The 72,089-nt window shown below is 41.9% G+C and overlaps 1 protein-coding gene and 1 pseudogene across 1 annotated transcript; both read right to left on the bottom strand.

Annotated features, from left to right (window-relative positions):
* Positions 1–2,606: 2,606 nt before the first annotated feature.
* LOC147437885 (uncharacterized) lies at positions 2,607–3,593 on the bottom strand. Its single transcript, XM_086486633.1, has one exon. It carries the CDS (start codon positions 3,591–3,593, stop codon positions 2,607–2,609), a length of 987 nt encoding a protein of 328 aa, XP_086342759.1.
* A 41,173-nt stretch (positions 3,594–44,766) lies between these two features.
* On the bottom strand, positions 44,767–45,510 carry LOC147437884 (ATP-dependent Clp protease proteolytic subunit 5, chloroplastic pseudogene; annotated as a pseudogene).
* Between the last annotated feature and the right edge of the window lie 26,579 nt (positions 45,511–72,089).

The raw sequence follows: 72,089 nt of genomic DNA, 5'->3' as shown, positions 1-72,089 counted from the left end.
TGTGGGCTCGATCAAAATGTACTCCCAAGACCCCACATGCACAGAATGGAGCATCTCCTCCAGAGACCGTGCATACATGCACTACAAAAGCATGATAGTGTCCTACTTCTTAGAGCTCTCCCATTTGTCAGCGAATAACCAGATACGCAATGAATGCTCCACGCATTAGGGACAACCTTACAATCCCATGCTTGGCTTCGATCGACCTCATCTAACTTGATCTCCCAAAACACCCATGATACTAGCCTGGTCTTTGATGGATAAGAAGCCTCTTTACCTGTAGACATGGTATCCCTCAAGAATGCTACAACTTCATGTGCACACTGGAGGTTTACTCCATTTGGCTTCAACTGCTCATGAGTGAGATGACGTTTGATGACAGCCCTTGCTCCATCATGCTCACCTGTTCCATGACCTGATCCTAAAAAATTCCATGCCATAAGAGCCCCTGTTAGAGTGCCATACCTAGCAACAAAGTAAAAAGGCCTCCTGGATTTGAATTGAGAGGCCGCGCCATCCGACCACACCCAATGTTCTTGGATTGCTATGCCAAGTTGTTGCAACCTTTGGTGATGTAGCATGAAACAATGCTGAACAAAAAGAGTATCATGAGTCTTGTCATCTGATATGTAGAAGAGATAATATTTTTGGACCACTCTTGCAACGCGGATTTAGGTGATGTGGACAAATATTGTGACCTGATCAGAGTACCAGTGCATTGTTTGAATCTCGTTCTGCTCTTTGAACGTGTAGTTCTCTACGAAGTCCACTACAAACAATACCACCGTTTCTGGAAAAAGTAGAAGACACTCTTTGAATTGCTCAGCCTGCCATCTATACACAGAGTTATGTTGGATATACTTCTTCAAGTGATCCCTAAACAAAACTAGAAGCTCTTTGCTATTCATCTTCTTGAATGAAAGGACTTTCCTCTTCTTCTTTTTCCCGGCATCTGTTTGTCCAACTTCGACATCCTCGAATAGCTTGACTGTCACGATGCATCCTGTCTGTGATTCTTCCCTTGGGCATGCAGGCATTTTTTCTGGTCCACAAATAGAGAATTCTCCCATTAAACATTTTTAATTGTGATGGATGGCACTTTCAGACGTCGGACACACAACAGATTCCCATAGTACTGCCATACTGCTGTAGGTTTGAGCACATACATTGCACTTGTCAGTGGCCCTAGAAATTTTACATTGGCAAGTACAGCTGACAGAATGCAAGCCAAGAGAACCTTGCCTTATCTGGTTTAAGGAATCTCTCAAAAAAGACATTTGGACATGTGTTATACAACAACACGTGTATCTATCCTTAAGTTTGCGGACAAAGTATGGCTTCAGTTTCTCGAAAGTTCGTTGCCCAATCTTCACATCTGGATGGGCTCTTTGAAATTGAAGGAAGAATTCTACTCGTAAACATGCAAACCTTTGGACTTCACATCCATATGAGCACGGTTTAAGCAGCAAGTAAAAAAAATTGTTGACCTATTTCTATTATGCACTTGATTGTACCTACTTATGGCCTAGTCAGCTTAAGTATATTCGATGGAAACCATGCACTTCAAAATACCTTCCCTAATACAGGAAGCTAGCAGGTGTCATGCAATCTATAGCCACCCGTCACAAGACTAGCCTCCTTGATGAGCTCTTTTTCAGGTTGCTAGCACCTAGGGGGTAGCTACGTGTATGATGAGCTATTTTTCAGGTTGCCACCACCTATGGGGGTAGCTACCTGTATGATCTGTTAGTGTACCACTTTCATGCACCTACCACCACATAGCACCCAACCAAAAATGAAGGTAGAGTGGTAGCTACCTGACTATATCTTCAACCAATAGCAAGTTGAACCCTAGGGGATAGCTACCATGTATGGAAGGTAGCGAGGGATTGGTCACCCCCTACCTTGGGAGGCTGCAAACCAAATGGGTAGCTACCTAGACCATAATTGGGGTGCTCTCAAGAAAGACTAAAATCCATGTCATTGTAGCCAGCTCATGAGCACACCCCACCACAAATAATGGGATAGCTACCAAGCAAGGTACTTACAAAAGGTAGCTACCAAGACATACTAGTCATGTGAAAAGGGAAAATAGCTACCTCTTGAACTGAATTGCTACATTGTGCTCAAACACCACCAGATGGGAAAACCTAGCTACCGGACCAACAAATTTCTTCTACAAGCAACACTATAACTACCATCCTGGATGCCTACTAGTAAGTAGATACACTCAATATGTCTTATAGATTGGGTAGCCACCAAGACAATGACTTCTGAAGATACTATTGTATATAGTAGGTGGACATCGCAGGTTATAAGCTGCATGCTGATTGACATGGCATCATATCAATGACTTCTTCCTTAAAATTGATAGCTACCACCCTTACCTCACACAATCTGGTGACTATGAAAACCATTCTTGTAGATATGCAACAAGAACTAAGCTTGTATTAGCACTGACGGCCTACCGCATATCACTCCAATGGTAGGACTCATGAAAACCAGAGGGTGGCTGCCACCATAGGGCTGATTACCGTATTTATCCTACCTAATCTTACAGCTACAAAAAAACTTACAACACGCCAACAAGAAAGATAGGAATGAAGCTAATGTAATCTCAGGGCGCTTTTCAAAGTGCAGAAAAACATAAGAATATAGAAAACATTCATCTGGGGTTGCTCTAGAAGATGTAGAGGATGCTTTTGCCACAATTTTCTCTTGATTCGTCTTCGGCACACATCCTTCTTGTTCGGTGAGACACGTGTATTCTCTGTCCAGAAGGAGAGCACCAATTCCTTGACCTCAGCAGAGATTGCATCCTTTGTGCGTGCCTGTCGCTTGCATAAATGCAATGGCAAGGATTCATTTTTTAATTTCTCTCTTGCTGCGTAGAAGTTTCTACGGTGTGTCCCTAGAAGTTTTGAAGCTGCATAAATGTTTGGGGCCGGTGCTCTCATGGCCATCATGATAGTTGCCCTCTTAAGAAACAATTCTTTCTTGCTCATGGGTTTCTTGATGGTGGAAAGAGTGTCGCTGAAACCCACCAGCACTGGATTCGCTCTCATCTCAATTTGGATCCCACGCATGCAACCATCATTCAACACATCCTTCATGATGGATTCCTTTGTCTCGTTGTCAAGGCCTCTTGTGTGCTGTTTGAAACATGTGACAATACGCTTTGCGATAGCTTGGCGTTTCGCAATAATCGGACGAGATAGATATTGGTTCTGACTTTCCTTGAGCTTGCGACAATACTCTCTATTTCTGCGAGCTTCATAACTTCTGGCAGCAAGCCTTCTACATTTTGTGCACTCACAAATGCTGGCATGGTTTTCACATGCTCCAAAACCTAAGGAAGCTTCAACACATGCTGTTCCATCTATTATCCCTGCTCCAAAACTTGCCGATGCTCCAATCAATGCCGTTTCCATAGATGCATTCCTATTTCTTTCTCCAATAAACCCATTACCCAAGGGTGCTGGAACCAATGCTGATCCAATGCATGAGGCTGCTCCGCTCGATGCGGGTGCCATGTAGACCAAAGTTAAAGTCCTACCGCTTGCAAGGTCGAGATGTGGCTTTCTTCCCACCATGGCCTTCTTGATATGTGGCGAAGAGTGCATGCTGACCACTCTTCCTGCAATGTATAAGTTGTAGTTGTAGTTGTTGCTTGAAACCTCCTGCTTCACTACCAACACCCTCTGTGCTTAGCTCAAAAAGCTGCTCTAGCTGCTTGCTGATTGGAAAACAAAAGCAAAAAGTCTTCTCTGCAAAACCTCCTACAAAACTCCCCTTCTGTGTTTGTCTTTGCCTGGAAAAGAAGCTTATGTGCAAATGCTCCTGCAAGACTACCAACTTTGTAAGAAACTCCCCTTCTGTGTTTGGTTCATAGAGACGCTTCTGTGCAAATGTTTTTGCAAGACTATCAATGCTCACTCTCCTATGCTTGGTTTCTGTGCATGTATAGAGAGAGAGAGAAGGAGAGAGCAAGATGTCTGTGCATGTAGAGAGAGAGATAAGGGGAGAGAGAGAGAGAGAGAGAGAGAGAGAGAGAGAGAGAGAGAGAGAGAGAGAGAGAGAGAGAGAGAGAGAGAGAGAGAGAGAGAGAGAGAGAGAGAGAGACATCCGACTAATTTTGTTTGAAAGTTCTCCAGGGGAGTGGAGGGAACTATCGAACTACGAAACTGCCAAAGGTCGTGGGAATATTTTAATCATAAATGTCCACGCTCTGAAACTTTAAAGTTTTATTTAGAACTCTTCTCTTGGTTCCTGCTTTGATATGCAAGAAGCTACCTCTCCACCACCAATGTCCGGGACATAGGTATTTAGTCCACCTAACCATGCACACACCCTGCATTGTTCACTTCTTAGCATCGCACTTGTGTGACCTTGTTATGTGTGAAAGATGTCAAGTGAAATCCTCGTATAGATAGTGGAAAGTCCTCACTATGTGGCCCCAGAAGTGGTCCTTAAGTGTTATGATAAAGGGCAGTAGAGCAGATAGGCTGCTTGCACATGGCTTGCCCTCAACATGCATTTCAACTCTACTGTCATATGTTTTTTTGGGAAGCTTCCACGCATTCAAAGCTCCTAGCTTTGGAGTCTTGCTGTAAGGTGCAGTGGAAGTGAATGTTGAACTTTGCTCGAGATGAGTGCTCGAACTGTGCTCAAGGTTCCTTTTACTTACGGAAGGGAGAGCCTTCCCCTGCCATTAATGAGAGAGTGCAAGTGATCACAAACAAAGTGGATAAACATTGTGTGTGAAGGTCCTGAGACTGAGAGATAGAGAGAGAAGAGAATACGACACCAGAGATGTTGTCAAACCCTCCTCCAAGGGCCCCTCTCTTGGCGAGAGAGGTCTATGCTATTGATTGCACAAATCTGGTACAAGATGCTGATGCAAGGTATGTTTAGGATGGAATTGACGACGACGATGAGAACGGTGAGGATGATGACTCTGCTAAAAAATGCTGGTCTTGCTGCTATTTTACTGCTGATGAAAACACTGATTTGCTGTTGTTTTACTACTGAAGAAAACACTGATTTGCTGCTTTGTAAAAGCTGACTTGCTGGTCTTCTTAGGCTAAAAACACTGATGTCTGCAGGTGCTAATGTGAGGACTGTTGGCGAAGGGAGTGGATGCTGAAAACACCGGGCTGAAGGGAATGAAAACGCTGGCATTTCTTGCTGAAAAACAACAGGCTGAAGGGGGTGGTTCTTGTTTGAGATGGGAAGAGAGATGCCTGTTGCAATTGCATTGCCTCGTGCACTTCTTCCTTCTCTACCAGATTGTGCTAGCGCTAGGTTGCTTATATATTTCATTAGCAAAATTACCCTACCTAGTTCCCAACAAAAGTCACTTAAAATTAATAAGTGAAAAATGACAAAAATAGGGAAAATAGGCTTTACGCACCAGAAAATGCTCCTGATAGATTTTGATTGTAATGTTGATGATCATGCTGTGTGCAACCGGAGGATATGCATCTCCTCTAAGCGTCTAAACATGCACGGTCTGCAAAGAGACTCACAAAAGTGCCAAATCACTTCCTATTCTAGACTGACTTGACTGAACTGAACCCTGGTCATGCTGTAGCTTGTCCACGGACACATAGGGTTGGATGTGTCACGCGACACTTGCTTGGCGGTCCTTTCGTCAATATGTATGACACATTTACGTAATGATGAGCTTCCTAAACTGAATATTTCAAACCGATTGAATGATATGCTCAACATGGACATAGGCAATCTAAGCTTTGGCTTACTTTTAGCGATTAGGAAGCAAAGGTCTTTTTAGGAAGAAGCAGTATTAGATACATAGGTCAAGCATGGACAAGAAAAGCACGATAAAGGTAACAAGTTTTTCTTTAGTGAAGAAGCATGAAGCTGTGCCATTTATACTTAGTCACATCATCAACAAGATTAATCAACGAGCTGGTGTCTTGTGGTAGTGATTGTCAAGTTTCTCTACCATGTTGTTCTAATTGAGTCATCTGGTGTTGTTTTAGTTTTTTGTGGCGGCGGCCATGAACCATTGGCTAGTGTATATACATGCACAGTGTTTTAAGACAAGGACACTTGTCACATATTAGAGACATGTCATATCTGGTCAAGAAGTTCCCTTTTTTGTGTGTATGTTGTCTTGTTGGGAAAAGACAATGACAATACACTTCTTTAGACTTAAGAGTCCAACTTTCTCTAGGTTTTTCTATTTGTGTGAGTGAGAGAGTGTAGCACAAGTAGAGAGAGAGAGGTGTCTCATGTGTGTACGAGGGAGTGTCATCCCTTGCTCTTGCAAGTGCTTTTGTGTGAGGCAGTGTGGATCTATGAGTGCTAAGTTAGTTCCAAAAGAGCGTGTTTGTTGACAAATAGTGCCATTGACCGGATATTTTTTTTGTCCCTGGTTATTTTCAGGCTTGAGGAGTTATACGAGATATGTGTTATGTACGTGGTACATCATGGCTAGAAAAATACATTTTTCCTAAGCGCGAAATTCTGCCAATTTTGTAGGTCAAAGTTTGAAGCTTTTCCCAGTAATTACACTAGAAATTGTGAAAAATTCCCGGTTTTCTTCAAGGCAAGCTCAAAATCTAACCGGGATTTCAAGATTTCAACCCGTTAAAAGACACTGGACCCGGTTTTTTCCTAACACTTGCTGTGTGTACCTTGCTCTTGCAAGTGCTTTTGTGTGAGGCAGTGTGGATCTATGAGTGCTAAGTTAGTTCGAAAAGAGCGTGTTTGTTGACAAATAGTGCCATTGAGTTGTATGTTGATTGTCTTTCTTTCCATCATCTCTCGATGATCCTGTTGGGAAACGGTTTTAGAAGGTAGCATGCAGGTGAGTTATAGTCACACACACACACACACACAAAAAAGACAGTTGGTACATGAACTGATGACGTGGTAGCAGTACGGACGCTTCGTAAATTGCAATGACATGCTTACGTGGCAGCCTGTATGAATTTTCACGATTTGCGTTGTTGACGTGGCAGTTGTACGAATTTTCATAAATCACGCTTGCAGATTTTGGGCATCTGCTTTTGGACTAGATTCTTTTGAGTTTAAAGGCTTTTCATGTAAATTGCTTTTCATAGGCCAAGGGCCTTTAAATAAGTGCAGAGGGCTCAGTCTCTGGCACGCTTCAAGGAGAAGGTGCAGAGCACGAGTAGAGACATTGTACTGAGGTCAAGTAATATAAAGAAATACCAAAAGGGGTGCCAAGGTTTGGGGCCAATACTCTCTTGGGTGGAATTCTACCACTCCGTGCCACTTGTGCTCTCTCTCTCTCTCTCTTTCTCTCTCTCATAGCGCAGTTGGTATTGAAGTGCTAAAAGTATGTTCAGTCTGTTCTTTTCTATTGGCATGTGGTGCCCGTCTTGTGACAGTGGTATTAGAGCATTACGCGTGTGCTATTCTGAAAGCATACCGGTCCTAGAAAAGAGCAGACATAGCAAACTAGAGATTTGAAGTATCTTCAGGCCCCGACCCCAGACTTATTAGCCACTCCCACCCTTAGTTCATCGCGCATGGGACGCGCTCCCGTCTTCATCGTCTGTCTTACATGACATAAGCCATAAAGAACCAAAGACATGGCGTTCATGGATTTAACAGAGTATTTGCAATTTCTGCTCCAGGAGGTACCACCTGGGGCATCAGAGGGAGTAACATGTAGTTCAAAAATTGTTGAAAACTTTACAACCTCGGAAGATTTTGTTGAGGATGCCGCAAAAGAATGTCGTGAAGCTCGTCGAGCAAAAATTGCAAATACTCTGCTGAATCCATGAACGCCATGTCTTCGGTTCTTTATGGCTTATGCTCTGTAAGACAGAGCGATGAAGACGGGAGCACGCCCGATGCGCGATGAATTAAGGGTGGGAGTGACTAATAAGTCAGGGGTCGGGCCCCGAAGATACTTCAAAAAAAATTCTAGTAGCCTCTAGTTTGCTCTGTCTGTTCTTTTGTAGGATCGGTATGCTTTTAGAAAAGCACACGCCTTAGGCTCTTATACAATTGTCAAAAGATGGGCACCACGTGCCAATAGAAAAGAACATACTGAACATACGTTTAGCACTTCAATAACAACTAAACTGAAAGAGAGAGAGAGAGAGAGCGCATACGACACCGAGTGGCATAATTTCACCCCAGAGAGCATTGGCCCCAAACCATGGCGTCCCTTTTGGTATTTCTTTATATTACTTAAACTCAATACAATGCCTGTATTCGCGCTCTGCACCTTCTCCCTGAAGCGTGCCAGAGACTGAGCCCTCTGCACTTATTTAAAGGCCCTTGGCCGATGAAAAGAAGTTTACATGAAAAGCCTTCAAAAACAAAAGCATCTAGTCCAAAAGTAGATGCCCAAAAGTTGTAAGCGTGATTTATGAAAATCCGTACAACTACCATGTCAGCAGCGCAAATCGTGAAAATCCGTAAAGACTGCCACATCAACATGTCAATGCAATTTACGGAGCGTCCGTACTGTTGCCACGTCATCAGTTCCTGCACAAGTGTCTTTTTTTTGTGTGTGTGGGTCCTGCTTTATTTTAATTCCTTTGTCACTTCATAGGATGGGATCCCATAAGTTGGTAGGACTTCTTCTTTTGTTGTTGCTTGTTCTTCTTAGGGTTTAGGCCCCTCGATCGTGATCAGAAGGTTGGCTTTGTTCTTCTTTGACTTGACACGTCAACAGTTTGTGACATTTTTTTTCTGTGTGTGTGTGTGTGTGTGTATCTTTGCCTCAGCCTACAAGAATGTAGATAAGTCCATTTATCTCTACAACGACGCACTCCACTAAACGTCGTCCCCCTGGAAGGCCACCATCCTAGTAAGCTCAACTTTGGCTTCTCCAATCATAAGACATCTTCTTACACAGCCTCAATGCTTCAAACTATGGGCATATAATTCCAACCATTCTATAGGAGTTCTTTGTATGTCTTCTAGTAATCAAGAATCTCAGCTCTCAGTTGTATGTATGGTACTACGTCACCTCTCAATTTGCTTGACCTCTGCTTATGTGTCGAGACCACTTATACCAATGAAGTATCTATCCCCCATGGAAATCTTCAAACGAAATCACCATCACTATAACTCCACCTGCATGCTACCTTCTAAAACCATTTCCCAACATGATCACCGAGAGATGATGGAAAGAAAGACGATAAACATACAACTCAATGGCACTATTTGTCAACAAACACGCTCTTGAGGAACTAACTTAGCACTCGTAGATCCACACCGCCTCACGCAAAAGAACTTGCAAGAACAGGGGATGACACTCCCTCGTACACACATGAGACATCTCTCTCCCTCTCTCTCTCTCTCTCTCTCTCTCTCTCTACTTGTAAGAACTTGCAAGAACAGGGGATGACACTCCCTTGTACACACATGAGACATCTCTCTCCCTCTCCCTCCCTCTCTCTCTCTCTCTCTCTCTCTCTACTTGTGTTACACTCTCTCACTCACACAAATAGAAAAACCTAGAGAAAGTTGTAGACTCTTAAGTCTAAAGAAGTGTATTGTCACTGTCTCTTCCCAAGAAGACAACATACACACAAAAAAGGGAACTTCTTAATATGTGACAAGTGTCCTTGTCCTAATACACTGTGCAAGTATACACACTAGCCAATGGTTCATGGCCACCGTCATAAACAACTACAACACCAGTTGACTCAATTAAAACAACATGGTAGAGAAACTTGACAATCACTACGACAAGACATCAGCTCGTTGATTAATCTTGTATTAATCTTGTTGATGATGTGACTAAGTATAAATGGCACAGCTTCATGCTTGGTCACTAAAGAAAACTTGTTATCTTTATCGTGCTTTTCTTGTCCATGCTTGAGTTACGTATCGGATACTGCTTCTTCCTAAAAAGACCTTTGCTTCCTAACCGCTAAAAATAAGCCAAAGCTTGGATTGCCTATGTCCATGTTGAGCATATCATTCAATTGGTTTGCAATATTTGGTTCAGGAAGCTCATCATTACGTAAATGTGTTTTCATGAATGTGGCATACATATCGACTAAAGGACCGCCAAGCAAGACTCCAAAGATGGGAGCTTTGAATGCCTGTAAGCTTCCCAAAAGAACATATGACAGAAGAGTTGAAATGCATGTCGAGGGCAAGCCATGTGCATACAGCCTATCTACTCTACTGCCCTTTACCATAACACTTAAGGACCACTTATGGGGCCACATAGTGAGGACTTTCTACTATCTATACGAGGATCGGCGTAACCGCGAAACGTTTCAAGACCGAAACGTTTCACTCTGAAACGCGACGTTTCACTACAAAACGTTTCAGTCCAAAACTAGAGCACAATGAAACGTGAGACCGAAACGTGTGTTTAACGATTTTGAAACTAAAACTATGGTAACTTATTGTTAGTGAAACGGATTGTGTTTCACTTGGTGAGCGAAACGTTTCCAAGCTCGAAACGTTTCACCTGTCCAGACCTGTCGAAACGCGTTTCATGGTGACACTGACGAGGATTTCACCTAGCTCCATCTTGGGGCAGCTTTGAGACAAGGTCACACAAGTACGATGCTAAGAAGTGAGCAATGCAATAATCTCTGTTCATGACAATTAGTAACTAAAATAGTTCTTGTGGCTCTTGCATAATGACAAGTCTAAAGACTAAGACAACTATTGATCGTGCTAAGAGTGTTAGAGAGAGGCTTCAAAAATTGAGGCTGAGTTTCCCGAGGGTGGTGTTCACTATGGAAAACTCTCGTCTAAAACCCTGCCAGGATTTAGCAAGGCAACAATTATGCATGCTTGCCAAGGCTAAATGATCTTTGAATTGAAGAGATTGCTGGCATTTCAGATAGATTAAATTCATCTTCTGTACTTGATCGGAATATGACAAATACTTTGTAGTCGAAAGATCTTCTAATGCCTAGACCCTACTTTCTTCACTCAAACGTTAATTCACTGACCGTCAAGGTCGCTGGTTGGCGGCAGGTGATCTTGGCCGTGCATCAAGTGTCAATTCTGGAGTGGAATCACTGTAGCAACCGACGGATTGACGACAATTCAGCAGCCGTAATTAATCATCATCAACCTCCCAATCATTGCGAATGATTATATGCCCCATCAGCGGCCGTAATTAATCATCAACCTCTTTTCGATCATCGCCAATAATTTTATGCCCCGTTAGCACCCGTAATCCATGAACCTCGTCTGTGTGTGTCCTTTGAAATTAAACACTGTTGCAGGTTGTCCAACACGCTTTGAGGCGCATCAGCAAGCGAAGCATCAATTCAGAACTAGTGTGCGGCTCTGCAAATGTCTTTTAGCATGCAAGGAGCTTGGCCCGCCTCCCAACGACCCTTGACGGTCGGGAATGGACACTTAGTGTCCATTCACTCATAATACCTGCTCCCCCATGGCTCCCGGCCTCCGCCGGTCGCCAAGGGGTCACGGGTATTATGAGGAATGGACACTAAGTGTCCATTCCCTACCCCAACTCTCTCTCTCTCTCTCTCTCTCTCTCTCTCTCTCTCTCAAACACAAACACACATACATATTACACTATAGCCACTCAAGTTGTAAAACATAGAGGTATGAGAGACAGAAAGGCACCTAGCTCGTACAACGCAGAGTCATGGATGGAGACAACGTTAGGGTTTGGGCGTCTAAGAGCAACAAACGCGCGCACACAGAAATGGTTCGTCCACGTGGCGACACACGCAACAGCTTTATAGAGCGAATCTCCACTGCATAGCGGCTTGCTTTGCATCAGGTAAAACACCAAGCTTTAGACCTTTAAGCAGATGCCGGGTGGCTTTTCTCGTTACTACACCATTTTGGCTTCTGTGTAGCGCAAAATTTAGGTGGGGCAAAGGTCATACTGCAACAAAAATTAAGGCTGCGGCGGTGCCTCTGACAGCATGTGAGACAACAACGAAATTTGTCGCGAGTAAAATTTTTGGGGTCCATTAGCAAGACAGACATGGGCTACTTCATGGATGTCGGTGCCACGTCGGTTCGAACACAAACCCAGCCAATGAGGTTTCACAAATGCTCTCGTAAACCATCCTAGCAAATGCGGTTTGGTGATCTTCAACTGGCGCCTCTACATATTGTAATATGGGCCTCGTTTGTCATTCTACAGGGGGTGGTCCCATTATTGACCCTCGTACCCTAGCGAATCTCCATCAGCTCACACGGGCATGGGCAGGAGGGGATCAATGGTCCACACCCATTTCGGGGACCGGGTGCGATCTGAGCTGTTCGATGCGCTTTGTGTAAATTCAAGAAAATAGGTAAACTCGCGTGCAACAAAACTTGTAAATTCGGTCCGCCCTCCCCAGATTCGAACCGAGGACGTCCCCTTGACAAGCCTACCACCTTAACCACCTCGCCTGCCCGTGCTTGTTGAAAGCATAGGGAGAAGGGTTTCTTCTATAATGAACTCGCCGCTGTGTAAATTCAGGTCAGTTTAGTAAATTTGGGCAAATTGGTAAATCCGGGGTGCACCGTAAGATCAACAACCCAAGATGCCCTTGATTAGGCGTGGGCCATTGATCCCCTCGTGCCCATGACTCTGTGAGATAGTGTTGAGGATCAGCTCTGTCTTGCGTGCAATCTGCTCCCAGATTCAACTCGTCTTGCTTGGTGGGCCTCGCTATATAATATTTATAGAATATAACATGACATATGGAAATTGACATTTAGCATCTAGCACCAAAGAAAACAAGAGCATGAGTAATTTTGCAACGGAAGCACTACGTGAAAGAGACATATATTTAAAATAAAGTATGTAAAGAGTTGCGTGCGTAGCTAACATATGTAGATCTTGATCGACATAGAATGTATAATTTTGAAAACAACGTCCAAGTAAACTGAACCAAAATTTCTAAAACAAGCAAATGGATAAAGCATTAATGACCTGCAATGTTGCACTATCGCTTTTCAATTGTCCACTCCACAAGCCGATATTTGAGTCAAGATACAAGACTGGTTACTTGACCGGATATTTTTTTTGTCCCTGGTTATTTTCAGGCTCGAAGAGTTATACGAGATATGTGTTATGTATGTGGTACATCATGGCTAGAAAAAAACATTTTTCCTAACCGCGAAATTTTGCCAATTTTGTAGGTCAAAGTTTGAAGCTTTTGTCAGTAATTACACTAGAAATTGTGAAAAATTATTGGTTTTCTTCAAGGCAAGCTCAAAATCTAACGGGGATTTCAAGATTTCAACCCGTTAAAAGACACTGGACCCGGTTTTTCCCTAACACTTGTTGTGTGTACGATCATACCCGCGTGCAAATATAGGTGTGTGTAGGATCTTCATACCCCATATCTTCTAAGATGGTATACCCACTATTGTACGCCATATCTTCTTAGATGGTATACCCACTATTGTCCTCACTTGTGCATCTGTATTTGAAGAGGCACAAGATTGAATGCTTTCAAATAATGCATACGTCTATTGTGTGTGCGTGCCTCGTTTTGGCTCCCTACTGGCTCCACTACTTTTGTTTTTCATTACATAGAATCTCACCAAGATCCTTTAGCATCCCCAATTGGCATGTCCATGCACGTCACCATTTAAAACCAACCTTAATGAGTAGCATTTGAACTCATCACGTACATACTATGAAACTCAACCTCAACCACAAGGCGAATATACGTACATACTATGAAACTCAACCTAAACCACTAGGCTATTCGCCTTGGCTGCCCTTAGGGCTCCCTTAAGCACTAAAAAAAACAAATAATCCCCCCCCACCCCCCCCTTCCCTCTCTACCTACCCTACCCCTACCCCCCCTTTCTCCTTTCTCTTTTTTTCCCCCACCCTTCCCTTCCCCCCCCCCCCCCCCCCCCCCCCCCCCCCCAAACTAATTAATTTATGGTTTGTGAAAAAGTCGTTTTGGCTGCCTACTAGGTGACACGGGGTTGATTCAAGGGTTCAACGGCGAGCAGAGGATCCACTGTTGATTCATTTCTAGCAAGCGCAAAAAAGAAGGGTTCCCGCCTGCCGTCGAGGCTCGACCCCGCAACTGTCCTTTCACACTCCCACACTCAATCCATCTCGCCTAGCGCGTTACGTTGAAAGCGATGCGAGGCCTGCGCTATATAATTCCTACCCCCCCTGCTGCGTTGATCCGACGGCCCAAAGCTCTCCGCCCGGCCGAAAATACGTCCCCGTCGTAGATCCCTCAAGTGACACCCCGTGTCACTTATAAACGAGGGTGTGCGTGTGTGAGGACTGGGAGCCGAGGAGGTTTAAAGAGAGAGGACGAAGAGGAGAAGACAAATATTTAATGTGCTCAAAGATCTGCTTGCAGCTTGCAGTAGTCCAATGAGGGAACGTAACCAAACAAGGATTATTGGGCTTGAGACTGCCACCAAGAACGATTGTGCCACGTCGCCCCCAACCCAAGAAAGCGTAACTATTATGACAAGCAAACTTGATTCTCGAAGGGGCAGTGTTTGGAAAAATTCATTTTTTCAAACATCCAAAATTCCCTTCCTGAATTTGCCAAGAGGAATTTTAGAAAATTAGGTTAGTTTTTCAATTTTTACATTATTTTTCTCTGTTTTGGGGTGAAATTTCTCCGTTTCAGCTACTTGCCCTCAATCGGCATTTTGGAAATTGAAAACGGCACAATATAAAGCTGAGACACATTTTTCCCGAACACTACGAAGGGGGAAAGGGTTGTCGCTAATAATGCAGACTTGAAAAGATAAAGAGTAGGACGTACACATTTTGAAAAAGAAATGGAGAGAAGAATCTAAATAGATTCTCTCTCTCTCTCTCTCTCTCTGGGAAAATTGAAAGGAAGAGAGAAGTGCTACCTCGCTGTCTCTTGAGTTCAACTCCTCGTTGGCTAGATCTTTAAGGTCTCTTTGGACAGTTTCCTATGACATTAAAACTCTCTTCTTCTTCTTCTTTTCCCTCTGCTCGTTGCATGGCGCAAGGATAGGTGAGTGCATCTTCTCTCTCTCTCTCTCTCTCTCACACACACACACACACACACACACACACACACACGTGCACAACTTACGTTGTCTCTCTCTCTCTCTCTCTCTCTCTCTCTCTCTCTCTCTCTCTCTCTCTCTCTCAGGGCGTGTGGCACCCTCTCAACAACGAGTTCTCTGTTGTTTTTACGAGCTCAAAGAATGCCTTTCTACAGATACAATTGTTGAAAGCTGTCATGCCTGGTGGTGCTTTGGTCAACATGGATTTTGTGGAGGAGAGGAAATTTGGCGGAACCCAAGCAAATCATAGGAGGAAAGAGGGAAGAATATTTGTTACTAATGATTTTTTTTCAAGAGAAAGAGAAGAGAACCAACCTCTACAAAAAAAGAACGAGCTGATCACAAAGCACATTCATCGTTCATCTCACCCCACAAATATCAATAGAAGCAACACAGAAACCCACCTGGAGGTGCAACCATAAGGAGAAGCCATGCTTTGTGTACAACAATGTAACACTTGTAGTTCTTGAGAGATTTAAATACCTTGGCCTTGAAAGTTGTTTGGAAGCGGGAAAGAGAGCATACTATGCATTTGATAACATGTGTAATGCGGGAAGCATCAAGTGTTGGATTCTCAAGAAGTACCATTTTGACCGAACTAGCTTTGAAACATGTGCAAACGTACGAACTACATTTGAGCACATCCTTTTATTACTTGGAAGCTTTTGATGACGGCTTTTCATGGGCGTTCTTTTTTGCTACAGACAGATACGTGGCTGCCCTGCAAAATACTCGAAATATCGCATAGCAAGACATAAACAAATAATCTACGTACCTGTCGACTCGCAAAAATCCATACTCGAGCACAATACAAACAGAGAGAGACAGAGACAGAGAGCGAGAGAGATTGAGAGAGCACGTGCAGATGCGCCTCCTACAGCGGAGTGCCACACCGGCATAGCGAGAAAGGAGAGAGGAGAGGAGAGAAGAATACACAGACACTGGGTGCAATCTTCTCCCGTGCAAGAGTGACCATTTCCCTCTTGCACGTATTTAATTTATAGATTCTTGAATGGTCAAAGTGAGTACAAACTGGCCGGCCCGACATAATTGGCCAAAGCTCACAAAAAGCACTTGAATAATCAAATATACATAAAACATGATATCCTTTGCAATAGCCTAGCTTTGTCAAGACTGATTTTGTGATTGGTGTTGCAGACAGGTGACACCACTCAGGGAAAGAGGAGGTATGTACCCATTGTTTGATAGAGCTAGAGGGAAAGGGAAATTCAATGAACAAAGGGAGCAACATGTAGTAGAGAATCTGATACTGCCTGCTCTATAGGTAATGAGGGAATCCCTAGAGTTAATATCATTGGTGTGGATAAGCAAGATGTTGATGCTATGGCCAATAAAAGAGCATAGGGAGAAAGTGGGATGGATAATAAATGAGAGACCAAAGCTTTCAAGGGTAAGGAGAAAGTGCACAAACATATAGAGCAGCTAGAAACTGGCAAGAGGAGCTTGTTCGATCACACTCTCTATCTCTCTCTATTTGCATACGTCGTGGTTATATGCTATGCGAGTTGGCAGGTATGTAGATTTAGTCGTTTATGTCTTGCTATGTGCTATTTTCTAGTATTTTGCAGGGCAACCAGGCTTCCGGCTGTAAAATGAATGTTTTTGTTTTAATGATTACATTAATGCATCGTTGCTTGAATTGCATCACAAACAAATTAATTGTTTATGATAGCTGAAGCTAGCTATACTAGAATTAATACATAATTAATTAGCAGTACATTTTATTTACAATATCATCCGCATGAATAATCATGTGAGTATTGGGTACATAGGAAGTTTGGTACGGTGCTAGAGGTATAAGATCAAGGAGAGATCTGATAGAAGTAGAGTAGTAAGAGAAGGATTGGAGGTGTTCTGTTAGAGGGAATTAAAAGTAACATCATATTCGCAATTTCTCATAGAAACCTGTCCCAAGTTAAGCCCGGAATTTATAATTAACAAGGATATTTAGAAAAAAGAAAAGAAAAGAGTAGGAGAATGATTGTGACCAGCATATGCATTACATCGCGAGCAGTAGGGTAGACCGAGCTCGCGTGCAGCATGGCGGATAGAGCCAGGCAGTTTCAACTCTCTCTCTCTCTCTCTCTCACACACACACACACACACACACACACACACACACACACACACACACACACACACACACACACACACACACACACACACACACACACACACACACACACACACACACACAATCACTTTTGCATGGCGTCGGCCAACCTCAACCAAACAGATAGTCTCTCTCTCTCGTTCACCTACCACTAAGCTAGATGCACGCATTCTCGGCTCTGCCACCATTGCTTTGCAGCGGCCCAATTGGTGCCAACCAGTTTCTATTTATCTCTCGGGTGCCCACTAATTAGTACCTCTCTCTCTTCTTGCATGGCGGCGCCAGCTCGTAACCATACACCGTTCTCTCTCTTTCTCAACTGATGGCGCAGCTGTGTGCCTTGCCATGCACACCACCAGCCCGGCTACACCGCATGCGATTCTCTCTCTCTCAAAAGCATGCAACGCACTCGCTCAATCTCTCTCTCTCTCAGTTGCCGCCAGTCTTTGGGCCTGCATGGCATCAACCACCGAGCAATCAATGGTGGATGTAGTCCTGAGGACCTCATGGTGCCCACAACCTCTAGCTCCAGCTCACTTCGACTTCGCACACCCGCCTTCACTTCTACCACACCCCACTCCCAGTACTGAACGCTAACCATTGCCCACCACTTTTGCTTCTCTCTTTACTGGCTTGCATTGCTGGTGTTCGTGTGGTGTTGTAGTATTCCATGAAGGGCTCACGAGCGCAAGAGAAAATGGAGGACTCAGCGCTGAAAAGGAGGGCAACTGCAAGTGAGCGAGGGAGCTTGATCAGGAGGACGAGGTGGTCAGCACCTCAGGAGGATGACATTCAAAGGGCTGGCTACAGAGGCCGCAAGAGGAGAGCTGCCTGTCCGCAGAGGCTGGGTCCATTGTTTGGCGCCATGCATTTGGAGCCTGACAGACTTTGCAATCGTCTTTAGGTTTTTGTGAAGCCATATTTAAAACTGCAGCATTCACAACTGAATATACGGTTTAAGAACCAGGGAAACTCCGGCAAAATCACACAGCCAGATGGTATAATCATTAGATTTTTGGACTACTCAGATTTTGCACTTCAAGGAAAAAAACGGAGTCACCTGATTTAGAATGTTTAACACTTTGCATAATTGGAAGCTCAAGTTGTAGGAGGTAGAGGAAGCAATTACTGTTCAAAGATCAAGCCTCACTCATGGGGCAGAGCTACATGTGATATTAAGGCTTCGCTTCAGCTTATTATCGCTTCATTGAATTGTTGAAGTTGCAACATGAACTCTTTCAAAGTGCAAGACGAAAGGGACCTGCTGGTTAATGATGACATCATGTGTGAGGTTTTCCAAGAATGTGACGATGTTCTACCAGTTCAAACACCCGATGTTCCAGTGGCAGTGGTCAAGCTAGACTACATACACAATCAACCAATGGTTACCAACCCATTACACTACGTAGCCCGCCATGAAGCCTCCAAATCCCACCAAACTTTGGGGCTCCATGCAGAAAATTGACTGCTTTTTCCAACCACCAGACCCTTTGGAGCAGTTACCGCGCCCGCTATCTTTTTCTCACTTGGAAGCATGGACACGTGCGGACCCTACAGGTGCTGCATCTTCCTCGATTCTCGACTGCCAATAACCATCCACAACCAAAACCTTCTCCACTTGCTCTGCGCAGAGTGCAGGGAACCCCTGGAGCACCGCCTCTTGCCCGGCCGCCTATCGCATCACGATGTCGTCCAGTAACTTAATTTTGCGACATATAAATCGCAATACTTGGCTGCATTGAATTTGAGTATAATGGAACTGATTGGCCGATAAAATAGCCATAATGATTTTCGCATCGCTGCATGATTAGAACAGCAACCGGATGGTACGTGGAAGGTTGAAGGATGTTGTGTGCAACCCACGTTAAGCAAAAGAACAAAAAAAAACAAAAAAAAAACACACACACACACAAGAGCGATGGTTAAATTATGACAGAGCTGGCGTCGCAGCAATGGGTGCACAATGCACTCAAATATTAAAATCTGCCTAGTTTATTATAATGACTTTCTTGCATGCATTGTGCGTTGTGCGTGAGACTAGTTCAGGGAGTTTTTAGCGAGGTGCATGCAGTCGACGGGCCACGGCATGGAAACTTGACAAAAGGGACATACGGGAGGCTAGGCTACAAGAACTACAAAAGAAACAGATTATAGGGTTTTCATTTCAGTCTTTCATTGTACTTCATTTTATTTTATTTGTACCTAGGCATTGGAATAGATACACAAGGATGGTATCAGTTTGTTCTCATACGTAATTTTACATTTTTAAGACGGTTAATATAACATTTCATTTCCTTTTCTCTCTCTCTTTTCCCCGCTCAACCAAACTGCGCACCCTACCTTTATATTTGATTACCCCAACCTCGCAAGTTGATGGCCTCTTGTCCCCCACACACAATCACTCGTCAATTTCGATGATATACGTATACACACTCACACAAATACACACACACACACACACACACATACTCTAAGACTTATTCTATATGGTCTTTCATAGCTTGTAGTTATTGCTCGTGGCTACGCAATCTGTGATTTGTGTGTCTATATTTAACGTTGGTACTATAGTGTTTGTTGTATCCATTCAAAGATGACCATCGAAAGTAGTTCCTACGAAATTTTTCACGAGAAATTCTCTTTGGGTCAGAGTACTCATAGCAATGTTTGTTGATCAAGTTTTAAGGGCTTACCAAAAACAATTCCACACCTAAAGCTCTTTTGTTTTTAGGTCAAAATTCAAAGATTTTCAGGTATTCACACTAAAACTTGTCAAACTTTGCCGATTTACTTGAAGGAAACAATGGAATCTAGCCACTGCTTTGCTATTTTAGCTAGTTTCAATAACACGGGTGAAATTTTACTAGCTTCTAATTTTCTTGTGACAACAATGGTTTAAAAGTTTCCTCACATATACAATCACCTCACCGATATGTGACACCCATCTGTGCGACTTGAACTTTGGTAAAAATTTCTGCACAACCAGCTGGCTTCTCTCAGCCTTGACCTTCTTCTTCTCATCTTCATTCTACACATCACCTTTTGTTGGGCTGTGTGATTTTGCCAGATTTTCCCTAGTTCTTAAACCGTATATTCAGTTGTGAATGCTGCAATTTTAAATATGGCTTCACAAAAACCTAAAGAAGATTGCAAAGTCTGTCAGGCTTCACTGTCAGGCTCCAAATGTGGGCGAAACTCTACGTTACGTGTGAAGGCAGTGGCGCGTAACCGAGGTAACACTTGCATCCCTTCTCTCTTTACTGGCTTGCATTGTTGGTGTTCGTGTGGTGTTGTAGTATTCCATGAAGGGATCAGGAGCACAAGAGAAAATGGAGGACGCAGCGCTGCAAAGGAGGGCAACTGCAAGTGAGCGAGGGAGCTTGATCAGGAGGACGAGGTGGTTAGCAGCTCAGGAGGATGACATTCAAAGGGCTGGCTATAGAGGCCGCAAGAGGAGAGCTGCCTGTCCGCTGAGGCTGGGTCCATTGTTTGGCGCCATGCATAACACAAAAGTGGTGGGCAATGGTTAGCGTTCAGTACTGGGAGTGGGGTGTGGTAGAAGTGAAGGCGGGTGTGCAAAGTCGAAGTGAGCTAGAGATAGAGGTTGTGGGCACCACGAGGTCCTCAGGACTACAACCACCGTTGATTGCTCGGTGGTTGATGCCATGCAGGCCCAAAGGCTGGCGGCAATTGAGAGAGAGAGATTGAGCGAGCGAGTTGCATGCTTTTGAGAGAGGGAGAGAGAGAGAGAGAGAGAGAGAGAGAGAGAGAGAGAGAGAGAGAGAGAGAGAGAGAGAGAGAGAGAGTGAGAGAGAGAGAGTGAGAGAGAGAGAGAATCGCATGCGGTGTAATCGGGCTGGTGGTGTGCATGGCAAGGCACACAGCTGCGCCATCAATTGAGAAAGAGAGAGAACGGTGTATGGTTACGAGTTGGCGCCGCCATGCAAGAAGGAGAGAGAGGTACTAATTAGTGGGCACCTGAGAGATAAAGAGGAACTGGTTGGCACCAATTGGGCCGCTGCAAAGCAATGGTGGAAGAGCCGAGAATGCGTGCATCTAGCTTAGTGGTAGGTGAACGAGAGAGAGAGACTATCTGTTTGGTTGAGGTTGGCTAACGCCATGCAAAAGTGATTGTGTGTGTGTGTGTGTGTGTGTGTGTGTGTGTGTGTGAGAGAGAGAGAGAGAGAGAGAGAGAGAGAGAGAGAGAGAGAGAGAGAGAGAGAGAGAGAGAGAGAGAGAGAGAGAGAGAGAGAGAGAGAGAGAGAGTTGAAACTGCCTAGCTCTATCTGCCATGCTGCACGCGAGCTCGGTCTACCCTGCTGCTCGCGATGTCATGCATCTGCTGGTCACAATCGTTCTCCTACGCTTTTCTTTTCTTTTTTCTAAATATCCTTGTTAATTATAAATTTCGGGCTTAACTTGGGACAGGTTTCTATGAGAAATTGCGAATATGATGTTACTTTTAATTCCCTCTGACAGAACACCTCCAATCCTTCTCTTACTACTCTACTTCTATCAGATCTCTCCTTGATCTTATACCTCTAGCGCCGTACCAAACTTCCTATGTACCCAATACTCACATGATTATTCATGCGGATGATATTGTAAATGAAATGTACTGCTAATTAATTATGTATTAATTCTAGTATAGCTAGCTTCGGCTATCATAAACAATTAATTTGTTCGTGATGCAATTCAAGCAACGATGCATTAATGTAATCATTAAAACAAAAACATTCATTTTGAAAACATCATGATACAAACTTATCTTTGATATTTGAAAGTGAAGACGATAGCCATAAGTTGGTTGCTATGACTTCCTTTGTTGTTCTCCACAACATATAGGAGCGTTTCCTTGTGCTCTGATACCACTGCTATAGCCGGGAGCATGGAGAACCCTGCAAAATACCAAAAACAATATACTACAAGCCATAAAACGGACAAATCTCCATACCTGGCGAATCCACGAGCACATAATCAACGATATATGCGAACAGAGAGAGATAGAGAGACGGAGAGAGTGAAAGAACGCGTGTAGGCGCACCTCCTAGAGCAGAGTGCTACGCCAGCACGGCGAGAGAGAAGAGAGGAGAGGAGAGAAGAAGACACAAGAATTGGGTACAATCTCCCCCCGTGCAAGAGTGACCATTTCCCTCTTGCACGTATTTCATTTATAGATTTCTTGAATGGTCAATGTGAGTACAAATTGGCTGGCCGGTCATAAATGGCCAAAGCTCATAAAAGAGCACTTGAATAATAAAATGTACAATGTATATATTTTCATTCGCATAGGCCTAGCTCGGTCCAGTCTTTTTCACCTGTCACAACTGCAATAAATAATAAAATATCAATTATATATATGTTTTCATTCGCATAGGCCTATCTCATTCTAGTCTTTTCCACCTGTCAGCTACAATAAATCATAAAATATCATATATATGTTTCCATTTGCATAGGCCTAGCTCGGTCTAGTATTTTCCACTTGTCAGCTGCAGTAAATCATAAAATATCATTTCTATAACATCCACTGCTACAGATGGGAGCATGGCTGCCCTGCGAAATACCCGAAATAACACAATAAACAACATAAAATAGTCTAATAGGCATACCTGGCACAATCACGTGGTCGCATGATCGCAAGATACACGAACAGAGAGGGGCAGAGAGCGAGAGAGATTGCGAGAGCACGTGCAGGCGCACCTCCTAGAGCGGAGTGCTACGCCGGCACTGTGAGAGAAAAGAGGGAAGAGGAGAGAAGAACAACGCAAGCACTGGGTGCAATCTCCCCCCGTGCAAGAGTGACCATTTCCCTCTTGCACGTATTTCATTTATAGATTTCTTGAATGGTCAAAAATGAGTACAAACTGGCCGGCCAAACATAAATGGCCAAAGCTCCTAAAGAGCACTTGAATACATAAAATATAATATCCTTTTTGCAATAGCCTATCTCGGTCAAGCCTTTTCCACCTGTCAGCTGTAATAAATAGTAAAATATGAATTCCATAACATACCTCTCCGTTGGAAAGCAACTGTCCTCAGTTGCAAAGATAAAAATCTGCAAACAAGAGATTCTCTTTCTATCTCTCTCACTGTTTGACAACCATATCACCCTCTCTCTTTCCCCCCTCCCACTCCGATTGTTTACAGAAGCACACATTGAAGAAGCTCTGCAGCGTCCTTTGTCATACTTTATCAGGCGAACTCGATGCATAACATCCTTGATTCAGTAGCGTTACACATTAATGAACCTCTACAGCATCCTTTGAAATACTTTATCAGGAGAACCCGATGCAGAGCATCATCGATTCACGATGCTACTGATGATGATTTGAAAATAAAATAAAATAAAATAAAATAAAATAAAATTTAGTCTTTAAATATTGTACATACTTCATTTTATTCTGTACCCAGACATTAGCTTAGATTTAAAAGGATTGTATGAGTTTTCTCGCTCGTTCCCCTGGTCTGCTGCATCTGACCACTCCACAACAGTTTACCCCCCCTCCCCCCCCCCCCCCCCCACGCCCGAGACTACTTAGAAGCGGAGATCGGTGACCAATGCAATACTTTTTGCGACGATATCCAATGCCAGACATCCATGGAACTTGATGACGACGACACTGATTTTATTCTATTTTTGTATCCAGACATTGTATTAGATCCATAAGGAAAGTCTCGCTTTGTTTCGTAGGTTATTTTTGCATTTTTAAGATGGGCACTACAACATTTCATTTCATTTCTCTCTTTCTTTTCACAACCTCCCCACCACCCCCTACTGTTATGATAATTCAAGTCAATCATGTTATATTTTCACAATTCGAGTCACAATTATGCAATGTATAATAATCCACTAATTGCATTAAATATATATTTATTTATTAATTGAAAAAAAACATTAGAGAACAAAAATCTACCTGGTACTTGAACAATGCAACAGGCAGGGCTCATATATGATTTGGACGCTAGTATCATACACTAACCACCCTCACAATTGATGCTTACTTGGAGGACCCTTGCTCATTCTAGTTAAACATGGTCATTGAGTTAACAATAGCTTTTTTTATGAAACTTTAAACCAAAATTAGGTGCTTCACAACTGCATGAGCACAAGTTGCCGTGCAACAACTCGCACTTTATTCTTGTATTTGTTTTTGTTTAGTGGCACTAGTTGATCTATGCTATTTAAAGTCAATATTTTCTTTCCGTTCAATTGTCTCACCTTTGTCTCGATTGTATACTAATCCCTTTTGTAGTTGCCATTGCAAGTTCCTGACCAATTATTAACCCCATGCTAAAACATTTTGGATCTATTGGTATACTTTGGTGTAAAACGCGAGTTGCAGCACTTGTACCTCATCCATATACCAACAATGGTCTATATATTCAAAATCAGTTTACCCTTCGGGTATGTACATCAAATATGTCATTCCTCTTTTCATATTTCATTTCTCTGCATTGTGCTCTAACATGAATACTTAGTCACTAAGGTCATCACTTCTAATTATATTGAAAGGAATTTTTCTTGAGCTGATTTATCATTAAACTATGCCGCTGCTTATATGAGTTAAGGTGCTCTCGAATCGTGAACAAAAATTTGTAAGTACTCTGCTACTCAACTATACTCCAATGTGGTGTCACACAGGTAGTCAATGTTTTGTTTTTTGTCTAGTCCATTGGTCACATGCACACAGATTCGCCGATTTAGGCAGTGTGTAAATGCTCACCTTGGTGTAGATCCGCCGATTTAGGCAACACCAGTTATGTGTGCAGATCCGCCGATTTAGGCAGCACACTGAAAAATTACAAATTCACAATGGTAAATGCAGATCCGCCGATATAGGCAGCATTAGTGCATATTCGCCGATCTAGGCAGCACGTCTTATTGGTGTAGATTCGCCGATTTAGGCAACACCAATCACAAAATCATGCTGCAGTGGCTGGCCACCACTGTAACTGGTATCATTTTGTTACCCGGGTACATAATAAAAGTGATTTGGATTTGCACTTATATTGTGGAATTGGAATTGGATTGGGTTTTGGTATCTGATGATTATTACAACAGTATTTATGTGATGAGACTTGACATTATGAGATTGATGATGAGTGTGACCAATGATATCCTGATTCATCAGGGTATGACATATACTACTTATTCTAGTGGTATGGGACACTAGAATAGGTAGTTTGTGGATGACGGCAGGCATAAGCAATGTTGTCTAATTTTATGGATTTTTCTTTTACTATTTGATATACAGTTCTAATCATTGTTTTTGACAAGAATTGTTTGTAGATTTTTATCTTCGCAACTGAGGACAGTTGCTTTCCAACGGAGAGGTATGTTATGGAATTTATATTTTATTATTTATTGCAGCTGACAGGTGGAAAATACTTGACCAAGCTAGGCTATTGCAAAAGGATATTATATTTATGTATATTTGATTATTCAAGTGCTCTTTATGAGCTTTGGCCATTTATGACCGGCCGGCCAGTTTGTACTCATTTTTTACCATTCAAGAAATCTATAAATGAAATATGTGCAAGAGCGAAATGGTCACTCTTGCACTGGGGGAGATTGCACCCAGTGTCTGTGTACTTCTTCTCCCCTCTCCCCTCTTCTCTCTCGCAGTGCCGGCGTAGCACTCCGCTCTAGGACGTGTGCCTGCCCGTACTCTTTACCTTTCTTCCGCTCTACGTCTCTCGCTGTTCGCGTATAGCTTCGATTACGAGTTCGTGGATGTGCCAGATATACAGTTTTGTTGATTTTTCGCTTGCTATGTACTATTTCGAGTATTTTGCAGGGCTTTCCGTGCTCGCGGCTGTAGCAGTGGCTACTACAAACGGAAGGCGTGGTTGCCCTACAAAATATCCGAAATAGCATACTACAAACCATAGAGCAGATTAATCGATATATCTGGCAATCACATAGACGCATAATCGCGAGATACACGAACAGAGAGAAACAGAGTGCGAGAGAGAGGAAGAGAACATGCGCAGGCGCACCTCGGAGAGCAGAGTGCTACGCCTGGCACGGCGAGAGAGAAGAGGGGAGAGGAGAGAAGAAGTACACAGACACTGGGTGCAATCTCCCCCCGTGCAAGAGTGACCATTTCCCTCTTGCACGTATTTGTTTGTATAGATTTTTTAAAATGGTCAATTGTGAGCACAAACTGGCCGTCCGGTCATAAATGGCCAAAGCGCATAAAGAGCACTTGAATAATACATGAAATATATTTCTGTATGCAGAGGCCTAGCTCGGTCAAGCCTTTTCCACCTGTCAGCTGCAATAATTTATAGAAATATCAATTTCATTACATACCTCTCCGTTGGAAATCAACTGTCCTCAGTTGCGAAGATAAAATCTGCAAACAATACTTGTCAAAAACAATGATTAGAAATCTGTATCAAACATTAGAAAATCCATAAAATTAGACAGCATTGCTTATGCCTGCCGTCATCCACATACTACCTATTCTAGTGTCCCATACCACTAGAATAAGCAGTATATGTCATACCCTGATGAATCAGGATATCATTGGTCACACTCATCATCAATCTCATAATGTCAAGTCTCATCACATAAACATTGTCGTAATAATCACCAGATACCAAATCCCAATACAATTCCAATTCCACAATATAAGTCCAAATCCAAATCACTTTCATTATGTACTCGGGTAAAAAAATCATACCAGTTACAGTGGTAGCCAGCCACTGCAGCATGATTTTGTGATCGGTGTTGCCTCATCCAACGAGTCTACACCAATAAAGCGTGCTGCCTAAATCGACGGATTTTCATTGGATATTGTTTAAAAAATCATAAACTTGAAGTTTATTGATGTGCTGCCTAAATCGATAGATCTGCACCAAGGTGAGTATATACACACTGCCTAAATCGGTGAATCTGTGTGTCCGTGACCAATGGACTAGGCTAGGCATAAAAAATAAAACAATATAACATTTATCACATGTGTGAGACCAATTTGGAGCATGTTTGAGTAGGAGGGTACTGACAAAATGTTGTTCACTGTCCTAGAGAACCTGAGCTCACATGAGTAGCCGTATAGCTTAATGACAAATGATCATAATGAAAAATCTTTTAAATTAATGAGAAACTAAAGCCGAAGCAGTGTGTGCGTGCATAGAGAGATATAATTGAAAGAATGACCATTCGAACTAGGGGGTCGTACAAAAATAAATGCTCGTACAAGCTGGAGAGGATTGTAACTGTATTGTTCTCTTTTGGAATGGGAGCAGTAGACACTTCTAGAGTGGTAGACAAGAGAGTTATCATACTTAACAAATGAAGTACTGAGTAAGAGATTAGGTTAGTGGATTGGTACAGAAAGAATGCCAGCTGAGAATATGTTAGAATACTGTTCGTGGAATATGATCTGAATGTGATAAGTAATACTAGAGGCGGTTTGAAGAAGTGACTCCAAATCATCAAATGCTTAAACAAGTTCTTAAAAATAAAAATTTGAAGGTCAGCAACAAAGTAATAATTTTTATATCATTCCAGATAGATAGTTGAATTATCTTAACTTGTTATATTTTTTGTAAATTAAACAAAATATGGATGCTAAAATACTTTTAAAATAACCAATAGGGGAAGAAATGTAAGAATGAGTAAATTAAATCTGATAAATGAAGAAAGTTATACAAATTTGTAAGTATCACCGTCCTAATGCGTTTTGTAACATTTTATAGTATTAACTTATGAAGGAGTCTTCCAAAATATGTAGTGTAGGTCAACATCAATGTGCACTCATGATGAGTGTGTGTACAACTAGCAAGCTTTCAAATGCTTTAATTGCAATCTTTTACCTAGTTATTCAATCCAATGGCTACAAGCCATCTTTTAGGGATCTTCCTGTACTTTTCTTGTGTAATGCATGGTCTCAATCTCACACAGGCCTAAATCAAAAGAGCCTCAAAAACGGGGAAAAAAAACCTAGTGGTGGTCCTTCGAGATAGTTCTTGAAAAGGTTTAAAGTAGTGCTCTTGCTCAAATTGATGAATGAGAAAGGAGTTGTGCCATAAAAGAGATTATTGAGAAAAATAAAAAATGTCAGGCTCTTGTAAGTCCCATAAATTCCTTAGGCTAATGAACTTTAAAGAGTGGTAAAGCCCAGATTAAGAACTTTTCAAGGAGGTAAGGTTTTCCATATTCAAAAGCATACAGTTTAAACACCATGCCAAAGATCTTCTTTATAGTGTTACGATGTTGCACACGTAACACTCTCTTGGGTATCAAACGAAGGAGAGACCATGGGTGATAATGAAACATTTTGCTATGATTGCATGCCCAAAATATGAGGGAATGATAAAATTTGGTTGGAAACAAACCCAAAGCTCCTTAGTTCACCCAAAATTGGGACAGGTAGTATCCTTGATGCAGATTCGCCGATCTAGGCAGCCCGTCTTATTGGTGTAGATTCCCCGATTTAGGCAATACCAATCACAAAATCATGTTGCAGTGGCTGGCCACCAGTGCAACTGGTCTGCTACAGACGGCGAATGCAGTGGCCCTACAAAATATTGAGAAGGAAATGCTACGAGCAATAAAACCATGAATCTGCATACCTGCTGAATCGAATAACCATAATCGATATTGTACACGACAAAGAGAGACAAAGAGCGGGAGAGAGGGAGAGAGCATGTGCAAGCGCACCTCCTAGAGCGGAGTGCTACACCGGCACGGCGAGAGGGAAGAGAGGAGAGATGAGAAAAGCAACGCAGACACTAGGTGCAATCTCCCCCCGTGCAAGAGTGACCATTTCCCTCTTGCACATATTTAATTTATAGATTCTTGAATGGTCAAAGTGAGTACAAACTGGCCGGCCGGTCATAAATGGCCAAAGCTCATAAAGAGCACTTGAATAATAAAATGTACAATATATATATATATATGTTTCCATTCCCATAGGCCTAGCTCGGTCTAGTCTTTTCCACCTGTCAGCTGCAGTAAATCATAAAATATCATTTCTATAACATACCTCTCCGTTGGAACGCAACTGTCCTCAATTGCGAAGATAAAAATCTGCAAACAATACTTGTCAAAAACAATGATTAGAAATTTGTATCAAATAATAACAAAATTCATAAAATTAGAGAATATTGCTTATGCCTGCCGTCATCCACATACTACCTATTCTAGTGTCCCATACCACTAGAATATTTATTGCAGCTGACAGGTGGAAAAGGATTGACCGAGCTAGGCTATTGCAAAAGGAAATTACATTTTATGTATATTTATTCAAGTGCTCTTTTATGAGCTTTGGCCATCTATGACCGACCGGCTAGTCTGTACTCATTTTGACCATTCAAGAAATTTATAAATGAAATACGTGCAAGAGGAAAATGGTCACTCTTGCACGGGGGGAGATTGCACCCAGTGTTTGTGTTGCTCTCCTCTCCTCTCCTCTCTTCTCTCACACCGTGCTGGCGTAGCACTTCGCTCTGGGAGGTGCGCTTGCACGTGCTCTCTCCTACTTTGTCTCTCTCCGTTCGTGTTGAGCTCGAGTATGGATTTGTGTGAGTCGTCAGGTATGTAGATTTGTTCATTTATGGCTTGCTATGTTCTATTTCAAGTATTCTGCAGGGCTCTCCGCGCTCCCGTCTGTAGCAGTGGTATCAGAGCACAAGGCTATGCTCTTGGTAACAAACAATCATAGAGGTTTACAACTTGGCATCGGAGCAAAAATTAAACTTGTGCGATTCTGCACTAAGATAAGTGCAACTACAGAGTTCTTTTCTAGTTCATATAATTTTATCGGCTTTTTTTTTCTTTGTTTGTTTTCTCTCTCTCTCTTTCTAGAACTCTTTGTTGAGACCTCAATATTCTTTTTCATTAATTTGTGATTAGTATAAGAGATTTTTAATAGAGTACAAATCACAATATTCTATATTTTTAATAGAGAACAAATCACAATATTCTCTCCAACACCTCTCCCCTACTGCTGCTATCGGCTGAAAAGAAATCAACCACGTGATGTTGGCCATCTCTTGCTGCCATTGCGCTTTAGTGAATGCAGCAAGGGACCCTCTACACACAATCACCAAGAATGAGAAAAAAAAAGTAGCAAAATTAGATAGCTCAAGACTGCATGCAACAGATCAAAGCTAGAAATTAAGAATGAAAAAAATTCTTTTTTTGCTGCGTGCATGAGACTAGGTTAAAATTTGCCTGTATGTGGAGCTTCCATGTAGTTATGAGGCTTTCGAAAGGAAAAATCTGAGGATTTCCACAAAACAGACTTACAAGATTTTACAACCAAATTTCTCCATCTCTCTCTAGCAGCCCACGGCGAGTCCGTGTACTCCATGATCTCTAAAACTGATCCAAACAGGGCCAGTGCTATGTTTTTTTTCTTTTTCTTTTGGCGTTACTAGTATGTGGGCGACGGCCATGCTGCTGTCATGATACCATCTAGTTGAAACTACTGCTCCAACTGCAGCGCCCACCATCGCCTTCGCATGCAGCAGGCATTAACCAACCCCTTTTGGATAACTCTAACCCCCTACATTCCACTACCTAGCGTGCCGTATATATGCTGCCCCCTCCTTTTGACAACAACCAGCCAATTATTGTGCCATGTAGAGTCGCCCACTCTCAGTCTCTCCGCCCCTTCTAATCACACACACACATGCTCCCTCTCATTCTCACTGTCTCACAGACTTTTGCGCCCTGCTCACTCAATACGGTTATGCCAGAGCCATGATTTTTTTCCCCAACCCCAACAACCACGGCAGCTATGACAGCAAGTTCCGCCATGCCATCTGAAGACGTTCTTCACGTCATCTGCAAATCAACGCCACTCAATCCATGTGGCTTTGCATGGGGACCACCTCCAGACTACCACCCTACCCAACCACCATGCAGGCAGCTGCCAGTCGTACTCTCTCTCTCTCTCTCTCTCTCACTCACTCTCTCTCTCTCCCTCCCCTTGGCTAGTTACCATGCAGCATGTGGTTGTGGTGCGTTAATGAGGAGCAACCCTCCCTCTTTCTCATAACCTCACAGCCACACAGTACAGGCGCAGTCGAATTCTCTCTCTCTCACTCTCTCCCTACCACCCATTAGAGACCGCACCATGCAGCCCGCTAGTTGTCCCTATGTCTCTGTTGATGGTCACTCAGACCAACCTCAACCACTCTCGCTCTCTCACGAGAACTAGAACTGAAGTCTGGTGCCTTAAACCACTCGGCCACCCTGACTCCTCCAACTCCATGCAACCACTCTGTTTCTCTCTCTCCATGCAGCCGCCAACAACATTCACTCGCTCTTGTTGTCCACTAGCAGCTGTAGTACACATTAATCAACCCCTCCCTCCGGCTCACACAAGCCATGCAAAGACGTGGGAGATACTCTCCTCCCCCCTCATTTACTTTTGGCGCCAACATCTAACTCTCCCTCTCTCTCAGTTGCCTGCATGGCATCACCCACCCAGCAACCAGTGGCGCCTTAGACCAACTTGGGTAATTGATGCACGCCCACCTCTGGTTCTGTCCGTTGGCTGCATGCACTCCACGGCCATCACCTCGACGTCAACACTCTTGTAGGTGTGCTGCAATAGCTGGTCACGAGTCATTCAGCAGACCCATGTTGCAACAAGCTGCTACAAACTTGTGATACCAGCATATTCCAATCAAGATGCGCTTGTTGGATTTTATTGACCTTCATTAGCTAGAAAGTGCGCAACTATGACAAGCTTGTGGTTGTTTGGAAGGTGCAACTGGCCGCCTTCTGTGAGGCGCTATTGGTAACTTGTGAGGCTTACAATATTGCTTATGCCTGTCATCATCCACATAATACCTACTCTAGTGTCCCATACCACTAGAATAAGCAGTATATGTCATACCCTGATGAATCAGGATATCATTGGTCACACTCATCTTCAATCTCATAATGTCAATCTCATCACATAAACACTGCCGTAAAAATCACCAGATAACAAATCCCAATCCAATTCCAATTCCACAATATAAATCCAAATCCAAATCACTTTCATTATCTTCCCGGGTAACAAAATCATACCAGTTGCAGTGGTGGCCAGCCACTGCAGCATGATTTTGTGATCGGTGTTGCCTCAACCGGCGAATCTACACCAAATGCGGCCTATATCGGCGGCGGATCTGCATTTACCATTGTGAATAGATATGTAATTTGTCAATGTGCTGCCTAAATTGGCGGATCTGCACAGGTAATTGGTGTTTCCTAAATCGGCGAATCTACACCAATAAAAGTGCTGCCTAGATCGGAGAATCTGCACAAATGCGGCCTATATCGGCGGCGGATCTGCATTTACCATTGTGAATAGATATGTAATTTGTCAATGTGCTGCCTAAATTGGCGGATCTGCACAGGTCATTGGTGTTTCCTAAATCGGCGAATCTACACCAATAAGACGTGCTGCCTAGATCGGTGAATCTGCACTAATGCTGCCTATATCGGCGGCGGATCTGCATTTACCATTGTGAATAGATCTGTAATTTGTCAATGTGCTGCCTAAATCGGCGGATCTGCACAGGGAATTGGTGTTGCCTAAATCGGTGAATCTACACCAAGATGAGCATTTACACACTGCCTAAATCGGCGGATCTGTGTGTACGTGACCAATGGACTAGACGGGGCATAAAAACATAAAAAATGTACTACCTGTTTCACACCACATTGGAGTAAGGTTGAGTAACAAAGTACTGACAAATTGGTATTGAATGGAAAGTACCTCGAATCACGTGAGTAGCTGCATATCTCAATGTGAAATGATCGCAATAGCAATTTTGTTTAATACAAGTATTGGCAAAATGCTAGAGAATGCAGGTAATTAAAAGAGCAATGCCTTCTTTCAAACAATAAATGGTAATCAAGCTTATAAGTAAGCCAGATGTGTTGAATTGATGTAACATTGTTGTTCTCTGTTTGCTCTCTGTAAATCATTTTACTCTGGATGATGTACTGCATCTGAAATCTGTACCAGTCTGTGCGTGGGAAAAGAGAGACAAGTAGGAGAGAGCTGTAATTAGCGAAAGTCATTTACAATGATGAGCCTCGGATAAATTGGAAAGTGAGATGGAATCAATGTATTGTAGTTTTTTTTGGTTTGAATAAATGGAGCAGCCTCTTGAGATCACAAACTGTTACCTCTAAAGTTCTTAATACCGTATTACAATTAAAATAAGAAAATAAAAATTGTTTAAAGAGCATTGACTAGTGTTTAGGCATGATATCACGAGCTTACATCATGCAAAGGTCCTACTATAAACAGTAGATTGATCCAACAAATAAAGAAGACAAATTGACCTTAGCTGCTCTATCAGACATTTCCAGTTAGGTGTGTTTGTGTGGTCACAAGTAATGGCCATGGATAGTGTGCCAAAAAATCAATCAGGATAGATGGGTCGCACTGTCAGCTTGCTCAAAATAGCATAACGGGAATTAATAAGTATATTTTACTAGAGATATGATAAACAACTACATAATTACTAATAACGTATATAAACATAATACTTATCTAAGTTCGAACCAATAACATCAAGTATATAAAACTGTACACAATCATTCTCTTTCTCTATATACCGTATGAGTGTGCCCGAGGATGCCCGACATCGTGCAGTCGTAGTGGGACGGGGAAGAGAGACAGATAAGAAATGAAATGTTATATTACCCGGCTTCAAAATGCCAAAATGGCCGATGAGACTAAACCGTATGAAGCGAGTACAATCTCTGGGTACAAAATAAAATGAAGTAAAGTGAAAATCAAAAACTAAATCTAAAGGTGCAGACTAAAAGCATCGTTAGAGAAAGTATTGCAGTGGGCACTGCTGAGATTCGTCAATGTCCGCCTTTGGAAGCAGTCGTCCAGTGTTATGCGCTCCTGCATAACAAGTCGTGTCCTTGGACTTCCATGCTACCGAGATCTCTGCTACCGAGAGAGAGAGAGAGAGAGAGAGAGAGAGAGAGAGAGAGAGAGAGAGAGAGAGAGAGAGAGAGAGAGAGAGAGAGAGAGAGAGAGAGAGAGAGAGAGAGAGAGAGAGAGAGAGAGAGAGAGAGACAGAGAGAGAGAGACTTAGTTCTTGCATCGTAGCTCTGAGAGGGAGAGAGATAGATGCTTCCGAGAGAGGTGGCCCAAGTGGGTGGTTTCTTTCATGTTCCTCTTCTTGTAGAGGACACTGGTTTGCATTTGCCTCGCCATTTGTCTCCGCCCATTTTTCGTCAGATGGCGTATCCGTATATTCTAGGCATTCCGTCACTGTACCATGTAGAGGGGCTGTTGGGCTCCTTTTGCTGCACTATTGTATGTCTTTGAGAAGCCACCTTAATGTATCAAATTGCTACACGGATGTCTTCACATCTGAGAGTTTCAAGCTGCCTGTGTACAACATGAAAGATATTGGTCTTACAGGTCGTGTCACGGGAGTGTGCTTGAAGGTAAAGCTGCCATTGGAGTGCCACTTGCTATCAAAACCTTCAACTTGTATCACGATGGTGCAGCGGAGGCCTTTGTAAAAGAGCAGATGGCATACGATTCTCTGAAGGAACTGAAAAGGCGGAGACGCGAGATAGATAAGGCATGGTGGCGCTGAGAGAGGGGAGTGTGCATGGGAGTTTGTTACAGTACGAAAGAGAGCACACAGAGAAGCAAGATAGCCACATATTGTAGGAAAGAGGCCCAGGCCATGTCTGAGAGGATCTCTCCGTGACCGGTGTGTGTGTGTGTGTGTGTGTGTGAGAGAGAGAGAGAGAGAGAGAGAGAGAGAGAGAGAGAGAGAGAGAGAGAGAGAGAGAGAGAGAGAGAGAGAGAGAGAGAGAGAGAGAGAGAGAGAGAGAGAGAGAGAGAGAGAGAGAGAGAGAGAAGAGTGTTGGATTGCTGAGGGAAAAAACCGATCACCAGTTGTGTGTGTGGCGTAAAAAAAAAAACAAATAAAACTGCACGAACTGCAAGTCGGCATGAATTCCATGCGTTGTTATTAGGGTTGGCGAACTGCATGCACCGAGACTCCAAGAGTCTGAGAGCGGCTACAGTTGAGAAAGAGAGAGAGAGAGAGAGAGAGAGAGAGAGAGAGAGAGAGAGAGAGAGAGAGAGAGAGAGAGAGAGAGAGAGAGAGAGAGAGAGAGAGAGAGAGAGAGAGAGAGAGAGAGAGAGAGAGAGAGAGAGAGAGGTTTCATGTTGTTGCAGGATGTTGTACCACAGATTGGATTGGGAGGTTGCTACTCCATGCGAGCTGGTGAACGGTAGTGGTTGGCAGTGTAAGGCTGTGAAGAGAGAGAGAGATCTCTACAACAAACTACCCGGGCAGTGTTTGCATGTGTACTGGGCTACGCTTGTGTGGCTCCGAAAACTTGTCATGCGGCCGGGGGTGGGTTGGTGGTGGGTGGGGAACGACACAGTTGGAACACTGGCCGGTGTCACTAATGCTACCATGCTGCAAGGCGGCTGTAGCCAAGTTGTGGGAGGTCTGCGAGAGGGGGGAAGCGTGCAAAAGGGTGTGAGAGGTATAGTTGGTGAACAAAAGAGGGGTCGTCAGCAAAAGAGAGATACAAAGAGACCGATTCTGGGTGGCGGCGAGAGACAGAGAAAGAAAGAGAGAGAATGGGTGGTTGGGGTAGGAAAACGAGAGCCGTTGCATGGGCATCGAGAGGCTGTGGCTCGCATGGCGTGAGAGAGGCGACTCTGGTTGGTAGCACGAGTTGAGAGAGACTGATGGTTTGATCACAGAGAGGTACTACCTCGTATGTTGCATGCGTACTCTATTATTTCTGGCTCGGCAAAACTCTCAACACACACACACAGCAGCACGTGCTATCACCATAGCTGGCTTGGCAGGTAGTCGTAGACTGTTGGAGGGGCCGGTGTTCATGTAGGGGCTGGTGTATTTTGTAAAGCTCCACTGCATCCACGCTGCGCGACAGCTCTGTCTGCCATGCTGCTCTATGTTTGTTTTACAAAAAAAAATACTCTCTTTAATTATAAATTCGGGGTCTAATTAACTTGGGGTAGGATCCCATGAGAAAATACGAATAGGCGAAAAAAGAATTTATGTTATTTTTAATTCCCTCTACTTCTTATGACATAACACCTCCAATCCTTCTCCTATTACTCTGCTTCGTTGTCTACTATACAGATCCTAAGATCACGATATTTCTCTTGCTTGTTAATACATATATATACGTTAATATCGTGTACACTTTGCTCATAATATAAAATTGTCATTCCTACTATCTTATTCAGATATCTTCCACTAATTACAAATTAATAAAGAACTAATGCTAGATTTTTTTTTGCAAAAAAAGTAATAATATAAAACAAGGACATAGAGTTATAAATTTTGAAAACCAGAAGGAAACAAGAGCACTTAGCTTTTGGTTATCAGAATCTGCAATCTCGAGAACGTAGCCTCAGCTCTGATACCACTGCTATAGACGGATACGTGGCTGCCCTGCAAAATACTCGAAATATCGCATAGCAAGACATAAACAAATAATCTACGTACCTGTCGACTCGCACAAATCCATACTCGAGCACAATACAAATAGAGAGAGACAGAGAGCGAGAGAGATTGAGAGAGAACGTGCAGATGCGCCTCCTACAGCGGAGTGCCACACCGGCACGGCAAGAAAGGAGAGAGGACAGGAGAGAAGAATACACAGACACTGGGTGCAATCTTCTCCCGTGCAAGAGTGACCATTTCCCTCTTGCACGTATTTAATTTATAGATTCTTGAATGGTCAAAGTGAGTACAAAGTGGCCGGCCGGACATAATTGGCCAAAGCTCATAAAGAGCACTTGAATAATAAAATATACATAAAACATGATATCCTTTGCAATAGCCTAGCTCTGTCAAGCCTTTTCCACCTGTCAACTGCAACAAATCATAAAATATCATTTCTATAACATTTTCAACAGCTAAACTGCTTTTGACTGCATTAATTAATGTTTTCTTGAATTTGAGCCATGTGCCACGTGGTGGCTTCTGTAAGGAGCTAAAGGAAAAAGAGCCTTTGGCTCACCAAGTAATTGAACTAGTGTGGTCGACGGCCAAAGGCCATCTCTCCTTCTCTCTCTCTCTCACGCGGGCGCTCAGTGTAGACTCCATTGTATCACTGGAAGAGCAAGACACACAGGTCAGATGAACCAGTTTTTGCCACATGGCACGCCTGGGGGGTGGGGGGGAGGGGGGATCCCTCTCCCTTTTAGAATATTATAGATTTGAACCATGTGTCACATGGTGGATTCTGCAAGGAGAGAAAGGAAAATGAGCCTTTGGCTCACCACGTAAAAATCTCGCACGGCGTTCATCCACATGGCTGGGAATTTTTAACGGCAAAATCAGACAGTGCGCATGTAGAAGCTTTTTTAATCAACAATGCGTATAGCTATTTATAGCACATGTGTAGCAGCTTTTTTTACTGACGATGTGAACATATGTTTATACATAGACAAAGACATCTTACACTTTATAACAGCAAAAAGTGCGCAGCAAAATGCACGCATTAGATTTATAAAGTGAATCTCCATGACTTGCTTTGCATAGCGCATCTCCATCAGCTCTTTCTCGTGTGCAATCTGCTCTTAAATTCAGCTAGTGTGCCTTTTTGGTTTGAGTGTTGAATGATATGAATCAATGTAGTAGTTTTGAAATGAAGAAAACAAAACTAGAAGCTTGAGTATTAATGTACATGATTTAATCTGTCAATGCAGCTTGATCCAAAGGCACCTCTTCTCAAAGTTGCTCCCAAGCCTCCGCAACCTCACCACATCATTGAAAGTTGACAATTAGGTGATGTATCAAGAAAAAGTGTTTCAAGATTAGCACTTTCTACTATGCAAAGAGATGCAATATGTGCATGGGATGTTGTGGCCCCAAAGGAATGAAAAACCATACGTAATGTATGGCCGGGAGGTGGCACCATCCTCACCCAAATTTTATAAACCATAGAGAATGTGCCTTTCTCCGGTCACATGTTTTCAACTCCAATGTTGAAGGGATGCCAATGCTTCTCCTCCGGTGTTGGAGGATGACATTCTTTTTGAAAAGTACACTTATACAAGAAGAAGATCTTACCTTCTATACTCTTTATAATGCAGATTAAATTTTTTAAGGAAGGAGAGACCCTCCATGTGTCATTCACTCCTTCACTTAAGAGAAAACCTCTCTAAAATGAAAAAGGGAGAGTAAGATTGTAAGAAACAACATGCAAACAATATGCAGCTTTTCAGCTTTTGTCATAATGTAAAATCAAAAGAACTTCTTCTTCTTTAGTAGTACAAAGTGCTTTAGTCATAGAAAGTCAAAAGAAGACTTTCTCCTCTACATAGAATAAATGTATTGGTTTAGATGCACATAAAAAAAGGAGATAAGTTTAGCGGAGATTTTATCATTTAATGAGAATTTAATTTTTGAAGATATATTTGGTTTCTTTTTCAAGAGGTTTTTTCAAGACCAATATTGATATATATATTTTTTAAAGTTTTTATTTCTTTAAAGAGATTGAAAGAAAACCAACTCGTGTGGTGTAGGCTTAGGGTAGTTTCACTTTGAGAAAATATATGCAAATGAAGGAGTAGTTATCCATGTTATTAACCATGAGAGAGAGAGAGAGAGAGAGAGAGAGAGAGAGAGAGAAAGAGAGAGATTTTCCTTTCAAGCTCATAGGGTTCCATCTCACCAAGGACACTCTTCAAGCCCTTCAATTTTCTCGGGGGGTCAATTAATATTTATGCGACTATCACGTGCGTACATCGGAAGGGGTTATTAAATTTTCTTCTCACATTTTCACATACAAAAAGGTAGCATAAAATGTAACTGGTTTTTTTTTTTACAGACTGAATTATTTGTCAAAAATTCACAGATAAAGAGTTTAAAAATAGTCCTTGAACGCAGGTGATATACAAAATTTATATTTAGTGACACACCAAATCAAATTTCCAAGATAATATGGTTTTCTTAGAGTAATAGTGTATTTTCAAAAGGATAGCTAACATTTTTTACCCATAAAAAATAAATAAAATGTCCAACATAAATCAACCCTCACATTGGCACCCCAAATAGGGTGAGAGATTGCCCAGTTAACGTACCTTTTACCAGTTCTTGGATATTTTGTCATTTTTGTTTTTAAGAGTTAAACCATGGAAAATGCTTAAAAACCAATAAATTCTCTAAATTTTGATAGGCAAAGGTGCCTATCAAAAATCAACCCCCCCCCCCCCCAACACACACACACACATAGAGAAAAATGTTTTAGTGTCGAATGAATGACGCAGCAAGCAAGCAGAAGGGAGAAGAGGAGAAAGAGAGAATAAAATGTTTAAGGGTATAAGGACAATCTAAACAAACTCTAAAGTTACACAACAATTCTTTAACACTTGAATATCTATGGAATGGAAGGGGGGGGGGGAGGAGAGAGAGAGAGAGAGAAGAAGAAGAAGAAGAAGAAGAATAATAATAATAATCCCAGAAGATATATATGGCAACTTGGGTGGTAATAAAGTTATTTTTGTTTCATCTCTCTCTCTCTCTCTCTCTCTCTCTCTCTTGCACGCGCACACACACACACACACACATGCGTCTTGAACAAAGAAGAATTTAAAATGTTGTAGGAGCAATCCAATGAGATCTAAAAGATCTATTCGATGGTCTCCAGTTCAAGACCTTAGAGAGAGAGAGAGAGAGAGAGAGAGAGAGAGAGAGAGAGAGGCCAATCATAGCCATCTATACTTTTCTGTACAAAGATTGAGAAAAAGGAGTTTGCTCATCCCTTTCATGCAATGACTTGAGGTCATCACTTCAATCGTACTGCCAATTTTTCAACTACTATACCACGATGACATCATATGTGTATGCACACATGAGCTCCATGCAAACTGCTATCCATCTAATACGTGTGTGTGTGTGTGTGTGTGTGTGTGTGTGTGTGTGCGAGAGAGAGAGAGAGAGAGAGAGAGAGAGAGGGTTTTGGGCGGGCGGGCGGGCGGGCGGGGGGGACACGAAGGGAGCATAAAAGTTTTGAATGTCATAGTTATTGTACTATAACAACAACAAGAGGCTTCAAGGCCTATGTGACAAATCTTCGATATAAGAATATATATATGTACACACACACACACACTATAATATATATATATATGTATGCATGTATACATATACATACGTACATACATACACACACACACACACACACACACACACACACACACAAATACACATATATACATGTATATGTGTGTTTGTGTATATACTCAAGTAGGACATGATACTCATATTCTCAAATTTTCAAGGAACCTAATGTGTACACAAAAAGGGACTATCCTACATTGCTTCAATGCCCAATTACACATTTAACAGAGCAACAATTAAGCCAAATGGTTGGTATAGTATAGATTTTGTGCAAGGAAATAGGCTCAAGCTGGTTGAATACAATCTACTCTCTCAAAGAGGAATATGGTTTTGTAATTAGAGGATAAAGATAGAGAGAGGTCAATGGCATGCATGATTTTACACCCCGCCCTTCAGTTTAACATAATGGCCAAAACTCCTACAAAAATAAACAATTGAGCAACCTTACTTTGCTTTCATTTCAATCACATTTTAAGATGCAAATGATGTGATAGAAATGCTTTTATGATCTCGTATATTGCTTTCCTCAGCCCTGTGCTCAAGATGGCTAAGTGTAACTGGAAAGAATTCTTAAAAACAGTGAAAAGGTTTCTTTGGAAGAACAACACAAAAACCTCCTGGCCGTGGCAGTGGGCTAGATGAGAGGTAGTTTCTTGCCCGGTTGACCAACGAGGGCTCGGAATTCTTAACCCTGTATTTCATGCTGAGGCCCTTTGTGCCAAATTTATGGTCTCACTGACTAAACAGGACCAAGCTTGGGCTATAATGACCAAGGAAATGATTGATGCATCAAAACTGGGATCGAAAGGGGGAAAGTGGAAGGGGGTTGTGATGCACGACAAACTGCTCGCCCCGAAGTGGTCTTATCTTAGATGTGGTGGACTCTCAGGGGAGCTGATGAGGAAGTGTCAAAGTGCGGCCGAGGTTTTGGAATGGGGGGAAGCAACCAGATACTTTAAGAACTCCATTTTGCACTAGTCCCCTTGGCTCTCTAAAATAGTGGGGCTGCCGCAAAGCCCCTATTGGATAGATATGGCCAGGAAGTGAATAATAAGGGGCTTGTTCGACTAGAGAAATCCTGGGATGGCAACAAGAAGTGCTGGAAAATTGCCGACTCTTTAGCCATCCAATTTCAACTGGATGGCCTTGAGATCTTACTAGTGTATAGGGTGATTAAGAAGCTCGATAAGGTGGTGATGCCAATTTTTGAATCCAACTTTGAATGGGACGCTTGGAGATGGCCCGGGAGTGGCCTCTTTTGGAAACCACACTCTAAAGGCATCTACGATGCATTAATGTACGAGGCTGATTGGTGTAGCCCCCTAAAAAAATTATGGAAGAGGCACTAGATGAAAAAACGGTGGGAGTCATGGAGAACATCTGGAAGCCAAGATGGCCTCAGTATATGAAGATATTTATGTGGAAAGTGATGTGGGGTGCTCTGCCGATAGGTGTAAAGATACAAGAAAGAGGCATCGGATCCGATCGGTGCTCGGGGTGCAGAATAGCTAGTGAAGACCTAGCCCACCTGTTCATGGGATGCCAGGCAATTAGGGGCATGACTGGGAAAATATGCAAGTAGATATAAAGGACATGGCAAATTAAGTTCTTCAAGAATGATTTGTTATTTGGTAGTAAAACAGGATGGGAAGTCCTGCTCTTCTCGTATGGACTCAAATAATCATGTACTACTTTTTCCACCATATTTGGCAAGCAAGGAACCGTCGCGTGTTTGAGGGGGATCTTGCTGTGGCAAGCTTTTGTGAAATCACGCAAGAGAGCAGATTGATGATCCACATGATCAGATGCAAAAAAGCCTCAGAGGATTGGCCTAGAACAATACATAACATATTGTAATGAGTAAAGCTGAGAAGTAGGAATGGTTTTTTTGCCAAGCGGATAAATTGTAATCCTTTGACCCTCAAGGCTCGGTCTGAGCTCGAGGATTGGTGTATATTTTTGTTCTTAATACTATCCACTCACAATTGTGAGTTTTGCACACAAAAAAAAAAGATGCAATGATGTGAAAGTGTACGTGAACAAATAGTGTGCACTTTATCCTACTAAGTTTCTATGTATTGTTGTGATTAGGTGATGATGTAAACCATTACCATGCTTGTGAACATAGATAGAGATCCAAGAGAAGCATCTAGAGAGCAGCATAGATGTAATCACATTCTTAATATTAAGAGAATGTCATCTCGTCTCTTTGAAACTTGAAGCTTTTCTGGTACATTGGAAACTATGAGCCCTTATATTTTCACAACTCTACTCTTACACATGAAAAGTTTTATAATTACACACTGTAGCAATTATTGGCCTTCATCTTTAAAAACTTACTGGCTCATAAGAAAGATGCAAGGATAGAAGTAAGTAAGAGAGTAAAGTAGAGATATTGAATTCAATTGTGTTCCTATTGTTGAAACCAATTCTAGAACCCACTTCATTTATAAAAAAAAAAAACTTTATTGTTACATTGATTTCATACGGCTTTCATCTCTTCACACCATGTTAACTTACCTAATTTGTATAATCAACATTGGTAGCATTGTTAAACCAAGATACACCAAAAGGAGGAGACTCTCTCTCTCTCTCTCTCTCTCTCTCTCTCTCTCTACCACAATAGAAGTAGAGCACTCCTAAGTTTTTTGAACAAGGGTTAGCACCGTATGAAAAACAATGTCTATGAGAAGCTCCCAAGCTTGGTATCAAGGAATGTTTTGTAGAATCTTACATATATTTATGTTTGTTAGAATCTTCAAGAGGTTGTGTAATGCATTACTTTTAGAAACGCAATAGAATATACATGTAGGAATAGAGTATTGATAGTGATGTTTCTTTGGCTGCAGCAACGCGCGGATCACATACTACTTAACTTTTGCTATAGCCCATAATTGTGCGCTATATGCATCCACCTTCATCCAATAGAGAGAGAACCAACTGGGTCAACTCCAGCTATTACATCCAATTCCTCACTTCTTCTTCTTTCCACTCTTAGCAACAGGCTTCTTAGCGTTGCCCTTAGCACCCTTGATGTTGAAATTTCATTTCTTCTTTCTGATGGTAGGTGGCCTTGTTGATACATCGCCTACATGGAATGACATTCCTAACAATGTCAACAGCTTTTGACCTTCCTTATCAGTCTTTGCTAAGGTAACGATGGCAATGTCCATCCCTCTAGGCTTTTTTATGTTGTCAAATTTAATTTTTGGAAACACGCCCTGCTCTCTCACACCAAGATTGTAGTTCCCCTTCTCATCAAAGCTATAAGGACTGACACCTAGGAAGTCTTGTGTATGAGGAAGCACCAGGTGTTCAGCAGTCAATCCAAGAAATAATACATAAGCTCTCCTCTCAAGGTGACAGCTATACCGATGGGTACACCCTGGCAAATCTTGAAACCAGCTATGGCTTTCTTTGCACGAGTGATGTTAGCCCTTTGCCCTATAACAATGTCCATGCCTTTTATGGTAGCTTCCAAGACCTTGGCATTCTGAGAGCCTTCTCCAATGCCACAGTTGACAACAACCTTTTCTACTTTGGGAATCTGCAAAATATTGGCTTATTGGAACTCCTTGAGAGCGGGCATGACCTTGTTGATGTAAATAGAGTTAAGACGGGGCACCTTGATAGTGGAGCAGGAGCTTCAGTTATAGCAGCTGAGGAGGATCGCATACAAAGGTCATCCCTAGAGACTCTGACAAGCCTGAGAGAGGACAAAGAGGCTGTCATGGAGTCCCGATAGCCATATGAAGACGATGCAACCAGCAAAGACGAAGCTGCAGATGCCATCCCTAATTTTCTTGCTACCACCACCATAGCCTCCTTCTTCTTCTTCTTCTTCCTCCTCTCTCTCTCTCTCTCTCTCTCTCTCTCTCTCTCTCTCTCTCTCTCTCTCTGGGAGGATAACGTAACTGATGCGTGATGCTCATCTCCAACCCCCACTTGCCAATCCTCACACCTGTTTTAACACCTGCCACTTGGTAGATCCTCACATCTGAACCAACAATAGCAAGATAATTCCCACTGAAGTCGCACTCCACTGCATTGGTCAACTTTCTCAAGTCCGACATCTTTACACCATACTGAGTAGTAGTAGCGACAAAATAACCATTGTTCAAGAAAGATATATCGGTCACTGGTCCACTATGCCCTTCAAATTGCGCAACATTGGCTTGAGACTTCACGTCTAAAATTTGCATTAGAGATTTTGCTGCCATCACTAAAATAAGCCCATCAGGGTGAAATGAAGCGGATGTATAGGCTTCCTACACGAACGTCTCATTTACTGAAACCAAGCAGTCACCATAGTAAGATTGCCCGAAATTGTGCAGAACATGTCTAGCTCCGCCTTCCTTCCTCTCTCTCAGATGCCAAAGAGACTATGAGCAGATTTTAAGTGGAGAAAATTTCTCAAAGATACACTTTAATTGTCATGTTAACTAATTGCACATCACATTAGATGCTTCAAGCACAAATTGATTGTTACTTACGAATGTGACTAATCGTGACTAATTATTACAATTGGCTCAAGCTGCACTAGGCTTTGGTTGCGATAGCGGCTGCAGTTCTTTAAGGGGATTCGAGATAACAACATCAATCAAGCCATACTCTTTGGTCCCCTTAGCACTCATAAAAAAATCTCTATCTGTATCTTGTACAATCTTCTCTAACTCAATATCAGTCTGCTGGCCTTGTGCACCACCAAGAGGCTGATAAATCATGATTCGTGAATTAGGTATGTTGTACCTTTTGCCCTTGCTTCCACTGCTCAACAAGAAGGTGCCCAAACTAGCTGCTAATCCGACACACACAGTGCTAACATCCACTCAGCTAATGTGCCGCATCATGTCAAAAATTGCCATCCCTGCTGTAACAGAGCCACCGGGATCGAAGAATTGCCATCCCTGTTGTAACAGAGCCACCAGTATCAAAGAGTTGACATACATTACAATATCCCAACTCGGATCTACAACATCCAAGTAAAGAAGCTAGGCCACAATCAGATTAGCCATATCATCTTCAACGACTCCACCACAACGGATTGTTCTATGCTAAAAAAGCTGGCTTATGACACTTTGAAAATGTTCCTACAACATGGGAGGTGAGCCCTGCCCTCCTTGTGCATAAGGACTCGAGTACAAGGTTTCGGGGACCTCCAAATCATTCCTGATTGACCATATTCCACTTGCAATGTTTGAAGTTGGGCTCCACAAGCCCTCTGATTGTACAGAAGCATGTGGTATCAATCCTACACTAGTGGCCAGCTTCATTCCGGAATAAGAGGCAGGAGGGCCAGTTGAAAGTTGATGGTGGAGGGTGCGTTTTTAGCGAGTCGTTGAACCCGCCTTGGTTGTGCGCTTCCACTGCTCGCCAATTGTCCTACGGGAGCCCCACCCGCACAACTACCTACTGGGACCACTCCCCAATATCAAAGATATCCAATCAGCCCTTGAAGCACTACCTCTTCCATCAGCCCCATGTTGTACTATCCTGCGGACTCTTGCAGGCTCTTTGTTACTGTCGATGTTGGCCGTGTACACACCACGCCCACTTGCGAGCTGCTCCTACCCTACAATTCCGCCTCCACACCACTTCCTTCAAGGCCGGCCCACCTGTTGCAATATTTTGGCTCCATGACTGTTGTACCTTCATCTCAGCTGGCTACTCTTCATGAGATGGCATGCTGCCCACCATGACCCTTGTCAACACTTGCGCCTGTCACCACCCAGACCATACCCGCTCTATTCTCCTTAAAACTAGCCACCCCCCTTGGTTTGACCTGTGCCAATTGTCTCCCATGTGCTTCGAGATGCCTTAACCATCATGAGGCTGGCATCGAACCCATAATCTGTCTGGATTTTTGCTCGCTCTCAACCTGCCACCCTCATGAAGATCTTAAGCACATCGCATTCTCTCTCTCTCTCTCTCTCTCTCTCTCTCTCTCTCTCTCTCTCTCTCTCTCTCTCTCTCTCTCTCTCTCTCTCTCTCTCTCTCTCTCTCTCTCTCTCTCTCTCTCTCTCTCTCTCTCTCTCTCACACACACACACACACACACACACACACACACAGTGTGAAACGCAAGTAGTTCGCTCTCTCCTGTCTCAAATCAGTAGTTTGCGCTCCCTCTCTTTCTGTATGACACATAGAAACACACTGCACTATTGCGGAGAAATAGAGATCGCTGCTCTTTTTAGCCGGGCTGCCCTCTATTTTTCAAGGTGAGCTTTTTACCCAATTACAACTCACCAAGCGGATTTCTTTCGCCGGGCTGCCCTCTATTTTTCAAGGTGAGCTTTTGACTTAAGGGAAAATTACCAAAATACCCTTCTAATTTGAGGAAATTCCCAAAATACCCCCGATATTTTGTCATAAATTCCCAAAATGCCCACAACTATTTATAGCATGCATGTAGCAACTTTCTTAATTGACGATCTACACATATGTTTATACATAGACAAAGACATCTTACAGAGTGATTGAAGATGAGATTCATTGTATTAAGCTTCTGAGAGCCCCGAACTGGCAAGCCTTTGTGCACAATCTAGGTGCCAAGCCTCCTGCTTCCTGAAGGTTTACCAATCAAATTTGCTATTTTTGTTTGGATTCTCTCAAATTAAGGTTTAAGTACTAAGAAGGGCATCATTTGTGACTGCATCCCTAGGTCAAGAGCCTAGATACCCTCCCAATTGTTATGTGTGGGGATTCCAATGGCTACATATTGACATGAGGGAAAATACGTTCTCTTGCATTCGCGGAAGCCTTTTGTATGTCCGGTGCTAGGTTCTCTTCTTAGGTAATTTTTCCTCTTCACAGGATAGGGTCTCATGTACAAGGTATGCATAGCTACATAATATCTAGCGTTAGACAACGGAATACAAGGATTCCCTTCGAGAGGAGTGCACCGGAGTGGATCGAATCACCCGCCGGATAACCTTCCAGCTGTTATACACTAATGGAATTCAATCTAAAAGCTTCTCACATGCTATGATAAAACTCAATCGTGCATTAACACGGTTTGCACCCAATTGTGAGTCGCAGACTCATATGGGATACATGCAAGAGCAGGATCTCCTTGCACCTCCCAAACCGCAATCACTTTTCTTAGGATGTTGCTAGCATGTAGTCACATACGCTCAATATAGCAATTGAAGCAGGCAGGAACCATGTCGACAAGCTCATTCACAATGCTTTAGCCGACAACATCTTGATGGTTATTACAAGAATCGATAAGTGAATATCAAAGTAGAAGGGTACAAATTTTATACACGCTCAATATAGCAATTGAAGCAGGCAGGAACCATGTCGACAAGCTCATTCACAATGCTTTAGCCGACAACATCTGTCATAATAATCAATATCTAATTCTCCTAAATGATTTTCTCATATTAAACTGATCATTTAATGTGGGGAAGTGCCAAGGGAGAAAAAGATAGAATATTGGTTAAGTTAGCAGACCGGCCACAGTAGGGATCCAAAGGAGGGAAAATAGGGATCCAAAGGGGGGGCCATCTGCAAAAGAGCCATGTGAAACAATGGGCCAAAAAGACCCTAAGGTTCAGCCCATTAAGACTTCCAAAATGCTAAGGTTCCAAAATTCAAAGGTTGTGTCCAAAGGTCAACCCTAGGGAAAATTGGATGCTTAGTGTGTGCCCTAAAAGTCTTTGCATATCCCTACATGGGAGGGGGCGAGCCCCAAAGCTAGGGGATGAGAGAGAAAGCCACACACACACACACAGGCTCCCTTTACACAAAGGGAATGAGGGACACATGTCAGCTCCCTAGGCCAGATGCCCACAAGGTGTGCCCAATTCCTATTGGAAGACCCTTGAAGTGGACCAATGAGAATTAAGCTAGAGTAAATCTAGTTTAATTAATTTAAAAACATTTAATAAAAGAAACCAATAAGAATTAAGTGTCCTAGAAGACTATTGGGCAGTCTCCCAAAGGGTCCAATGAGCATTCAGGAGCCCCATGGCTTGCCTGATTCCTATTGGCCAGGAGGCAAAGGGGTCCAATGAGAGTTTAGTTTAATTATTTAATTACCTAAAGCTCTCACAAAAGGGGAAAGGGGGACACATGTCAGAAGGCTATCACTTATGCTGCTTAATCCCTATTGGCTTGACCTGGGGAGGTCCAATGAGGCAAAAGCCAGACTTATTTAGCAGCTAGGGCTCGCCCAAGAGAGGTGGGGGGGCTGATTTTTGCTTGGCATTGACACACACACTCTCACACTTGACCATGTGTGAAGGGAAAATACTCTATCTCCTCCCAAGCTTTAATGGAGAGCTCATCACCTACTCCAAGCTTGTGAGATAGAAGCCTACATCAACACTCTCTTGGCATGTGGATGCAAATCCAACCAAGAGCCAAGCTTCAATGCATGCTCATCTTCTCTACCAAGCTAATTACTAAGCTAAGCTATGCTAATATGAGTGATTATGTGAGGAGATGTACTTCTTTCTCGTAAGATACTTCTTTTTCCTCTCAATCTACTCTCATACCCTGCTAGCTCTCACCATCTTCGAAGGTGTGTGAGGTCTTGGGTCTGAGAACGGGGATAATTCAAGTTGTGTTTGATTAAGTGTTTTGCTTGGTGTATGAAGCTTCCATCTTCATTGCACTAGCTAGTCTTGAAGGAACACAAAGAATTGTATTGTACAATGTCTCTCTTGATGGGAGAAACCATAATACAAAGCCTTTTGGAGGGGGGACCGGCTCCATGCAAATCCGGTCCTCAACTGTTGTCAATAGCTTAATTGCTCTCTCTTTTGAAAGTATTGTCGATGCTATCTAACTAGGTGTTATGCTTTTTGTTGCTCTCTCCACCCAAGCACTCTTGTAATTCTCATTAGGAATCAACTCTAATGAAATGCCCACTATGTTCATGCTAAATTCCGCTACACAAAAGATTTTAGGCCATTAAATGTTACATTGGTATCAGAGCTGAAGGTTTCTCTTTTCTTGCTCAAGAAGGGAGGTCCTCAAGCTAGCTACAAATGGTTGGTATTATTAATTGCCTGTGAGTAAGTAGAATAGGGATTTTTCAGTCTTTCAGTGCGCCTGCCTTTGTGCAGTTAACGGGGCATCACCGTCGAGAGCTATGGTCTTAATAGTGGAGTCCTACGGGGCTTGCCTACGGCTTAACCACTAATGAGCTATTAGAAGCTTGACAGGAGCCGGTGCTGTTTTGGTGTCGAAAGACCCTCTCTTCTATTCCTTGCAATTAATGGTATTCGAGCCGCGGGTACAGTAGCTTGAGTGCTTTTTCTAAAGGGGTAAAGAGGAGTAGCAACTAGGGCTTGAAGTGCCAAAGTACACCTAAAAAGTTTACACCTAAAAGTTGTTAGAATGGCTGACAATATTAAAGAGAGTGAAATTAATGTTGATAACTTTGATTTTGCTCATGAGCAAGCTACTAATGATGCTTCAATGCTTGTTAATTATCTTGTTTCTAGGCTTCAACAAGCCATGGGCAATCCATCTCTCCAAAGTGAAGTGCAACGGCAGCTCCGTGCTCACGGGATTCTCCAAGCTCATCACCATGACGAGAGAACACCTAGGAAGCCTCCTTGTGAGACTACCAAAAGAGGTCTCTCTCCGATTCGGGAAGAAGAAGAGAATCCATATGAAGGGCTCAAGAACTTACTTCTTGATGATGCATCTCCTTCCCAAAGGAGAACTCAAGAGCCTCCACCGAAGGAACGAGAAAGAAGCGAGTCTCCCGCCACCTCGGCGGAGATGGCTCCACGAAGACGGCGGGCTAAACGCTCTCCATCACCACCAAAGCGGAGAAGACCATCACACTCTTCTCCACGCCATAATTCAAAGAGGGATGATAAAAAGCAAGAGAAGAAAAAGGCGAGAAAGAGGACACCCTCTTCTCCATCTTCTTCATCCTCTTCCTCTTATGAAAGCTATGGTGAAGACGACAAAGATCAAGACAAAAAAAAGGCGAGAAAGAGGTCACCCTCTTCTCCACCTTCTTCAAATTCTTCATCTTCTGAAGAAAGTGATGGTGCAACTTTTGAACCATCAAAAAGAAGAGGCCATAGAAAATCCTATGCCGCATGGAAGAGGTCGTCCAAGCTGAAGAAATTCAAAGAGGGAGGGAAGAGCATCTCTTTCCTTACCTATGATGGCACCTTCGGTGCTACAGACAAAGTTTTGGCCTTTATCCAGCAATTCGATGCGGCGTTTGGAGATGAGGGCTTCACGGAGTCCTCTAAGCTACGCCATGTAGCTATGCACTTTCAAAAGTCCGCCAGACAATGGTGGTCTAGCCTACGAGCCAACGGTGAAGCTCCACGAACATGGAAGGCTTTAAGAGCTTCCATTATGAAGCAATTTTTGGCCACCGATGCCAAAGACAAAGTACTCACCGAATGGCGAAGCTTAAAGCTCTCTCCCAATGAATCCATCCACAAATATGTAGACAAGTTTTGGGACCTACAACTCAAAGCCACTGTCTTCAAAAAGTTGGATTTTGGAGAGCAAAAGCAACAATTTTGTGCGGGCTTAACCGAAGAAATGGCGGAGTATGTCACCTCCCAAAGGCCACGTACCATATCGGCGGTAATACACCATACTATGGTGGCCTCGCGAATCAACTTCCAAACGGGGGGTAAAAGAAATAATAAGCCCCCGGAAAACAAGGGTTCCAATGAGCCTAAGGGGAAGGACAATGTCCAAAAGTCTCCTAAGGGCAATTCCAACAAAGCTAAAGAGAAGGGAGTTTACAAAGGAAAGAATAAACTCTCTCCTGAAGAGCTTGAGCGTTATCGTAAAGATAACCGGTGTTTCAAGTGCGGCGAACAAGGGCATGCGTACCGCGCTTGTCCCCAAAATAACAACCGCCAAGATCCTCCTAGAGCTTCTTTGGTTGAAATCCAAGAGGAGGAGATTCACCAAACTCACCACAAAGGATCTCCTCTATGCCATGCTTGGGGAAAGGTAAGAGAACATGATGCTTTTATTCTCTTTGACCCTGGTTCTACTCACAATTTTATATCTATGGAGTTAGCCACCAAGCTAGGCATACAATCCTACGAGATGGGAGATATCCTACCCGCAGACAGTGCCTTCAAGGGGCAAGAAGCTTCAGTCACTCCCTTAATCGGGAAATTGAGGCTTCATGTCCAAGGCTATGTGGACAAAGAGGACTTCTTTATCTCTCCTCTCAAGCATGAGGATGTAATCCTAGGGGCACCATGGTTTGACCGTCTGGCTGCCCATGTTAAATTTCCTGAAAGGAGAATCTCCTTTAAGTTCAGGGAAAAGGACATGTATATAGATGCTAGGGAGATGGGTAACACCATCCCCATTGTACATACACCAGCTTTCAACAAGTCAATAAAGAGCTCTATTTCCGTGTACATGATTTTTGTTAAAGATTCTCAAAATGAACCTAATGCTTTAGCAAAAGAAAATAAAAGCAACCAAAAGGAATTAGAGTTATCCAATTTTCTCAAGGGGTTTCAAGATGTCTTTATTGACGACATCCCTTGTGAGCTACCTCCTAAACGAGGTAATGACGACCATGCAATTGAACTTCTTCCAGGAAGTTCACCGCCTAACAAACCTCCTTATAGAGTTTCTCAAGCTCAACAAGAGGAGATTATGCGGCAAGTGCATGAGTTAATTGAGAAGGGCATGGTTAGGCCTAGCTCATCTCCATTTTGCTCACCTGTGCTATTAGTGCAAAAGAAAGACGGCACATATCGTATGTGTGTCGACTATAGAGCACTAAATAGGATCACTATCAAGAATAGGTTTCCCGTTCCACGGGTAGAAGACCTATTTGATAAGCTACAAGGATCGACCTACTTCAGTAGGATTGACCTAAAAAGTGGCTATCATCAAATAAGGATAGTTGATCAAGACATTGTAAAGACCGCATTTCGTACTACATTTGGTCTTTACGAATACATTGTCATGCCTTTTGGCTTGACTAATGCACCAGCCACATTTAACCGCTTGATGGAGAAGCTGTTCAGACCTCATCGAACCTTCACTGGAGTGTTCTTTGATGATATTATCATCTACTCTAATTCATTAGAGGAACACAAGCAACACCTCCAGGTAATATTTCAAGTTTTAAGAGAGAATAAACTTTATGTTAATCGAAAGAAAAGTGAATTTTTCTTGCAAGAGATTCAATATTTAGGTCACATTATCTCTCAAGATGGAATCCAAATGGATCCATCCAAGTTAGAGGTAATAAAAGGATGGCCTAAACCAAAGAATCTTCATGAACTAAGAAGCTTTATAGGTATGTGTGCATACTATAGACGCTTCATAGAAAAGTTCTCACAAATTGCGGGACCATTACATGACCTAACAAAGAAAAATGTTAGGTATACGTGGTCTGCTAAGGAGAACAATGCTTTCAAAAAGCTTAAAGAAAAGCTTATCTCTCAACCTGTGCTTACACTACCGGATCTCTCAAAACCATTTGAGGTCCAATGTGATGCTTGTGGTGATTGCCTTGGGGCTGTTCTGCTCCAAGAAGGGCACGCCATAGGCTATGAGAGTCGAAGGCTCGACCCTGTTGAGCAAGCTCTAGGCATATACGAAAAAGAACTCCTTGCAGTTCTACATGCCTTAGACTCATGGAAGCACTATTTATTGGGGACTCCTTTCATTCTGCGAACGGATCACCAAAGTCTTAAGTACTTCATGACGCAGACCAAACTCTCCGACAAACAAATGAGGTGGGCAAATTTCCTTTCGCAATTTCATTTTCATATTGCTCACATTGCTGGCAAGCATAATCAAGTAGCCGATGCACTCTCAAGACGACCGAGAGTGAATGCGGTTTCCATAGCAACTCACAATGATCTATCTTTAATGATAGATGAGTATGCTATTGATCCCGATTTTAGAGATGTGATTTCAGCCCTTGCATTAGGGAAGAAAGAAGAACCATTTACTTTACAAGATGGTTATCTTCTCTATGGCAATAGACTATGCGTTACTAACTCACTACGTGAGAAAGTAATGTATGAATCTCATGCTCCCCCATATGCGGGGCATAGAGGGATTCAGTCTACCCTAAAGGGAATTGAAACATATTTCTATTGGCCTACCATGAAAGTGAACATACATGAGTATGTTTCCAAATGTGTGGTATGTCAAAAGACAAAATTTGATAGAGGGAAGCAACTTGGATTGCTTCAACCCTTGCCAATCCCTAATTCACCGTGGGAGAGCATATCCATGGATTTTATCTTTGGATTGCCTAAGTCTATCCATGGGAATACGGGAATATGGACGATAGTAGACAGGTTCAGTAAACAAGCTCATTTTATACCTGTCAAAAAGACTATCAAAGCCCATCAAATGGCAACCCTCTTCATTTCACAAATTTTCAAGTACCATGGCTTGCCAATGTCCATAGTGTCGGATAGAGATCCTAGAATGACCAGTAATTTCTGGAAGGGTCTCTTTGAGAATTTAGGAACAAGGCTAAACTTCTCTTCGGCCTATCATCCACAAACTGATGGCCAAAGTGAAATAGCTAACCTAACTATTCTCGATCTACTAAAAGCCTATGTAACGGAAGTAGATCAAAGATCCCAATGGGAGAAGTACTTACCCTTAGTAGAGTATGCTTACAATAACACTGTACATACTTCTACAGGAAAAGCACCTTTCGAGGTAATTGAGGGAAGATCAAAAAGTCCCTTGCTACTTAAGGTACATGGGAAGATCTTCGCTGTAGATGAGTATAGCCGAGACCTACAAGAATCTTTCCAAAAGATTAAAGATGCTATCTCTATCTCACAGCAAAGGCAAAAGGCTGCTGCTGACAAGCACAGAAGAGCCCAAGCCTTTAAAGAAAACGATTGGGTCTTGTTAAAGTTTCCCAAGGCTCGATTAAGGCACACTACGGGCAAGAATCCTACGGGCCACCAAAAGTACTATGCTAAACTAGCAAAAAGGTACTATGGTCCCTTCCAGATTCTTAGGCCAATCAATGAGATGGCCTATCAACTTAAATTGCCCAATCATTGGCTCATACACAATGCTTTTCATGTGAGCCTCTTAAAGCCTTACAAAGGAGAGCCACCTCAAGAACCAATTATTGAAGACCCACCGGAGATCGAGGACCACGAGGAGGTGCTGCAGCCCGAGTCCATTCTCCGACATGAAGACAAGGTATTAAGAGGCGGTAAGACTATCAGACAATATCTTATTAAGTTTAAGAATTATCCTTTTGAAGATGCTAGATGGATGCAAGGCATACAATTAAAGGATAACCTAAACCTTGTCAATGCTTACAATGCTTCCCTCACCAAGCGGATTTCTTTCGCCGGGCTGCCCTCTATTTTTCAAGGTGAGCTTTTGACTTAAGGGAAAATTACCAAAATACCCTTCTAATTTGAGGAAATTCCCAAAATACCCCCGATATTTTGTCATAAATTCCCAAAATGCCCACAACTATTTATAGCATGCATGTAGCAACTTTCTTAATTGACGATCTACACATATGTTTATACATAGACAAAGACATCTTACAGAGTGATTGAAGATGAGATTCATTGTATTAAGCTTCTGAGAGCCCCGAACTGGCAAGCCTTTGTGCACAATCTAGGTGCCAAGCCTCCTGCTTCCTGAAGGTTTACCAATCAAATTTGCTATTTTTGTTTGGATTCTCTCAAATTAAGGTTTAAGTACTAAGAAGGGCATCATTTGTGACTGCATCCCTAGGTCAAGAGCCTAGATACCCTCCCAATTGTTATGTGTGGGGATTCCAATGGCTACATATTGACATGAGGGAAAATACGTTCTCTTGCATTCGCGGAAGCCTTTTGTATGTCCGGTGCTAGGTTCTCTTCTTAGGTAATTTTTCCTCTTCACAGGATAGGGTCTCATGTACAAGGTATGCATAGCTACATAATATCTAGCGTTAGACAACGGAATACAAGGATTCCCTTCGAGAGGAGTGCACCGGAGTGGATCGAATCACCCGCCGGATAACCTTCCAGCTGTTATACACTAATGGAATTCAATCTAAAAGCTTCTCACATGCTATGATAAAACTCAATCGTGCATTAACACGGTTTGCACCCAATTGTGAGTCGCAGACTCATATGGGATACATGCAAGAGCAGGATCTCCTTGCACCTCCCAAACCGCAATCACTTTTCTTAGGATGTTGCTAGCATGTAGTCACATACGCTCAATATAGCAATTGAAGCAGGCAGGAACCATGTCGACAAGCTCATTCACAATGCTTTAGCCGACAACATCTTGATGGTTATTACAAGAATCGATAAGTGAATATCAAAGTAGAAGGGTACAAATTTTATACACGCTCAATATAGCAATTGAAGCAGGCAGGAACCATGTCGACAAGCTCATTCACAATGCTTTAGCCGACAACATCTGTCATAATAATCAATATATAATTCTCCTAAATGATTTTCTCATATTAAACTGATCATTTAATGTGGGGAAGTGCCAAGGGAGAAAAAGATAGAATATTGGTTAAGTTAGCAGACCGGCCACAGTAGGGATCCAAAGGAGGGAAAATAGGGATCCAAAGGGGGGGCCATCTGCAAAAGAGCCATGTGAAACAATGGGCCAAAAAGACCCTAAGGTTCAGCCCATTAAGACTTCCAAAATGCTAAGGTTCCAAAATTCAAAGGTTGTGTCCAAAGGTCAACCCTAGGGAAAATTGGATGCTTAGTGTGTGCCCTAAAAGTCTTTGCATATCCCTACATGGGAGGGGGCGAGCCCCAAAGCTAGGGGATGAGAGAGAAAGCCACACACACACACACAGGCTCCCTTTACACAAAGGGAATGAGGGACACATGTCAGCTCCCTAGGCCAGATGCCCACAAGGTGTGCCCAATTCCTATTGGAAGACCCTTGAAGTGGACCAATGAGAATTAAGCTAGAGTAAATCTAGTTTAATTAATTTAAAAACATTTAATAAAAGAAACCAATAAGAATTAAGTGTCCTAGAAGACTATTGGGCAGTCTCCCAAAGGGTCCAATGAGCATTCAGGAGCCCCATGGCTTGCCTGATTCCTATTGGCCAGGAGGCAAAGGGGTCCAATGAGAGTTTAGTTTAATTATTTAATTACCTAAAGCTCTCACAAAAGGGGAAAGGGGGACACATGTCAGAAGGCTATCACTTATGCTGCTTAATCCCTATTGGCTTGACCTGGGGAGGTCCAATGAGGCAAAAGCCAGACTTATTTAGCAGCTAGGGCTCGCCCAAGAGAGGGGGGGGGGCTGATTTTTGCTTGGCATTGACACACACACTCTCACACTTGACCATGTGTGAAGGGAAAATACTCTATCTCCTCCCAAGCTTCAATGGAGAGCTCATCACCTACTCCAAGCTTGTGAGATAGAAGCCTACATCAACACTCTCTTGGCATGTGGATGCAAATCCAACCAAGAGCCAAGCTTCAATGCATGCTCATCTTCTCTACCAAGCTAATTACTAAGCTAAGCTATGCTAATATGAGTGATTATGTGAGGAGATGTACTTCTTTCTCGTAAGATACTTCTTTTTCCTCTCAATCTACTCTCATACCCTGCTAGCTCTCACCATCTTCGAAGGTGTGTGAGGTCTTGGGTCTGAGAACGGGGATAATTCAAGTTGTGTTTGATTAAGTGTTTTGCTTGGTGTATGAAGCTTCCATCTTCATTGCACTAGCTAGTCTTGAAGGAACACAAAGAATTGTATTGTACAATGTCTCTCTTGATGGGAGAAACCATAATACAAAGCCTTTTGGAGGGGGGACCGGCTCCATGCAAATCCGGTCCTCAACTGTTGTCAATAGCTTAATTGCTCTCTCTTTTGAAAGTATTGTCGATGCTATCTAACTAGGTGTTATGCTTTTTGTTGCTCTCTCCACCCAAGCACTCTTGTAATTCTCATTAGGAATCAACTCTAATGAAATGCCCACTATGTTCATGCTAAATTCCGCTACACAAAAGATTTTAGGCCATTAAATGTTACAACATCTTGATGGTTATTACAAGAACCGATAAGTGAATATCAAAGTAGAAGGGTACGTAAAATACTACGACGACACCGTGAAAAGAATGCACTAAAAATTGCATGTTGCCGTGGGAATGGCACATTCTCTCGTATTATAATAATTAGGGAGGACTATGCAAATTCCCCCCTGCAAGTCTCCTTGCATGCTTTCCTTTTTTTCAAACATAAAAGGGAACAACATCTAAAAGTAAACATATTTCAAATGATCTATATCATCAATTTCTATAAATTTTAAACCTTCTCAAAATGGGATGTCGTGATCGTAACGTACTAGAGGCACTACCAATTAAAAACAAGGAAACATGCTTTGATGAATGGTAACAAACTTTCTCTCTTTCTCAACAACTCGATGGTTATTACAAGAATCGACAAGTGAATATCAAAGTAGAAGGATACGCAAAATACTCCGAACTCTTTACTCATTACCAACGACAGTGTGAAAAGAACACACAACATCTAAAAGTAAACATATTTCAAATGATACGTATCATCAATTTCTATAAATTCTAACCCTTTTTATGTTTCTTTTGCAAGGTAAACGGATAAAAATGGGACAGCGCGATCATAACATACTAGAAGCAACACCAATTGAAAATCAAGGAAACATGCTTTGATGAACGATAACAAACTTTCTCTCTTTCTCTTTCCTACGCCCTCTCTCTCTCTCTCTCTCTCCATTTTCTTCTTGTAGATGTATACTCTTGTTGAATCTTCATGATGAGATTGCTAGTCAGGGGTTGCTCGATATGTATGCATAATGTGTTGCCCTCACCAAAAGCACATAAGTTCTTGATGGCGGCTTTAGGTATCTGAAACAGTAGATATAAAGGAAATTTGAGATTTTGAGCTCCAACTTGGTTCAAACTTGGCTAGTGGGGTTAATACATCATGTACTTTGAATGTATGATGGCAAAATATAAACACTCCCCAATTTTGGCTAGAAAGTAAATAATGGCGATTATTAACTTTTCTACCAAAATTAACATTTTTTGGTACAATTTGGTTCTAGGCATTGTATAGACCCTGTGTATGAGATATAAGGTGATTTGGATCAAGAAATGTTGTCAATAACCCAAAAATTGGCTTGCAAAGACTTCTCTGCGTTTTTTTTGGCAATTTTCCAAGGTATAGGTGCTCATTTTGGCTCATACTTGATTTTTGGCGTGTAATAGGTGTGTACACATGATAGGTGGGGAGATGTGACAATTTCCAAGCAAAAAAGATGCAAAAGTAAATAATCGAGATCATTTACAACAGTGACAAATTCTTTGCAAAACTTACAACTTTTGACCTAAACATATTCTATACACCTAAAACAAGTCCTAAATTGAATTTGGCCAAGTTTGGTCATGCCGGCAGCACTTTGTGCTTTGTCGACTCTGAAATCACCGTTTTCTGTGACTACACTGCCTGTTGGGTTGGTTAGTCAACTTTGAGGCTTAAGACTTGAATCCGCAACATAGTCGTGAAGCAACTCGTCCAATTCTGGCTCATTTGGAGTCAGTTTGACCCCGTATATCAAATTTGACGCTTTGTAACCTTCGATCCATTTTCTACTTTTTGAGGGCTCTTCTTGATTGATTTCACTAAACCAATTGAATACATTGTATATGAACCTCGTAGGCAAGCTATCTATGGAGTCAGAAAATGATCAACTGTGTACTCCAGAGAAGTCGCGCGAAAGAGGTTGAAATCTCTCTCTGCTAAGGCTGTAAGTGAAAATGAGGTGGTTTTAGCCTACGTTGGATATCTATACCCGAACTTCCCGAACCAATTTCCCCCAAATTCCCCATTAGTCCTACTAGGGCGTGAAATCAATGTTAGACTCAAAAATTTCCCTGATATGATTCCTGTAACTCATTCTGCAAGAATTTTGCAAAAGTAGGCCTAGCCGCCTAATTTAGGCTTCCCTCTTCCATATTCTAATTTCCTTGAAATTTTTTGTGCTTGTCCGCCTTGTCTTTCTGATCACCATCGTGTCTTCCGTTTTTCCATCTGAACTTTCCTGCTAGTTATTATTAATTTTTGACCTGTTTATTTAAAAATTGTTTTTTGTTGGAATTTTCTATTTTTTAAGCCTCATTATCAATAAAAATACCTTAAAAAGGACTATTTTTAATGATTTTTTGATATAATATACACTATTTACACTCATCGAGAAGATATTATTAGTGAATTTTTCCTTGATGATGAATTACAAGGGCATTATTAGGTAATTTTGTAAACACACGTTAACATCGAACTTTTTCCTCCCTCTTCGAACATTGCCCTTAATTATTTAGTACCTAGAGCCCTTCCACACCTCCTAAATGGCATACTCCAGGATGACTGTGTGCATGGGTTGAACAATCGTGTCTATACATAGCCGTGGTTGGCTCTACCATGCTTTGAAGATGAATGCAATTTAGACCACTATGCTGTGCAAGAGCTGGGTATTGAGTAATTAACTCAAGGGTTTTTGATGTCGAAGTTTGCTGCTGATGTCTTTCAAAGAGCAAATCTTGTAGCTTGTGTGCTCTCTGTTTAATTGTACCATCAGGATGCTTCAACACACTGATTGCTTGAGCTGTTGGCAGCACTTTTGACTATTGTCGAGCTTTTTCTCACCATTGGTAGCTTGGTGTGCTTGGTGTCGTATGGTGTGGTGGAGTCTTTTGAGACTTAACTCGCCATTGCTTGATTGGTGTTACGGTTTGTGGAGAAGATAAGTGCTCCTTTTTCTTCCAAACCAATTTCATGCTAGGTTCCTTGCTTGGAGATGCTCGTCTCTGTGTTTTAACCCTTGGAACATTCTGTTGTTTTGTCGGTGAAGTTTTAGGCACCCAGATTTGAATCGATTTATTATTAAGCTGTACTTTTGGTACGCAAATTTGCCTGACTCCTTGCATGCTACTGGTAGCATTTGATTGTTGAGGGGATGGAGAAGATTGACTACTCCGTGGTTTGATCTGCTGATTGCTTCTTTTCCATTCCTCCTTGCTTGGTGCAATTGGAACATTGAGTTGCCCACCTTTAGGTGATAGCTTTAGCTGATTTGTACCCCAATCTGGTACTGCTTTGTATGTCCGCATCCAGGTAACTCCAAGAATCATCGTTTCATTCATGTGCTCATTTGGTAAGCATATAAACTGATGAGGACATGAACATCCATGTACTATCACGTTCAAGTTGACTACTCCCAATGTTGAAGTTTGGTTCTTGTTGCATCCTTTGGTTGTCGCTATTCCTGCTGTCAATGCTTGACTTGTTGCATCTTGTACGTGGAATAACTTATCGCATTTACTCTAGCTCCTTTTTCGACCAAAGCATTGGTGCTATGATTGTTGAGTTGTACTTTGATGTGCAGGTCCATTCCGTCTAACCAGTCATCATGTGTTGAAACTGCATCTTTTGGTAATTCCCATTGTCGGTCATCTATTTCCAGAGTGTTCATGGGAATCGGTACCTGTGGATTCTTGAGAGCAGCTTTTCGTTTGAGTACCCGAAGCCGATCTTACTCTTGGGCTTCATCAATAATATGTTGTCTTTTAATCTTCCTTTGCTTGGCTGCATGCATTCTTTCTAGCAATTCATTGGTTAGCGGAAAATTGTATTTCTTTAAACAACATCCACTAATCCAATTAGCCATTGGTTCACCATCTAGGTGGGCAATTTTACTGCTCTACTTGGAGATACATCTTCAATGATAAACGGTCTGTTTCCCTTTTTCTTAAACTTGGGAATGTGTTGCTTGAGGGAATAGACTAAACCAAGTCTCCTTTCTTGAAGATTTTTGTGGTTAAGTGGGAATCAAAAAATTGTTTTTGTTTCCACTTTTGTGCATAGATGTGAGCTACAACAGTTAGCCTTTGCTCATCTAGCTTTTCCAAATCTTCAAGTATTTCTGACAATTCATGTCTAATCCACTCAAGATTCTATGCTACCCTTAATGTCGACAATAGAAATTCTATTGGAAGTACGGTATCAAGACCATAAACAAGGTTAAAGGGTGTAGCATTTAAAGCTGTTCTGAATGAAACTAGATAATCCCACAGAGTAGCATGGAGATTCGTTTCCCAGTCTGTCCTTCCTAAACTAACCACTTTAGTCAGAACTGAGTTGAGAATTTTGTTCGTATGCTCAACTTGTCCGTTTGCTTGTGGGTGATAGGGAGATGATTTGTTATGGATGACCATAAACTCATTAAGCAAATACTCGATTTCCTCATTGAGGAAATGAGTTTTCCGATCACTGGCAATTTCTATTGGCAGTCCATATCTCGTGAATACATACTCATATAAGAATGCAACAGTGGTTCTGGCATCATTCTTTTGAGTTGCTTTAGCCTCTGTCCACTTGCTCAAATAGTATGTAGCTACAATGATATATTGAGCTTGGGTTCTATAAGCAGGTGGCTGTATTGGCCCAACAAAATCTATACCCCATTTTGCGAAAGCTCTAGCCCCCATCATTGGTCTTAAGGGCATGCTATCTACTCGTGTTGGCATTTTTGCTCGTTGACAAGCATCACAACTTCGAACATATTCTTTGGCATTTGCAGAAAGTGTCGGCCACCATATGCCTGCCATCAAGATTGCTCTTGCGGTGGTCTCAATAGAAAAGTGACCTCCAGCTAATCCAGCATGTGCTTGTTCTGATCGGAATATACTCATCTTCATTTGCACAAAGATGCAAATGTTGATCTTTACCTCTTAGATACAATTGGTTGCCAATAAGAGCATAATCACTTGCTTCATTTTCAATTGCTCTTTGATGGTGTTTACTCATATCCTCAGGAAATGTTTGGCTCGATAAGTAAGTAACTAGGTAGTTACTCCACTTAGGAACAGGTGACATTTGAAACAATGTTACATGAGGTATGGGTGTTTGTTTTTTACATTGAGGAAAATCCTTTACAAAAGATCGAACATCTCTCCTCATAGTTGGCCAAAATACTCCAAGTCTCAAGATCCGTTGCATAGTTTGGTCTTCCGCAAAGTGAAGTCCTACTATGGTAACATGTGCTTGACTCAGGTACTGTTCTTTTTTCTCAGGATTAATGCATAAGAGCAATATCTCGTCTCAATTTTATTTGTATGGCCTACCAGCTAGTAATTGATACATAGTCGATTGATTGATTAATCTGATCGTGATAGACAGTAATATTTGTGAATCCACTTGGACTATTGTCATCAATGACACAATGTTTTTTGACCATCTAGGTATCATTTCCACGGAGAACAAATAGGCATCTGGTAGATCATCGTCTACCCCTTTAGGTGATTCTCCTGAAACAATCCTTGACAAATGATCTTCTCATTGATTTGTAGTGCCCTTTCTTACAACCACAGTGAAATCAAATTCCAAAAGAATGATGAACCATCTCACTATTATCCCTATGCTGCATGGCTTGTTGACCAAATACAACAAAGCTTGGTGGTCCACAAAGAACACAAACTTGTTGACTAATAGGTAATGTCTATACTTTTTAACGGCATAGATCATTCCTAATCCTTCCCTTTTGGTGGTGGTGTAATTCTTTTCCGCCATGTTCAATTGTCGACTGGCATAAGAAATAGGAAAGTCAATTTTCTCGTCTCTTGGTTGAGCTAGTATACAACCGATAGCAAAATTGGAAGCATCTACATGTACGTGGAATACCTTAATCCAATTTGGTGCTTTCAATATTGGAGCTGAGGTGAGAGCTTGCTTAAGCTTCATGAAGGATTCTTCACATGCCTTGGTCCATTCAAAGTGTGTAATCAAGCTATACATGGGTTTTGCAATAATAGCGTACATGTAGATGAACCGTCGGTAATATCCACAATGTCCCATGAAGTCTTGTACCCCCTTGAATGTTTTTGGTCTAGGCAAATCAGCAATGATATGAATCTTCTCAATATCAGTAGCTATGTCATTTTTAGACACTATATGTCCAAGAATTTTTCCTTGTCTACCCATGAATGTGCACTTTTCAGGATTAAGCAAATCCTATAAAGTCTATATTTTTTGTATACCTTTTTGAGGTGTTCAAAATGATCAGCCAAGATTGATGAATGTACGCATAGATCATCCATATATACTTCTAAGGATTTCCTAAGATATTCTTTAAAAGCATGGCTCATCAACCTTTGAAATGTGGTTGGAGCATTAGTTAACCCAAATGGCATAACCCGATAGGAAAATATACCCCATTCTGCTGCAAAAGCAGTTTTATGTTGATCTTTTGGGTCAACCAAAAGTTGATTGTATCCCAAAAAGCCGTCTAAGAAACTCTAAGCTTATTTTCCTGCAACTCGTTCTCAAACATGCTCAGTGATTGGAAGAGGAAAGTTGTCCCTAATGGTAGTTGCATTCACCTTTTTGAGATTAACACACATTCGTAATTTTCCATTCTTCTTGGATACTACCACAATTGGAGACACCCAATCTGTGTTCAATTTCGTAAATGAATTCAGATTCCTTTAGTTTTTTAATCTCTTCTTTTGTCTTCCTGGAAAATGTTTCATTATACGTGTATGGCCTTTGTCTACTTGGTTTCACATCATCTCTCATGGGTATGGTATGTTGACAGATTTCTGGATCAACACCCTTGAGATCCTTGTAAGACCAAGCAAAGATATCTCCGTATTCCTTTAACAAGCTCAACAAGAGTTCTTCTTCTTCTTTTGTTAGGTCATTCGCAATGTAAGCAGGTCTAGGATCTTCTCCTTGTTCAGCCAAGTCTATCAGCGTTTTTAGGCCCTTCATAAGACTCACCCTATTTCCATAGTTCCCTAACAGGTTGTTCGACTATGATTTTCCGATCTTAGAGAGTATAATTTTTGTAATGGGATGGAACGCTCATTACATCCCTACCATCCTCTTCCGTAGTTTCCATTTCGGTAGTATATATCTCCTTTAGAACTTTTTTTAACTCTTGATATTTCTTTTTCCGCTCGACTGGAGTCATGAGTGGTTTCTTATGCTGTGAGTTTGTTTGAGTACCCTTCCTTGTTTTTCTCGATGTTTGAGACATTTTTGAATTTTTGTTTAGAGGATATTTGCCAATGATTTTTTCCTTGACACAATCATTTACATCTATCTACATCAGAAATTGTGTTTTATTGGAGACTGATGGCATAGGTCGCGTTTTCATGTTTTTGGTGTCTCTTTTTTGTCTATACCATTTTAGTCTTCTCGATTTTTGGTTTGGAAAGTCAAAGAACTTTTCTTCCCCTCCTTTTAAGAGTAACTTAGCTCTCATATGTTCTTTTTCTGACCTTGAATCTTCTGAGGTAGTTGAGTGTTTATCTAACTCATCAGTTGCATCGTAATAGAGTTTTGAAAAGACTTGTTGAGCTTTCATTGAGTCCTTGGGTTCCTCATCTTCGTCTTCAATGTTGAGGATTGAAATCATTTGGATGGGAATTATGTCGTAGACATCCTCATTTTGCAAAATTGAGTAGGCATAGACGTATTCACACATACATACATGGTCGCTAAAATTTGAGTCCATTCAAATGACTCAAACAAATGCTCTGGAAAGGGTTCAGGTACATAGGCTTCGTCTGTGTAGTCCCTTGCTAGGATATATTCTTCTCGTCTTAAGCTTCCATTTTCTGAAGCTCCACATATCCAAATACGAGTGTCTTTGTTTAACTAGGATGGAAGCTTAGTTTCAGCCTAAGAGACTGAATCAAACTCTTGGATGGGTGTTTTCAAGACATCTCTATAAGTGTGATCTTTTAGATTTACTCTTGTTATAGATCCCACTTGTTTCAAGTACCGATAATTGTTTTCCCAATCTTGGATAAGTTGTACCTGTCGCATGAAAGGTCTTCCCAATATGATTTCATAGTTGAGTTTTTTTCCAAAGTCTACTATGGCAAAAGTGTGTTGATATTCAATTCCACAGGAATTGACTATCACCTTTTCAAGCAGCCCTAATGGTCTCTCAATGTGTCCGTCAGCCAATTGCAATTTCATTCAAGTCTGTCTAATGGTTGGCTGTCCTCAGGATTCCCATACTGCTTTAGTGGCTATGGCTATGCCAGCTCCATTATCCAGTATTACCACGGTTTCAATGTCATTATATTTCACTAGGAGGGTGGTGTTTCCTTCTTTCCCTTCATAATATTCTCTGACTTTGTTTATGGGAACAGATTGAATCTCTTTGTTGTCCATTTCATTTTTCAAATTTTCCAAATTTTTTGAGATTAATCCCGTTATCCCCACCTTTTCTAGGATTTTTTATAGATCATTCCATAAGTATGGTCTGAGTTTTAACAGTTCTCCCAAGGTAAGAGTATATTGGATGGGTATAGACACGATTGAATGAAGGTTGTCTACTTCTAGGGTCTGTTCAGCTCTTTTTACTTGAATGATCTTACACATGATGGATTCATCTTTGTTATCTCCCAAGTAAGAGGGTAATGTTTTCAAGGTCAATGGCTTTGACAGTACTGAAGCTTCAGATCCGCAATCCCCATACAAGGATTGTACATCCATGTTTACATCAAAAGGTAGGTTATCTTTTGCTTCTGCTCCTTTTGATTCTTTGAGAGGAAACTTTCGTATTTTCTGAATCATCAGAGGAGTTGTGTTTCTTTTTCTTGGCCTGGGCTCTAGTGATTACCTTGATTGGAACAATCGGTTCACTCTCTGATGAGCTACTAGGTATTACTTGGACTACGTTTATTACTCTTTTACCCTAGGATTTTTAAAACAATCTTCCAAAAAGTGTCCTCCCTTTTTGCAACATTGTATGCAATAGGTTTCAACTGGTTTGAGGTTTTTGTCAGGCTCTGGACATTCATTTTTCTAGTGATCATATGCACCACAATTATGACAGTTTCCTATTCTTGTCTTAATCATGGGTCTTACCATGGGAGGTCTGACACCTTGATTAGATACATAATACATTGATGCGAGCTCTAGTGGAGCATAAGTCACGGTTTCTTCCATTGGTGGTGGATGTGAATTATACCAATCTCCTTCTACCATTAATATAGATGGACTAGGCTCTGCATAGGGTATAACAGGCTCTAATGCTTGTTCATCTATGACTCCTTCAGAGTGCATGTACTTTACAGGCACTACATTATGTCCTGGATACCAAGGTTGTTGTCCCAACACAGGTTGAGTTCTTTCCATACCCATTGGTGGTCTTTGAGCTTGGGCCATATTATACTGATATCTATACATGGGTTATCCTTGTTGCCTCATGGGCATGTATTAAACATTCCCATCATACTTTGATCTGAAGTAGCACTCATGGGTCTCATGGTTGGTCCATTTACCCTCCATTTCACACCATTTTTGTGGCCTAATTGGTTGTCCTTGTTGAGGTATCCCCTATCCTGGTCCGCTCATAGGTGCTTTTTGCATGTTGTTCATCATGTCATTCATACTTTTAAGCATATCTTCTACAGTTGAGAGTGGTGCTGCAGCAACCGTTTTCACTTGTGCCGGTTTAGTGGATGCCGTTTTCTTGCTTTGGTTATCCTTAGGGACATCTTCTTCATTGAAAATATCATAATTCTCTCCTAAGTCAATAGCATCTGTAGCAGTTCCTCTAGAAATAAGGATACAAGTCGTTCTTCTGCAGGTATCTCTAGCCTAGGCATCTGGCAATGTATTGTTTCATTTGAGTTGCACCATCCCTAACAAACTCACCATGTTTTTGTTTAAAGTTGTAGATTTGAGCTACCATATTATGTTTGATCCCAGTTTTAGAACATGCAGCTACAAATCCTTGAGCTAATGTATTCAAGTCCATGATTGACCTTGGTGGAATATTTTGGAACCATGTCAATGCTTTTCCTTCTAATGTCATTCCAAACCCCTCGAATTGAGTATGAAAATCGAACATACGTTCTGCTCTTAGCACTTGCTTAAAGCTTGCTAAGTGGTCATATGGATCCCCTGATCCACTGTATTTTTTGACCCATTTTTGAAAATCAGCTGGTCTGACGCGTCTGTTTGGTTCAACTCCCGATCTCTTGGTAGTTGGTCCTGTTCGGAGTCCTTCAAACCAGTCTGTTGGAAATAGTAACTCATGTAGCCTTGGAATGGCCTTGTGTCACCCGGTTTTCTACGTGATGAGGTGGTTTTTGGTTTCTTCACATTACTCTCAAATGATCTCTCATGGTGTTCATCTCTTGGAATTGTTTTTGGTTCTTGTCCCAATATCCAATCCCGTATGGAATACCCTTGGTATTTGGTTTGTTCTACCTCCTCAAGAGTCATCATAACAAAGTTGTTGTTATAAAAACCCCTAAACAGGTAGGTTGGTAGATCCGCTGATTCTTTTTCTTTGATCTTGAAGATATAGATGATCTTCATGGCCGTTAATTGTCCTGGTTTGGCATGCGAAGTCCACAAAAGATCTTTTATGTTTCTATCTTCCCAACAATAGACTCCGATCCTAGGGTTATCTGTACTAAGACGTTTTAAAGGATTCAAATCTACTTGATCATGTCCCTCAAATTCTAAAGTTGGTGGTCCTTCTTTTGCTGATATATCTGGGATTATGGTATCTACTTCTAACCCCCATTTGTCTACCACATCAGGGTTTTCAACTTGTACGTACTGAGTTTCATTTCTGTCCATGTACATTTTTCCTTGTTTGTTTGCCCTAATCTGTTCTTTGAACTCAATACCATGATCATCAATACGAATAGCATACTCCTTGTTAGGGTCCAAGTAAACCGAGGCTTCATGTCGATTAGTCTTGTAAAAAGATAGTATATGCTTATAGCGCATTGTCATTCCGATTTTCGAGTGAGTCGAGTAAGACGACATTTCGGATGTTGAGTCTGAAAAAGTGTCTGAGACTTCTTCAAGAATTGTGTGCAAGGAATTACCTTGATTCACGCTTTCTTCGGTGGATACTCTACTGGAGGTTTCTCCAAGTATGCCCTGATTTCCTAGTATACGACCAGATCTAAGGTTCATATAGACTTATGAAGCCTTGGATAGAGTACTCACCTTTGGATTGATTTGTCGTGAATTTCCACTTGATTCGATTGCAACTTTCTGTCAAGCCACTGATTCCTCGTCTGTAACCTGATTCCTGTATAAATTTGATCAAGTTAGCTATTATGTCATAGAGACAATAGAGTTTTTGCTAACTCTCGTGATTGGTCTCTGTGTATCACTTCAAATCGAGCTATGAGAGTCAAAATTTGACTTTTAGATTCGACTTTAGCAAAAATCAAAGGTTTAATCTGCAACATGAAAACTGAGTGAACATGCACTAGTTTTGATCCGATTGAACCCAAAATTGCTCGGTGGCTTTCTATTATGTTGGTCTAACACCCTGTATAAGTTCAAAAGTCCAAATGGATGCCTTTGGATAGAAGTAGTAAATAATCGCGATTATTTACTGTTGTCAATTTTTTAAACTTTTTCGATTGGTTTGGCAAGTATACAACTTGTTAAAGTCCCTGGATAAGTTTCAACAAGTTTGGACAAAATCTGATCAAGTTTATCAACTGTTTTGTGTCCGCAGACTCTGATTTCAAGAATCTGGCTTAAGTCTCACTTCTGTGATTCAAATTTCACCAAAATTGACTTGTGAGGTCTACTTGATATGCTTGACCTTGTGGTATACTCACATTTGCAAAATTATCAAGTTTTGAAGCATATGTAAATAATTGCGATTATTTATTCTAGCTATATTTTTGCAACTTTTTGTCCCAACTTTGACACAGATCTGTTAAGCACCTCAAGTTAAGGTCAGTGGCCAAGTTTCATCAAGTTTGGATGATTTTTGGTCAAATGGTCATCAATTATCTGTATGCAGACTAACTTTGAAAATTTAGTCACAATTTTCAATCCAGTGATCCAAATCTTACCAAATTTGGTTTGTGGGCTTATCACATGTTAAAACTAGTGGTATGCTGACTTGGTCAAAAAAGTTGAAAATGGGGCAAATCACGATTATTTACAACTGGTAACCTTTTGTATCTTTTTGGTCAACTAAGCATGTACACATGTTTATCACATCAACATAAGCCTATGAATCAATTTTCAATAAGTTTGGATAAATTTTTTCCTAATTTACACTCGATTCAAAAAGTCAGTACAAATTTTAGTTTTTTACCAGTTTGGTGATCCAAATCTCTTGGGCCTTTACAAAAGTTGTTTGTACATATGCAATGAAAATATGGTATGAACCTTGGTTAATTTAGAGCAGAAAGTTAATAATCACGATTATTAACTTCACGCTTGAAATGAACACTTTTTTGCAATTTTTTCAAAGACAGTCTTTATATGAGCTATTTTAAGCCTATGAATCAAGTAAAAACTTAATTTGGCCTAAAATGTCAAGAAAAAGTAAATAATATGAGTTTTAGCCAACTCTTGAAATTTTTACCTCGAAGTGTCTTTGAGCTTACCAACTGGTTCAGACAACTTTACTCTCCAGTCGGATTGAGTGGTTTCAAGTCTTTTCGAGCTATTTCTAGCCGTAGACCTGAAATTCTATAACTTCCAGTAATAATTCACACTTGATTCTTTCAGAGAGAGCAATGTTCTGAAATCCACCTCGGATCCTACTTACTCTACTCCTAGATTCTCATGCAATGGGGTTGTGAAAAGTGTCCACAAACACTTGTTTCTTTGTGTTTTATGTTTTTTTGAGCATTGATCTTAAGACTTGTCTCGTCTACAAATCATTCTTAAAATCCTAATCTATTTCTACAATCCTAAAGGCACTCAGCAAGTACGATTACTCACAAGCTACCTCTACACAGCAAAAGACGACAATCTTAAGCTATGCGATTTCTAAAAGAAAGTTTTGAATTCTAGGTGAACCTAGAGGAAGTTAAAGGATAACTTCACAAGACGCTCATGTTTTTTCCTAGTTAAGGTCTCCGATCCCCGGCAACGGCGCCAAATGTAGTACGCATGTCTAACCTCACCATCCTATCTTATTGCAGTATTAGCGAGAACCACGATTAATTTGTCAATCCATGAAAGGAAGCTGACTCGACTAGTGCATAGAGGCTACAAGAGGGTGTCAATCTCTTGGAAAACAACTAACAACTCACATCTAACTCAAGCTACACTCAAGTGACTGAAATCACCAAAAGCCAATCACTCATCGATAAACAAATCACATCCGTTATACAGCATCAAATGACATCCAAACGTAACGAAACTTCTAGGACAAGTTTATAAGACCTAAGCACACATACGTATGGTCTCAAACCCCACTTTAGATCAAGTTCCACCATCACAATTATTAACAGACAGTGGATTTTTGACCTAGTCGTTTTCAACCCAGAATGCATCTAAATGATTAGCAATGATGCCCCAATACCCCGCCTATGCTTAGTTTTTGATTTAAAAGTGTAAATTCCTAGTTATGATGAGATTACGGCAATGCCAAAAACTACAAAATACTATGGACTGCTTACATCAATGCGTAGAGCTCTTACCGACGGTTGCAATGCAACAAACGTGATTGCAATGTCACACAACCGGGGAGGGAGTGTTAAGTATGGAGCTTGATTTACCCTTGTAATTTTTTGTGGTAAAAGCGCATATTTGTAAGGCCCCCATTATGAGGAGAATCCATCGTGCGTGAAGGAAAATCACTCACCGGAAACCAAAATTTTCACGGACAAGAATCGGGGGCAACTTTAGAGGCCTCGGGGGCGGAGGCCCCCGAGACTTTTTTTTTCGCCAGAATATTATGGCCGGACGGCGCCCGGAAAGTGGTCGGAAAACAACCGGTCGGTTGGCCGGTGGTCGGTTGGCCGGTGGTCAATGGCCGGTGGCCGGTGGCCGAATTCAAAAGCGGACTTGTCTTCTTAAGGGCGGCCACACATGGGCGGATTGGAGGGTCCGATTTGGACTTATTCGCACAAGGGCGGCTACACATGGTTGTCTCTCATAAGAGAGGGCAGCCCTTTTGGCCTATAAAAGGAGGCCATTTCTACACACATTTCATAGTGTGTGAAGTTGATGCAACAAGGTGAGTGTGAGGTGGTGAGAGTGAAGCAAGGCGGGAGCTCCATTAAGGGTATAATCCCTTTGTAAACTACTTCTTGTTTTGAAGCACTAAAGCCATTGAGTGGCTGCTTTCCCGTGGACGTAGCCCACATTGGGTGAACCACGTATATCGTGTGTACTCTCTCTCTCTCTCTCTCTACTCTATAATCTTGTGTATGTAAATTTGTCTCTCTCCATTAAGTAATCTACTCAATTATCTATTTAGCTACGTCTTATTTCCTAACAACTGGTATCAGAGCAAGGTTTGCTCGTAGATAAATTATCTCAAGGAAAGGATTCCTTGAATTGAGTGGGAGTTATGGCGGAGGAAGGGAAGCTCAAGATTGAGAAGTTCAACGGCAAAAACTACCAACATTGGAAGATGCAGATTGAAGACTATCTCTACCAGAAGGACCTCTATTTGCCACTAGGTGGTCTTGCGAAGAAGCCCGCAACAATGGCAGATGAAGCATGGATTGTCCTTGATTGAAAGGCACTGGGAACAATCTGGTTAAGCTTGGATTCAACGGTGGCCTTCAATGTTTCGGAGATGAAGACCACGGAGGACTTGATGAAGTCACTTGACGACTTCTACGAGAAACCATCGGCATCCAATAAGTATTTCTTATGAAGCGCTTGTTCAATCTAAAGATGGCAGAGAATGGTTCAGTTGCAGAACACCTAAATGACTTTAACACAAACATAAGTCAACTTCGATCAGTGAAAATCAATTTCGATGACGAAGTGCGAGCGCTCCTTATACTATCATCTCTACCGGATAGTTGGAACAGCCTTGTGATGGCTGTAAGTAATTCTATCTCTGGCACAAATACTCTTAAGTTTGATAATGTTGTGGGTGTTCTCCTAA

Source organism: Adiantum capillus-veneris, chromosome 17 (genome assembly GCF_014529385.1).
Source record: "Adiantum capillus-veneris isolate H3 chromosome 17, ASM1452938v2, whole genome shotgun sequence".
NCBI lineage: Eukaryota > Viridiplantae > Streptophyta > Polypodiopsida > Polypodiales > Pteridaceae > Adiantum > Adiantum capillus-veneris.
The sequence above is the reverse complement of the archived record's forward strand: the minus strand, read 5'-3'. Positions and strand labels throughout refer to the sequence as shown.

What these genes read in the sequence shown, in the direction of transcription:
- LOC147437885 (XM_086486633.1), bottom strand. Translation starts at nt 3,593, where the DNA reads ATGGTGGGAAGAAAGCCACATCTCGACCTTGCAAGCGGTAGGACTTTA.